Below are 71,845 nucleotides of genomic sequence, written 5' to 3' on the forward strand. Positions count from 1 at the left end.
TGTTGCATGAAAAGAAAGAATCATGACGTATTTCAAATTGCAACATCGCCACCCCCACCCTTCTTAGTTTCTGTTCCTTTCCCTGGTGTTATGCTTACTCTTTCACTGCTCTCCATGGCCAGGAGGAATATGATGTTCATGTTGTTGATGGCTTCTTTGGTTTTTTTCTTCCTCACTCTAGGATTCAATTTGGGTTATGTTTATGTTTGCTAATATCCTTTTATACCTTTCTCTTTATTGGTGAATGAAACATGCAAGTAACCTTCGTGCATAGCAGCTGACCACACCCCTGTCCTTACTGCATATTATCTGTTAACCAAATTACAAATGCTTGAAGTGTAAGTTATTAGCCATACAACTCCTTTTACTGTTTTACTGTATTACCAATGATAATTATACAGGGCTTAAAGCATAGGAAAACAACAATTAAAAATACTTTCTGAAAGTTTTCCTGCCCTCAAATCCAAAACATAGAATACTTCATAAACTTTCATGAATAACATACCCTCAAATAAAGAAAAAAAAAGAATAAAGAAAGAATTAAGACAGTCACCTGTTTGGTAGATATGCTTGCTTTCCCTTTAAGGCCTTAAATGCTTATACCTAGAAATCTCACTTTGTCAGTGCTGATATAAAATTCTGTCACAGCACAATTTAAACAAAAATAGTTTGCAAAAAAAAAAAAGCTGTAAATCAAGTAGTTTGCTAATCAAAGGAAGATATATTACTGTTTGAGCATAACAGAGTGAGATCAGTTTTTTGTTTGCAACAGAAACAAAGCAATACAAAAGCAGAAAACTTGAGTATCACAAATTTGCAAATAGGTCTTTCAACAAGGAACACTTTTAAAGCTTGAGATAAAATTGCTGTCTTGCTCCTTCCACCTTTCCATTTCAAGGCACACATACATAGGCACAATCCCACTTTGTACTTGGTCAGTCTACTCTGAAGTTCTCACAGTTCTCTTTCAGTAGGTATTGATGAATGAGATGATGCTCATGTTAAAGCTGAGTGGTAAAATGGTGGACAAAATAGTTTTTGTAGGCTCAGTTTAAAACTTAAGGTTCAGAAAGAAAGTAATCCTAATCAAAAATTAGCGGCTTCTGTTTAAACTACTGTCTTGGTTTAATTTTGACTTTCCCAGCCAAGGCACCAAATTAATGTCTTCAGTTTGAGTTGCCAATTTAAATAAACTTATTTTTTCTGTTGTGAGACAGAACCAGGAGCAAAAGAGCAAGGCAGGCCTAAAACTTGAGAGAGTATAAAAGAAAATTTATTAACTACACAAACAAAAAGAGAGGGAAAAAAAATTTCAGAATAAGATTTTTCAGATCACTCCTTCCCTCCCTCTCCCAATCTTCATAACAACAAAACAAACATATAACAAATACTTCGGTCAGTGCCCAATTTAGTCTTTCTCAGTTCACTTCTGGAGAGAGAAGCCTCGTCTTGTTGAAGTTGTAGGGATTTTTCCCACAAGAAGGAAAAAGACAGTTCTCTTGTGGTTTTATCTTTCACGATTTGCATCCGCCCGGGAACCTGCAACCGTGATGCTCCTCCCAACTCTACAGCTGTCCCAAAGTTGTAGATGTGGGCCATGTCTGTCTCATGGGGTATTACTTTTAAGAATGAAATGTTCAACCGCAAAGATTCTCTCTGTCTTCTTTTTCTCTGCTCAGGCTTCATCTTCAGAAAACCAAAATCCCCTTCTTTCCTCTGGGCAGAAATTCTCAACACAGGTGCTTTTTAGTCAAATCATCTATTAAATGGAACATTTCCATCCCCCCATGTCTCTTTTCATGGTTTATAGGAATATTCAGTACATCAGTTCATTCCTACAATTTCACAAAAAGATTTTCAGCCATTTCAGTATCTTCTCATTCTCCTTCCATCTTAAAAACTTAGCTCTTAGATCACTGACTTCAGAAATCTTCTTATTCCCTTTCATATTCAAAGGAAAGGCTGGAGGCTTTGCAAATCTTATCTGAACACTAAAGAGTTAAAGTTTAACACAACTACAAAAGTTGGGCCAGGCTCAGGCCATGCTGGGGGGGCAGCTGAGGTGTTAATCAGCCTTTCTGGGGCTGGGCTGTAGCCCCACAGTGCTCATGGACACCCGGGCAGGCCCGGCCCATCCGGCAGCAGCAAGAATCGGCCTCCCCCCACGCCAGAGCCGCAGGCCCGTGGAGGAGGAAGCCATGAAGGTCTTATCACACAACTTTTTCTCCCCCCGGCCATCGGGTCCCCCTCGTTGGCAAACGGGGCCCAAGCGGCCTCCCGAGCCTCCCCCCCCCCGCATGGGGGAGGGGGAAGCTCGGGTTGATGTTACCTGCTCAGCCGCCGGAAAGACCAAGAGACTCAGTTCTGGATTACCTCCTTTAAAATGTGTGTTCACGGAGCGAACTAACTTTCTCTAATTGGCTGTTGCAGGTATCCCAACCCCCACAGAGGAAATTCCCTTAGGAAGAATCTCTTCTGAGTTTCTTCTTCCTAAGTCAACCTATCACAACTACAAAGATAATTTAGAGTCCCAAGACATTTGGAAGCTTAGCTTTTAACCCTCTGTAGTGTTTCAAACAAGAGAATTAGTTTTCATTGGCTCCTTCTTTACTTTCAAATTATACATTGTGCAGCATAAAATTTGACTAGTGTGAGTATTGAGAAATATTGGAAATTATATAATAAGCTACTAGACCAATATACAGGTTTTTTTACTTTGCATTTGTCTAGTTATTCCACTATGGGTAAATTTATCCACCAGCATATGAATACTTTAACTTGTTTAGAAGTATATTGAATTGCATCAAGATTTAGATATATTGCCATTTACCCCATAAATATTCAAGATTGTTAATAAGACTACTTTCCATACTAAGCAGCCACTAACAATATCATCCATCTCCCTACTGAAATGTAATGGTTGCTTTGAATTCTCTCCAAGTTTCACGGTGCTCCACATAATTCACAAAAAAATCCATAAATTAACCTATTTCCAGAGACAAAGTGACCTAAAATGTACAAATACCCAAGTGAATAGAGATGTTTCAAAGGAAGGTAACATTTTTCATAATAGCTTTAGCAAGAATTCATATGTTGCATTGATTATGCCCCAAGACAGGACAGAACGATGGTAATTCAGATGGACTCCTCTGAAAAGATGCATCATTTTTTTATCACGTTCTAGCCATATTGTCACAAAAACTTTTAAAAAAGACTGAAATTCGCCACCAATTTGAGATTGCATGCGAGTTTTTACAACATTCATTGGGAAAAATAAAAATCCCAGCACGGCACCCAAGAACCCACCACAGATAAAGTCATTGACCAAGTGAGTGCTATAAGAAGTTGCTTCAGGCAGACTTTGTTTGATAGGTCCTCGTAGGCCAAAGAAGAAGATATTACTGCTTCCATTCCGCAGCAGAATAGGCACCAAACCCCTATAATATTCTCTAATTCCATAGACTTTTAGTACCTTGAAAGCCTGGTAAGTGTTTGTAAATTTGTCATGATGTTTGTAGTCTTGAAGCAAAGTCTGGACTCGTTCAAATGGTGTAAGAAGGGCTTCTGTGGTCCCTGCAAGCACTGCTGCCATGCTGCAAGTCAGAAGTTCAGGTGCACTTGTGTGACTATGGAGCAAGGAGGAGAAATCTTCATACAAGCCAAACATTAGAGCCAGGGTAGTTGTTTTTTGCATTAATGGAGGAAGGATTCCACGATAGAGATGTCGAATTCCATCTTTCTGTAGCTGATGTACTGCTTCCTTTGTTTTCAAGCCATATAACTGCTGTCGAAAGAGGACCTTCTGGATGGGAAAGGTGACTACTATATTGGTGAAGGCTGCACAATAGCCACAAAGATAATGTTTACCAGAGTTACACTTTATGTGATGGCTCATATCTTGCTTTGAATTTGTTGGGACACAATCTTGTGAATCCATCCTTTTTTTCCCCCTCAATATATATCTTAGATTTCTTTTCCTATGTCAAAAAAAGAAAAAGAATGTGAACAAAATGGCACATGACACAGTTTTTTTAGTTTACACACACACATCGTGCACACTGTTCAACATCACACAGTGCAGCATTGTACTTCCTGAAGAAAATTCATCAAATTCAGTGGAACAGTGAGACAAACTGTCATCAACTGATAGATGATGCAAAATGCACAATTTTCTACACCACATCCAAGGGCCTGAAAAACGAGATTTTTTTTCCTTTATGTTTTGTTGATTAGAACCAAATTAAATTAAAACAAATAGACATATGAACCCCTCCAGTTCCACCTTACAACTGAAAATGTGAGGGAGAAATAGGAAGTTTACACATTAAGTTGCGAGTACAGTATGTCAAAGAATTCAAACACGGAATTATCTATTAAAACAGTAGTAAGATACAGTACAAATTACCAAGGTTTTGGAAAACACACTGTCCTGGGGTACAATGCAAAAATGTGTATTCTATCACCATCTGTTGAAATGTGGGAGGGGTGGTGATCCTTATCTCTGTGGGAGATATCCTCTGCTGATGTGCCATCTGATAAAATCAGGGGAATGATCATTGTTATCTTTTCACAACCCATCCTTCCTCCAGAAGATATATTCTGTTAATGGGCCATTAAGTCCTATTGTATGACTGATAAGATTACATCATCCCATTGGGAGATGCTCCAGCCACGGGCAGGAGCCAAGCCTTTCCTACCTAGATAAAAAACTGGGGTTTGGGAGGCGAAGGCAGTCCTTTCCACTGGATCCCAGAGGAAAGTCGGACCTTTTCCACATCATCGCTGGACCTTCGGAGGAAAACTGCACCTTCTACAGGAGCACTGCTTCAACTGAACCACATCTGTCATCCAGGAGGACTGCAGCCACCATTTATACGGACTACTACCAACACCCTGACTGACAGGGTGTCAGGTTGTATTCTGACTCTGTCGGTGGTTTTTCTTTTGTATTATTGCATGTATTTTATTTTTTCTCTTTTTTTTCTATTAAACTGTATTACTGACTTAGAGTCTCTCACTGGTTTTGCTTTCAAACCAACACATTTATTGGCACCCAACGTGGGGCACGAAGGGTACTGAGAAAAGTCAGTATTACAATTTTGTATTTACCATGATTCTCAACGTGCTTACATGGGTTTTATATCTTGCTCTCTATATTTTTCCACACATGGGGAACTATCTGCCAGCTGTAATGCTCCTGTGTAGACCAGAATATGGTATAAAAATTGCTCTATTGGCCTATTATGTCTACTGCATGATAACCTCTGAGGCAATGAACATAATTCAGAATATATATTCAACTTTGTTTGCTTGTCCTAGTCTAGTTTGCTACATTCGGGGTTTTAACAATCACACCCAGGCTCTGGGGGGAGGGGTAAAGGATGATTTTTTCCAATCTTTCCAGCCTGATACAGTAGTTTTTGGAAATGTTGAGTTCCCGCTGGATGCTAAGGACAGCATAATATTGTTGTTAGTTCTGCTTTGTCTCCTCTGCACAGCCTACAACATGCTTAGAAACAAAACACTACATGGTGTATTGCAGCGTATTTTTGAGGAAGAGGAAAAAAGAAACAAATCAACTTCTTCCACGTCTGCACAGAATGTCACAAAGAGGAGAAGAACCAAACACAAAGCAACAGTGTCCGTGTCTATGCAGACTGCCACAGAGGAGAAAAAAGCCAGAAGCGCCATCAGCATCTCCACACAAACCATAACTGAACCAGAATAGCCTAGACCAGTAGCAGTTGCCCCCGTTCAGAAGAAGAAATCAAGGAGCAAATCAGTCTGCATAGTGACTGATGAGGACATGGCAGGACCTTCGCACCCAGTGGAAGAGACAGAGCCAGAAATCATCATGAAGAAAGGCTGAGACAATTAGGATTGTTCAGCTTGGAAAAGAGAAGGCTTCATGGTGACCTAATTGCGGCTTTCCAGTACCTGAAGGGAGCCTACAAGAAAGATGGAGAGAAACTTTTTTCCAAGGGCATGTGGTGATAGGACAAAGGGGAAAGGCTTCAAACTGACAGACAGTAGGTTTAGATTAGATGTTAGGAAGAAAATCTTGACTGTGAGAGTGGTGAGGCACTGGTACAGGTTGTCCAGAGAAATTGTGGATGCTCCATTCCTAGAGGTGTTCAAGGCCGGGTTCATGGGGCTCTGAGCAACCTGATCTAGGGTTCCCTGCCCATGGCAGAGGGATTGGAACTAGATGATCTTTAAGGTCCCTTCCAACCCAAGCCATTGTATGATTCTATGATTAAACTGTCTTTATCTCAACCCATGCGTTTCCCCACTTTTACTCTTCTGATTCTCCCCCCATCCCACTCAATGGGTCAATGAGCGAGTGGCTGCATGGTGCTAGGATGTTGGCTGGGGTTGAACCACGACGGCCCTTTTTGGTGCCCAATGAGGGGCTAGAAGGGTTCAGGATAATGATGGATTTGATTGGGATGTGATAGATGGAATTTATATCTGTTAGTGCTGTTTAGCTTTTAATAGGCAGGCTCCTGTACTTGGCATGGGGCTTGCTTGTCTGACTAAATTAGAGTCTATTGCTCATGGCTGCTTTTTGCTGCTTGCTCATCTGCTCATCTTCTTATTCTGCTGTGCCTAGGAACATTTTGATAATAGCAATGGCCATGTACATGTGCTGGCAGATGGCTAGGGCATCATTGCTGTTTCTGTGCTGCTGTACTGGACAGGCTAGAACTCCAGTGTGAACTCAAGTTGAAGGGACTATAGATGAGTCCACACAGGAACAGGACACCCTGAAGTGTCTGTGGCCATGGATAAGTCCATGCCAGAGCGGGTAAATCTCAAAGCATATGTACCTGTAATTATGTCTGCGCCATAGCAGATACATCTTGAAGCATCAGTGGCTGTGCATGAGGTCATACTGGAGGACCTCAAAATGTGTGGCCATGAATAAGCCCATGACAGAGCTGGTAGACACCTGGAGGTACTGCAGCCATGGGTAAGGCCATGTTGGAGAAGGTGCACCTCAAAGTGACTGTAGTGTGGATAAGTCTAAGCCAGAGGAATTACTATAGCAGTGTGTTGGTTTGAAAGCAAAACCAGTGAGAGACTCTAAGTCAGTAATACAATTTCATAGGAAAAAAGAGAAAAAAATAAAATACATGCAATAATACAAAAGAAAAACCACCGACAGAGTCAGAATACAACCTGACACCCTGTTAGTCAGGGTGTTGGTAGTAGTCCGTATAAATGGTGGCTGCAGTCCTCCTGGATGACAGATGTGGTTCAGTTGAAGCAGTGCTCCTGTAGAAGGTGCAGTTTTCCTCCGAAGGTCCAGCGATGATGTGGAAAAGGTCCGACTTTCCTCTGGGATCCAGTGGAAAGGACTGCCTTCGCCTCCCAAACCCCAGTTTTTTATCTAGGTAGGAAAGGCTTGGCTCCTGCCCGTGGCTGGAGCATCTCCCAATGGGATGATGTAATCTTATCAGTCATACAATAGGACTTAATGGCTCATTAACAGAATATATCTTCTGGAGGAAGGATGGGTTGTGAAAAGATAACGATGATCATTCCCCTGATTTTATCAGATGGCACATCAGCAGAGGATATCTCCCACAGAGATAAGGATCACCACCCCTCCCACATTTCAACAGATGGTGATAGAATATACATTTTTGCATTGTACCCCAGGACAAGCAGTAACCATCCAAACCAGTGGAGGAAAAGCCTTACAAGAAGCAGTTGCAGTGCAGCAGTGACCCTGCCTGAGCTGCATTTGGTGCCCAGTAACTCCACACAACACACCACCTCTCTTGTCCTGAGTGACCACCAGAACAGGCGGACTAAATGAGCTCAATGGACATTTTTTGGATGTTTTATGGACATTTTATGGACATTTTACAGGAGTGGATCATAGAGCACAAGTGGTGGAGTACATGAGCTGCTTCCCAATTAAAGTTTATTACAAGGGAATAAGTTCTTGGAAGCTTTGGATTACCTGTGTTTCCAATATGCACAAATTTCTGCAGCCATTACAATAGTCAATTTCTGTGCAGAAGTTCACCCCACTTGCCCCCCCAGTTTCAGAACACACTACAAGGGACATAGACAATTCTATTTTTGACATGTAACAAGATCATCTAGACCAGTGGGCTCCAAATTTTTTTAATCATGCACCCCATCAGTAAAAATCTTTTGAACATGCACCCTGAATATATGTATATTTATTTATAAATTATATACATGTACTATTATATTAATATATTATGTGTTATAAAATATGCACAAAAATAGAAATTAAAAAGTACGAGATAAAGGTGTAATAAATGCTGAATTAAGATAATTTTTATTTATTAACACTACCAAAATATTTTCTTCCCATACCACGATGGATTGTCTTGCACATCCACTTTAGAGACCACTGATCTGGACTGTAGTTGTGCTGTCCTTAGTAATCTAGCCAGAGACTGAACAAAAGTCCAGAATATTCCCTGATCCAAGGTCCATCCTTTCAGGTTCCTATCACTTCCATACCATCCTGTGGTATATAATATCTAGTCCTTCTAAGAAGACTAAGAGTTCAACAAAATTACCTGCCTAAATGACCATGGTTTTCAGAATGGGAAAACTCTACCCATAAGGAAAGAAAAAAATATTTTGTACCAAACATCCCTTTATCTCTCTGTGTTCATAACACTGGTGACAAATGTTATGCTATGGGATAAAAAGCTTATCTACACACCACAAAAGAGAACAGAGAAAAAATGGCAGGTGGAGGAACTTAAATAATATCCTACCCTGTCTCCTCCCAGGTCCATCACAGGAGAGCTATTAGCCCATCAAAGACCCAGCTCCACAAGTGCAGAAGAGTGCAGAGGCACAAAGACAGGTGAGCAACCCAAATTAGGGACTCAGAAACAGGCACCCTGTCTGGGCCTCTCCCAGGACTGTACCAGGACAGCCTCAGCTCCAGTATTCAGATGCAATATCCATCAAAATGAGTACAGGCAACAGAGGAAGCAAACAGATGCAGCAGTTTGAACAGGAGTCTCTGGGTTCTGCTTTGGGAGCTTCTGAGGACAGGGTTCAGGATCATTGGGGAAATCCTGGGATCCCTCTGAGAAACTTGAGGATGCCTGCTGCTACCAAATAAGGACAAGGTAAGGGAAGCTATGGGGATGTGGGCCCAAGGAAGCTGTAGCAGCTTATGAAAGCATAGTCAGCTGCCCCTGACACGGTGCCTGGAGCCCCTGTTAGTTACCTGCTGATTAGAGAGGGTCAAACTGTTTTAGCTGGTGCTAAGGAAACGCCTATAAAAGAGGCCTGGAGTACAGCCTCCCAGAGGCAACAGCTGTTGCAGAGGGGTATCTTCATCACATTTCAAAACAGCCAATATGTTCTCAGGTATGGTGGTGACATGTCATAGGGCATATTCCTCAGCAGGTATTAGAGCAGCTATCCCTGCCAGATAGAGCTTTAGATGGTGAATGCAGTCTTGTAGGCTGTAGGGAGTGCCTGGGGCCTTTCCTCGAGGATGGAAGAGGTGGCCTTCTTTAGTCATCAAGTGGAGGAGTTAGAGGAGAAAGTCAGCAGGCTATGCAGCATCACATATAGAGTCAGGATCTTCTTAGAGACACAACAGCTTTAAGAGCCCTGGACCCCAGCTGCAGTGGAAACACAGGCAAGAGTCTGTCCCTACCAGAATGTCAGGTGCAGCCTCGAAGAAAGGTGAAAAATTACTTCTGGCAACAAGGAAAAGGCTACTAGCTCTACCAGAAGGCTTGTAACTATGGAACAGATCCACTGCCCTCAAAACTGAGGAGGAGCTGTGTGTGCTTTCAAGTAAATTACCTGGCCAATTGACGCTAAACCACGCAAGATCACCATGAGGTAGTGGTGAGTGGTGGTAGTGGGTGACTTCCTGCTGCAAGGGATGGAGACATCCATCTGCTGATCTGATGGTCATATAGAGATGTTTGCTGTTTGCCGGAGGTGTGAATCTGAGATGCAATGGAGAAACTGCTGAAGTTTGTCAGACCCTTTGACTATTATCCCCTTCATAGAATCATATAAAGGCTTAAGTTAGAAGGGACTTTAATGATCATCGAGTTCCAAGTCCCCTGCCATGGGCAGGGATGTCACCCACTAGATTAGGTTGCTCAGAGCCCCATTCAGCCTGGCCTTGAACACTTCCAGGCATGGGGCATCTACAACCTCTCTGGACAACCGGCTCCAGTGCCCCACCACTCTCACTGTAAATAATTTCTTCCTAACTTCTAATCTTATTCTCTCCTCATTTAGTTTAAAACAGTTCCCTCTTGTCCGATCAATATTTGCCCATGTAAAAAGTCACTCTCTCTCTTTTTTATAAGCCCCCTTTTATTGCGATAACTGGGGTTGTGGTTGGAGACATATGACACGCACTCTCTGTGATCCATATGACAAAAGCCTCTTTATTGTTCCAGACCCTTGTTAAATAGAGGGATTGAATTCCCTAGCTCATGAGAGCTGATTGGTTGGGAGTTCGGACTGCCCAGCTCTCTGACCAGTGAGGTGTCTGCAGAGTAGGATGGAACGTCATTGGGTGAAATCTCTGTTTGGGTTTGAATATATCCTATCATTGTTCACCTAGGGGCCTGTTTATCAAACCAGGCTAATCAAATTGAATTTCTTATCTATGGCCAAATTAATTGCCTAGCTACAAGCCAGCTTGTGCTGTGACAATTCCCTGTTTCCTTTTTTATTAAAAACATGCAACTTGTTCTCTGTCATTTTACCTGCAAGGGCCCTTTGTAGGCAAGAGGACACAGACAGCATGAGTTTAATTTGAATGAGGCTTTTTACCTAATTTAATAAACTTAGCTCTCCCAGTTGGCGATGTGTTCCATGTTTCACTGGAGTTGCAGCACTTATGTTCAGGAGCTGTCAGGCGAAACCACTAACCTTTGGGCTAGCATGTCACAATTTAACTGCTTAAAGTTAAAAATTACAAATTAACTCTATAAACAAGAAAACATTTAACCTTTTAAACTGAAATTATAACTTAACTCTATAAATAGAAATATTCAACTTTAGAACTGTGAGAAAAAAACAACAGAACAAAGAGTTTGTAAACAGGAAAAAACAAATTGTAAACAAATAAATCTTAAAGTAAACTGTTATTTTAAAAGCCCTGAAATTTCATGAGGTAGGTGAACAAATTGTTTCAATCTTTGTTCTACACATGGCTCCACCATGTCCGTTGAGGAGCTATCGGGGATGATGCCTATGGTTCTGGGCAGGACGAACACATCTGGAAGGTACCCAATGCATTCCAGAGTCCATGGAAACACGTGTATCTCCATCCCCAGGTAATAAGATTCCAAGGACCTCCCCATGTATTGATGAGGAGGTCTCTCACCATTACCTTGGGTTTGGGAAACTGAACATCACAGGTTGATTGTAGTGATAGGAAGTGATTTAAAATGACTGGGTTCTGGGATTTTTCTATCATTCTCAAATGATTTAGTGTATAGACAGCTTTAGCTGTCCTGCTCTGTGGGGTCTCACCACCCATTCCTCCCTTTTTTCAAATTTACGTTTTAAAATGCCATGTGCTCTTTCCACTATGGCTTGTCCTGTTGCTAATCTGGGAATACCAGCGTGGTGTGATACACCCCAGAGCTGTAGGAAATGTCTTGTTTTCTGTGAAATGCATGCGGGGCCATTGTCTGCTTTAATGATGTGAGGGATTCCCAAAGCTGATCGCCAATGTGCGATGGCATACCAACCTTTTTCTCCTGTGTGTACTGTAGCCCATATTGCTGATGAAAAGGTATCAATTGAGGCGTATATATTTTAGACGGTCAAATTCAGGGATGCATGTCATATCAGTTTGCAAGATTTGCAAAGCATGCAGCCCATGAGGGTTGACTCCCATCTGCAGTGGAGCAGTGTGGCCTTGGCAGTCAACACAGTTGTTAACTATATTATAAGCCTCTGTGTTTGACAGCTGAAATTGTCACTGTAAGGCTCGAGCACCTTGGTGGAAAAAATAATGTGATACCTTTGCTTGTGCTAGTGTATCTGGTTGTGGGGCTGTCCAAGCAGGGCTAGCTAGTATATCTGCTCTGGCATTGCCCTCTGTGATGAGACCTGGTAAATGTGTGTGACTCCTTATGTGTAAGATATAATAAGGGCAAGTTCTGGCTTGGCTAGTAAGTCATAGAGTTTTTAGTAAGTTAAATAGTTGTGCATTATCTATTTCCTTTAATAGTGCTCGGTCTAATCTCTGTGTGATGTCAGCTACATATGCAGAATTAGTTACAACATTTAGAGGAGTGTGGGGAAAATGTTGGAAATCCATAGCTACAGCCCGTAGCTCTACTATTTGAGGTGATCCACTCTCATATCCCTCCAACGGTTGCCACTCACCTTCCTCTTTCCAAGTTACAATGGCCTTTCCTGTTTTCCCAGAACCATCAGTAAATACTGTAGCACCTTTTAAGGGTGTTTGGCTATTTAGAGATTTTAGAGATAGTGTAGTTTCTTCACTTAACTTCAGCAATCTATGGCTAGGTCAATGATAAGTGATTTGTCCAGAAAAAATTTGCAAGGCACCTTGCAAGGCTGTGCAATTAGATAAACACCATTTGAACCATTCTTGTGTCACAGGAATAATGATTTTTGAAGGATCTCTAGCATTCAGTTGTAAGCACCTGTGACAACATTTGATAATTAATTGTGCAATTAGTTCAAAGACAGTGAGTGCTGTCTTTTTAGGCTGATGAGGTAAAATCATCCATTCCAGTATGTGCAAAGGATCAGGCCAGTGTGAATTCCACTGCCCAATAGTGCCAGTAGGATGAAAATTAACAGTGAGAATAAATACAGTGATACACACCTCTGGGCATATCCGGTGGACTTGTCTGTCTGTGATAGCTTGCTCTACTGTTTTGAGAGCAGCTTTTGCCTCTGGATTTAATTTTCTGAGAGAAGTTAACTCAGGATCTTCTTTTAGGAGATCAAATAAAGGTGCTAATTGTGAGTTGGTTAATCTTAGATATGGTCTGACCCAGTTGATAGTACTCAAAAGTTTCTGTGCATCATTTAGAATTTGAATCTTAGTTGAAAATTGAATAGTTTGTGGCTTTATAGTCTGATTCATTATTTTGAGTCCCAAATATTTCCAGGGTGCTTGCTGCTGCACCCTCTCTGGTGCTACCTGCAGCCCAAATGTTTTTAATGCTTGCAACAGGCTTGGCTGAATCTGTGAGAGTTCTTCTTTTTTTTTGGGTTGCTATCAAAATATTGTCCATATAATGGTAACAGTATGCCCCTGGAAATTGTTCTCTCATGGATGAGTGTCTGTGCAACATACCACTGACAGATCATAGGACTGTCCTTCATGCCTTGGGGAAGAACATGCCATTGATAACGCTTCACTGGTGCAGTGTTATTAATGGAAGGCACTGGAAAAGCAAACTTTGGAGTATCATCTGGGTGCAATGGAATAGTGAAAAAACAATCTTTCAAGTCCACAATCAGAATGTCCCAGGAGGCAGGTATCATTGTAGGAGATAGCATACCAAGTTGCAACGCGCCCATGCTTTCCATTATGGAATTATTTTTTCTCGTGTCATGGAGTAACCTGTAAGAGCCTGACGGAGAGACGGAGGCTTTCAGACAGCTCTTAAAATGCTGTTTATTGCATAGACGAGGTTACAGCAGTTGAGAGTCGTGGGTGAGCCTATAGCTGCTGGCTATAGGCAAGATATGTGTCCTGAAACCCCTCTAGTTCTGGTTACAATGCATTATATACTTTTCATTACAGAGCATCTTAATACATGACTACCAATGAACATCATACACAATACCTTTTACATTTACATATAACCTATCAAAACTGCTAAAATTACCATATTATGTTAGTGACTAGCCAATGATTGGAGTTAGTAGTTACATGTTAAACTTTGGGACTTGTTCTGCAGAGGAAAATTCTGAGATCTTTTCTCTACTTGCAACATTGGCTTTCTTGTTTGCCTGTGAAAATCCTTTTTTTTTGGTAGAAACATCTTTTGTTTGAGGTAGATTTATCCTTTGTTCTAAGCCATAAAAGCTCCTTCCAACTCACTTGCTCTTTGCCTTCTAGTTACCCAGTAAGACTGGCTCAGCAATTCTTTTCTTCTATATCAAAACTTGCTTTCGTTCCTATAGAACATTCTGTATATCTGCAAAACTCCTCCGTTAAATTCTCGTCCTTGGCAACACTAACCTCCACTTGCCAGATTTCTTTTTTATGACAAATACCAGAGTGTCCCAAGGGCTCATAGATGGCTCTATGTGTACTTGAACCAGTTGTTCCTGTACCAGGGTTTTGAGGGAGTCTAGTTTCTCTTTTCAAGGGACCACTGTGGTATCCACACAGGCTGAGTAGTGAGCCACTTCAGAGCTAGTGTGGGACACCTTATGCCCTTTAATACAGTGGTCTCTGTTAAAAATCCATCCCCACCCGGACTCCCCATGCAGATAGAACATCCCTCCCCCACAAGTTCAGTGGTGCAGCAGTGATGTATGGTCGAATTGTAGCTGTTTGGCCTTCATGATTTTTAATCTACACAGGATTGCTCCTCAAGTAGCTCTATGTGGTCCCTCCGATGCCAGCAATGGCAGATCCTGCTGGTGTGGTAGGCCACGATGAAGGCCATATGTTGGTAGAGATGATAGTGACATCTGCCTCTGTAGCAATCATCCCACTGACCTTTATCTGCAAAGGCTTTGCTTTAGGCATCATAACAGTACAATCCATATTAGGTCTTTGATCACCCACAACCTGAGTCCAGTACACCTAGGGCTGTCCTGTTGATCCAAAACCTTGGTCTCCTCGCTCCCTAGAATCTGCTTTGGGGACACAAGACTCCATCCAGAAGATAGCTGGGTCATGAGTGGAGATGGCATCCGATTTGAACAGTGATGGGGCTGGAGCTGATGCTGGCACTACTGCAAGTGCTTTCTCTCAGGGATTGGCAGCAGGGGGGAGACTTGTGTTCTCTCCGTGGGTGTCTTGTATGTCCATCAGCGATGTGGTTCCCTGGGGCTGTTCCAGTCTCGGTTGCAGATGTGATCAGGCTGCAGAGGCTGTGGCAAGAGCAGGACCGGGGCTGAAGTGACGTAGATTCGGCATCCAGGCACCCGCAATGACGTCTCATCAGAGCCCGCCCCCGTGTGGCAGCAGCAGGCAGGCGTGCCCATCAGAGGTGGGGCTGTAGGCACGGCTTGGCAGACAAGCCAATCAGCTCTGGGTAGGGGTGTTCCGTGTTGCATTTCCTAGATACATTGTAAATGGTACATTCCGTGACCCCTGCTATGCCCTGTATCTTGGTCCTTCTCCCCTCCTGGCCATACAGGGCTGGCTGGGATCCAATTTCTCCCCGCCCCCCTTTCCAGACCCTAGAAAAGGTCGGTACCCCCTGGCCTCTGTCTCTCTTTTCCCCTCTTTTCTCCCCTCCCTCTTTCTCTCGCTACCCACGAGAAATAAACCCTGTAACTTCATCAGGGGAAAGAGCCTCCTTTGTTATCTTATTTACGTCCATGAGGCAAGGGCCCAGGGAAACTTCACCCTAAGACCTGAGCTAGACCGGAGGAAGGGTGAAAAACCCCATTTTAGGGCCAAGTAAAAGCCTCAGTTCCGGGCATTTCCGTGGTGACGAGGGGCATGGTTGGCTCCGGCGCGAGGGGTGAGGAGGCGGTCCCGGGGGCCACATGGCACAGCAACGGTGATTGCCCAACATGGCGGCTTGGGGCGGTAAGAGGCACACCGACCCGGCACAGCAACTTGGCTGTGCTGGCATGGGGTGTTCCAGCCCTCTGTGGCAGCAGCCCCGTGGCACGTGCTCTCCTCTCCCGGCTGACAAGGATTCGCTGCTTGGCGGACCCTCTCCAGCAGCTGTGGGCTGGCTGCCAGCTGTGAGTGCACTCGCTGCCAGGGCTAGGCCCACTGCTGGCACTGCCACTCCCCCGCGTGCTGGGTCTTTCCCCTTTGCACGTCCGCCTGCCAGGGTTGCTCCACATGGGGAAATTGGGCAATCCATCATGCCGCTGCCTGCCGGGGTTTGACTGCCCCCCCCCAGCCCCGCCACCCACCGGGGCTGGTCCAAGTGTTTGGGTTATACAATCCTTCTCACTGCTGCCCGCCTGGGTCTGGCTACCACCCTCTGTTCTGCCACCACCCAGGGCTACGCTACGCAAATTGGATTTTGTCTGATTTGGCAAGTTCAAGACGAGCCTCCAAGGTCTTAAAACTTAGACTGCGCTTTGACTGCCTTTTTGAACCATAGTATTCTGTTACAGCCTAGAGAATTGTATGTTTGGGAAACAAGTTATGGGATATCTTAGAGAACTTAGAAGCTAGAGGTTAGGACTGTAACCAATAAAGGTAGATAGCTTAGTAGAAGGATTAGAAGTTGACAAAGATTGATTGTTTATATATGATAACATTCAGAGACAGCTAAATACACATATGGAAGCATTTAAGCAAAATCAATATACATTAAAAAATACTTAGAGCCAGCCAGGGGAGACCTATACATCATACATTTTGACACTGAAATTTATGAAGACCAGAATGGAGAAATCAGCAGGTTAGGTAGTCATAGTAACAAGACAGAGGCAAAAAGTTTAGAGTGAGGTAGACAGTCCTTACTTCCTCCCCTGACACCCTCCGACTCATTTAGAAGACCACCGACTCAATACCAAGGGAAGACTATGCAACTGCAATGAGTATGCAATTAATTTTAATACCGAGCGGGGAATGGGCGGTGGCAGGTAATAAATATGTATAGGCATCTTAGAATATGAATTACTTTTGTGACTAAATAGAGGGCTAAAAGCTGCGGAAGGGCGCGCACGCCTTTGTGAGCGATCCCGTGTGTCTGCCCAGCGCTGAAATAAATATATCCTTTTGACTAAACCAGTTGAAAGGTATTTTGTCCTTGACTTTCGTGCATCATTTTGAAGTGGCATCTATTATATATTTCCCAGTCCGCATCCATTTATTAATATCTAACGCAGTCTCTTTAGTTGGTTCCATTCCCCGTTTTTTTGTCCATGATATTAAGTCTAATTGAGTTTCGTCCTGATAATCTATATTCCTCTCCTTTAGAAAATCAGTCCATACCTTAATAGCTGGATATTCCTTCATGGAGACAAGTCCATCCATATCTTCGGTTGAGTTTTTCTTCTAGTTTTCAGCTTTTCTGTTTCCCCAGCTCCCATGCCATTCAGTATTTGATAGTCTCCTGGCTTTTTTCAGCTCCCCACACCATTTAATAATTGCCATCCTTCTGGCTTTTTCCAGCTATTATGCTGCTTACTTTTTTATAGTCTTTTTTTGCTTTTTTCAGTATTATGCCATTTCAGTCTCCCCTGCTCTGTGTGGAGAATATGGCTAAGTCAGATCATGTCGCGGCCACCAGATATTGTGTTAACTGGGGTCATGGTTGGACACAGGTGACACGAATCTTCTGTGATCAATATGACAAAAACCTCTTTATTGTTCTGGACCCTTCTTAAATAAAGGGTTTGAATTCCCTAGCTCATGAGAGCTGATTGGTTGGGAGTTTGGACTGACCAGTGAGGTGTCTGCAGCTTAGGATGGAACATCATTGGGTGAAATCTCTGTTTGGGTTTGAATATATCCTATCATTGTTCACCTAGGGGCCTGTTTATCAAACCAGGCTAATCAAATTGAATTTCTTATCTATGGCCAAATTAATTGCCTAGCTACAAGCCAGCTTGTGCTGTGACACCCTTTAAGTACTGGAAGACTGCAATGAGGTCTTCCTGGAGCCTTCTTTTCTCCAGATTGAACAGCCTCAACTCTCTCAGCCTGTCTTCATAGGAGAGGTGCTCCAGCTCTCTGATCATCTTTGCAGCCCTACTCTGGACTTGTTCTGTCTTGTGCTGAGGGCCCCAGAGCTGAATACCGTACTTCAGATGGGGTCTCACAAGTGCAGAGTAGAGGAGAACAATTACCTCCCTCAACCTACTGGCCACACCTCTTTTGATGCAGCCCAGGGCCACCTAAGCAGCAAGTGCACATCGCTGGCTCATGTCTAGCTTTTCATCCAACAGCACTTCCAATTCCTTCTCTGCAGGGATGCTCTCAATGAGTTTATTTCCCAGTCTACTCATCTCTGGGGTTGCTCCAACCCAGGTGTGGTACCTTGCACTTGGACTTGTTGAACCTCATGAGGTTCTCATGGGCTCACTTCTCAAGTTTATCCAGGTCCCTATGGATGGTATCCCTTCCTTCTGTTGTGTCACCTGCACTGCTCAGCTTCATGTCACCTGCAAACTTGATGAGGGTGCACTCAATCCCACTGTCTTTGTCATTGATGAAGATACTGAAGAGCATTGGTCCCAAGACAGAGCCTTGAGAGACACCACTTGTCACCAGCCTCCACCTGGATATAGAACCACTGACCACAGCTCTCTGACTGTGTCCATCCAGCCAATTACTTTTTTACTGAATAGTCCACTCTTCAAACCCATGTCTCTCCAATTTGGAGATAAGAATGTTGTGTGGGACTGTGTCAAAGGCTTTACAGAAACCTAGGTAGATGACATTGATCAGTCTTCCCTTGTCAACCTTTGCAGTCACTCCATCATAGAAGGCTACCTGATTGGTCAGGCACAATTTGCCCTTGGTGAAGCTGTGCTGGCTGTCTCAGATCACCTCCTCATCTTATATGTGCCTTAACATTACTTTCATGAGGATCTGCTCCGTGATCTTCCCAGGCACAGAGGTGAGGCTCACCCATCTGCAGTTCCCTGGATCTTCTTTTCTCCCCTTTTAAAAAACAGGAGCAATGTTTCCCTTTTTCCAGTCACCAGGGACTTGACTGCCATGACTTTTCAAATATGATGGAGATTGGCTTAGTGACTACATCAACCAGTTCCCTCAGGACCCTGGGATGCATCTCATCATAGATACCTTTATTATTATCTTGCACTGTATCTATATCTACTAGTAGTTATTTTTGTTTTATTTCTGTGTAGAAAGTAAATCTGTTTAAGTCTTATGTCTATTTTCCTTGGTCTCTTCAATAAATGATTCATGTTGTAGTAGGCCTGGTCAGTCATTATTAAGAACTTGTGAACAAGAGTGGGTCTTGGGGTGCTGGCCACCTCAGTAAAGCTACTATCACCTGCCAGAAACCTGGAAAGGCAGGGATTTGTCTAAGCTCTCCCCTCTCCATTCCTAACAGAAGATGATGGAGCAGCTAATCTTGGAAATTACTTCCAGGCACCTGAAGAACAAGAAAGTCATCAGGAGTAGTGAACATGGATTCACCAAGGGGAAATCATGCTTGACCAACTTTATACATTTCTACAATGAAACTACTAGCTTGGCGGACAAAGGGACAGCAGTGAGTATTGTCTACATAGATTTCAGTAGGGCTTTAGACACCATCTCCCACGAGATTCTCATAGGGAAACTGTTGAAGTATGGTTTGAATGAGCAGATAATGTAGTGAAATGAAATCTGGCTGAACAGTCATGCCTAGAGGGTGGTGATCAGTCGCACAAAGATTAGTTCACGACCAATAACTAGTGGTGTACCCCAGGGGTCAATACTGGGCCTGATCTTGTTCAACATCTTCATTAATGACCTGGATGACTGGGCAAAGCCTACCCTCAGACAGTTTACGGATAACCCAAAAGTGGGATAAGTGGATGACACACAATTGTGCTGCCATCCAGAGGGACCTCAACAGGCTGGAAAAACAGGCTGACAGGAACCTCATGCAGTTCAGCAAGAAGTGTCACATCCAGCATCTGGGAAGCAACAACCCCAGCCACCAGTACAGGCTGAGGACTGAACAGCTGGAATGCAGCTCTGCAGAGAAGACCCTGGAGGTCCTAGTAGACATCAAGTTGGACATAAGCCAGCAATGTGCCCTTGCAGCAAAGAAGGCTAATTGTCTTCTGGGCTGCATGAAGAGGATTATTGCCAGCAGATCAAGGGATATGAACTCTCCCCTTTATTCAGCCCATTGAGGCCATACCTGGAGTACTTCATCCAGTTCTGGCTGGCAGTACAAGATTGTACTGGTTTTGGCTGGGATAGTTAATTTTCTTCATAGTAGCTTTTATGGTTCTAAATTTTGGATTTGTGATGAAAACAATGTTGATAATGCAGGGATGTTTTACATATTGCTGAGCAATGCTTACATAGAGTCAAGGCCTTTTCTGCTTCTCACACTGCCCCACCAGTGAGTAGACTAGGGGTGCACAAGAAATTGGGAGGGAACACAGATGGGACAGCTGACCCCAACTGACCAAAGGGACATTCCATACATGACATGACATCATACTCAGCAATAAAACCTAGGGGAGAGGTTTACTGGAGCGGCCATTTCTCAGAGACCAGCTAGACATCAGTTGCCTGGTGGTGAGCAATTGCTGTTTTTTTCCATCACTTTCTTTTGCTTTTGTTTGTTTTTCTTTTTTTCTTATGAAACTGTCATATGAACCCACACGTTTCCACACTTCTACCCTTCTGATTCTCTTCCCCATCCCACTGACAGTTCATTTTGGTGCCCTACATGAGGCTTGAAGGGTTTGAGATAAAAACAGATTTGATCTAAGTGCATTGAAGGGAACTTATAATTATATCTGTTTAACAGGTTCTGGTCATGATGCTGACTTATCTGTTCCTAACAGTGGTTTATCTAATCCACGCAATGCTCCCTTTTTTGCTGTACATCAAATTTGAGAGCTTGTTAAAAGCTGGTTTTAGCTTTTGAAGTTTGTGGTGCTTGGTGGTGTTTTGCCTAGAGGAATTAAGATAAAAGCACTGGCCTTGAGCCTAATCTGGTATTTGGGCCCTGCATTGATGCCTTACCTGTACTTCAGGAACCATCCAATGGAGACAATTAAAAATTACACTTTTTCCCTTTTCTCCTCTGAGAGGCATTCAGTGTAGGAAACACAGAATGGCACCTTCCCCTTCTCCTATGGAGTAGGTGTTTTCTCCCTTTTTACAATAAATCTTTGCTATCTTAAACATCCATAACTAAAATACTCCTATCAATACTTCTCAATTTTTTTTTTTTTTTGCTTTTTCTAAAGCTAACTAACTATTTAGGACTATCACTCAGGGATATGCCTCAAGACAGTGTAGTTATGGGTGGCAAGGAGTGTGGGAGAATATGGGCAAGTGCCTAGCACAGTTGTCACTGATGGTCTGGAACTTCACTCCTGAACAAGTGTGAGATCCTGATAGTGACAGAATGTTTGAAAATAGGATGCTCTGGCTATGCCAAAGAGACACAACTTCTTGCACTGTGCTGGGGCCTAGCCTATGCCTACTGAGCACTATTCAGCACTATTCAGAATCCTCAAGGACAAGAGAGGGTCTCTGGATGAAGACATACAAATAGACTTTGTGGCTAAACCAGATACTCAGCCATCAACTATATCTGTTGCTCAGATAGTCAAGAAATAATGGAAATGGAGGTCAACTCATTTAGTAAGGGAAGAAGAAGCTTTTACTAAGAGGGAGGAGGAGAAAGAATCAGAAGAGGCAGCCTGTTCTGCAGCAGAGCAGTCACAAGAAAAGGAGGAGGAAGAGACTGAAATAATAAATGAGTCAGTAACCACCCGATCCCTATCCTTGAGTGAACTGTGAGATATGTAAAAAAGATTTTAGCCATCAACCAGGCAAGCAAATTATCAGCTGGTTACTCTGATGCTGAGATATTGAGGAGAATAGTCAGGCATCAGAAGGTAAGGAAGCCCAGCAGCTGGGATTCCTTGCTAAGGATAAGGCCATTGGCAAAGGAATTGGAAAAAAGGCAGGAGTCAAGCCTCTGGAGGCACCTCCTGTCGAGTGTGAAGGACATATCCCTTCAAGGAAGAACTTGTAAATTACAGAGGCAAGCAGACCACCACCAAGGAAATTAGGCATGGTGGAGGTGATCTATAGCAACCAGGTCAATAACCAGGCATTACAATGACCCAGATTAAATCCAGTACAGGCAGTCCATGTGGTGAAAGTTTGTACAAAGTACACCATCATACACCAGCACCCTAGCAATAATGAGCTAGACAGACACGGAGGCACCCACTGTCTAGATTTGCCAACCAACTCCGGCAATTTGAAGATAATCTCTCTTCCTCCCTACAGGCCTGTGTCTTGGCTGTGGACAGGCTGTTTCAACAGTTCCAGCAATTCAAAGAGAATATGTCTTTTTCCTCATCCATACTGAACTGTTAGCCTGTTTCTGCTCAAAGGAAACAGTACCAGTGGCACACAACATGTGCCACCCTGTGGTTCTATCTGCACAACCAGAGGAGGACATGAGGAAGTGGGATGGTGAATCTACCTGGACACTAGATTTGGTATAGGAATTGCAGTAAAAAAACAACAGCCAAAAGGCATCCATCCAGGAAATTTACTGTTCCAATTTGTATGAAGCAGAGTAGAAGGGAAGATCTTCAAAACTTAATAAAGGGACTTCTGGTTTGCAGTTACAAAAATCAAGTAACGAACACTCTGTCCAGGAATAAAAGGGCCCTGTCTCTAGCCAGGTGGAGGAAAGGGAAGACTGTGTCTACTGGACTGTGTGGGTTTGATGGCCTAGCACATCAGACCCACAGGAGTATAAGGCTCTGGTGGGCATTGGTGTACAGTGTACCCTAATGCCATCAGATTACAAAGAGGCAGAACCAATCTGTATTTCTGTCCCGATAGGAAGATCTCAACAGTTGTCTATGTTGGATGCAGAGGTGATTCTAACAGGGTGTTGGGGTTTAGGATTTGTCCTTTTGTTCCTTTCTCTCATGGAATTTTGTCCCATAGGTTGCTAAGAAACAATAACTATCAATACTTAACAAAGACAAAAGAAGTTGCCCCGGGAAGGGTGCAGCTGGCTGCTCTCTTATCTGAGGTTTTTCTCTCGGAGGGGGGGACAGATATACCATGAGATTTTGGCTGGGGAAAAAAGGGCTAGGCACAGCTCCTAGGCTCACTTACACGTGTTATAAATGAGACAAAAGTCTCGATATTCAGCAAAATTTAGATTGCTTTATTTGATATAGAAAGAGCAAGCAGCGTGCTGGGGAACGTGAGGGGTCACTGCCCACTTCAGGCTCCACTGAACCTTGGTTTGCAGCCTTTTCTTATACTGTGGTTTCTCGTTGTAATCAATTTTTGGATTTTTGTTGTCATAAGCAGTGGTGGTTGAATAAACATCCTTACACAAATTCACAAAGCTTTTGGGTGATAATCAGTCACAGATAGCCATCTGGTCCTTGTAGATAACCACCAGAGAAGTTCTGGAAGTTTGGTCCTTGTAGATAACTACTAGAGAAGTTCTGGGAGTCTGGTGCTTGAGACAGGCAGTATTGATTAGACAAAGGCAGGAAGGGCTTTTTGGGAAGTCCGATTTTGCAAGCTGGTAGCCGATACAACTTATTTGGAAAACATAACATAACATAACATAACATAACAAGGTGATTTTAAACAGAATTATTTTATCATATAATTTCCTTTATCTAGTGTCCATGCTTCACTTCAGAGGTTAGTATTCTGGTTTATACAAACCCCAATGCTTTTGTGATTAACACGAATCTTTTATCAATTCTCACACACGCTTGGCATTCGGAGAGGAAGGAGGCCTGCAGTTGCCGTGGGAAGAATTCACCACCACTGAGGGGTTCTGTCTTCTGCTGCCTTCTACCATGAGTGGGGCTCTGCTCGTAAGAGCGGCCGTTGCACTGGGACCCTACCTCACTAAAAAAGAACTTTCACCATCTGCTCAGATGCCTCAGGGGAAAACCCTGGGATCCCGACCCCTTTTCCCTCCCAGGGAGACTTTCCCTTGCCCTGCTGGGGAGCCGGGCTGCCTCTGCCCCATCCCCACCGTTTTTTGCCACTGCTCCGAGGTTTCTTTGCTACACTGTAATTCGCACCCCCTGCCTGCCCAGATGCCCCGCGGTTCAGCTACAGCTGCCGAGTTTCTGATACACCTCATCTACCACTTCAGGACTTTGCTCATCCCTGCCTTCCCAGTTTGCTACTCCGAGGTCCCTGCTACAGCTCCTTTTGCTATCCAGAGAGGGCACGGGGATCGCTGCCCCTGGGGGTTCGTAAAGGAAGCCCCATTTCCATCCCTTCCGCCGAGCCCGTCCACCACTGTCCACGTGGAGAGAGACAGCCGAAACTTGCACCACAGCACCCCCTGCAGCCGCGGGGGAATCATCACACCTGCCCTGACAGCTGTAACTGTAACTACACCACAGGCGAAATTTCTTAGAGTGGGAAGAGACTGTTTATTAGGTTTTCTGTTCTTGTTTGTTGTTGTTACCATTGTTGTTGTTTGTTTGCCTTGTTATACATACACAGACTGGTAAAGAACTGTTATTCCTTTTCCCATATCTTTGCCTGAAAGCCTCCTTAATTTCAAAGTTACAATAATTCGGAGGAATTGGGTCATATTCTCCATTCAAAAGGAGGTTCCCACCTTCCTTGGCAGACACTTGTCTTTCAAACCAAGACACAGGGAATGTGTGGCATCCTATTGTGACTTGCCCAGTGTCCCCATGTATCCTTAGCATAGACTACCTCAGGAGAGGGTACTTCAAGGAACTAAAGGGGTACCAAGTAGACTTTTGATAAAGCTGCCTTGAGTACAGAGATTAAAGAGATGTCTAGCTTGCTTGGTCTTGCAGATGATCCTTCTGTTGTGGAGTTGCTCTAGGTTGAAGAAAAAAAGATGCCAATTAATACCATGGCAGTGCACCAGCAACAATATTGCACCAACCGAGACTCTCTGGTTCCCATCCATATGTTGTTTTAAAGACTGAAGAAGCAAGGAATGATTAGCAAGACTCACTCAACCTTTAATAGTCCCGTATGGCCAGTGAAAAAAATCTAATGGAGAGTGAAGGCTAACAGTGGACTACTGTGGCCTGAGTAAAGTCATGCCACCACTGAGTGCTGCTATACTGGACATGTTAGAGCTCCAATGTGAATTGTAGTTGAAGAGAGACAAGTGATATGCCACAATTGATATCACTAACGCATTTTTCTTGATCTAGATCTGGCAGCAGAGTGCAGGCCACGGTTTTCTTTCATGCAGAGGAATATCCAATACATCTGGAATCAACTGCCCCAGTGGTGGGAACATAGTGCTACCATGTGCCATGGACTGATCCAGACTGCACTGGAACAGGGTGAAGCCTCTGAACATCTGCAATCCATCGATGACCTCATTGTGTGCGGCAACAGAGAGGCAGAAGTGTTTGAGAAAGGGAAAAGAGTAATTCAGATTCTTTGAAAAGCTGGTTTGGCCATATGTTGGGGGTTGAATTTTTCCCTTTTCTTTCTGTGGAATTTTTCCCATTGTTATGCTAAGAATTTGTGGCTACACCCTAGCTCAGATAGCTAGGGTAACAGTTTCTCTTGAAGGGAGTGGGGAGAGGGGGAACATCGGGAAAGGAGAGGTGAGGGCAGCTGCCTGCTCTCTCAGCTCTCTCACTCCTCTGGCTCGGAGAAGAACGGTCGCTAGAAACTCTGCTCTGCCATCCCGAAGTGGGGGAGCTGCCTTCCTTGACTGTGGGATCCCGCAACCTCCCTGCTCGGACGCTCTCTCCTGCATCTCCTGCCGACTTTAGACATCCTTTTGGAGCATCGGGACTGACACTGCCCCGGGACCCGTGAGCAGCGTTTCCCCTCCTCCCTTCCCATCTGGGACACAGCCTCCATCACCGCATCGCCCCTCCAGCCACGTGCAACCACCGCATCTCTTCCCTGCTTACCGTGAGATGGCCAGCGCTGCCTGCCAGCTGGGACGGTAACTGCATCACAGGGGAAAGGTGTCCACAACCGAGAGAACTGTTTGCTGGGTTTTCTGCTCTGTTGTTGTTGATCTCGCAGTTGTTGTTGATCTCACAATTATTGTTGTTGTGTTTTGTTTGCCTTGTTACATATATATATATATATATATATATATATATATATATATCAGTAAAGAACTGTTATTCCTACCCCTTATATCTTTGCCTGAGAGCCCTTTAATTTCAAAATTATAGTAAAGTGAAGGGAGAGGGGTTTATACTCTCCCTTTCAAAGAGAGGCCCCTGTCTCTTTTAGCAAATACCTGTCTTTCAAACCAAGGCACCATAAAACAAAGTAAGGTCAAAGGACTTGCACAGAGCATCCAGTTTTTAAGAATTAAATGACAAGATGGGTGTTGTCATGTTCCTATGGATATGATCAATAAAATAACTACTTTGTCTCCACCAACTAACAAAAAAAAGAAACACAAGCTTTGGTACGTGTTGCGGGTTTTTGGAGAATGCGTATTCCAGGTTTTAGTTTGATCTTAAGCCCTCTCTCTTGAATGACACAGAAGAATGGTTTTGAATAGGGCCCTGAGCAGTGACAGACCTTTGAACAAATTAAATGGGGGAGAGTTCATGCGATGGCCCTTGGACCAGTCCAGACAAGACAAGATATGAAAAATATGCTTTACACTGTAGCCAGGGACCTTGGGCCCACCTGAAGCCTGTGGTAGAAAGCACCTGGAGAGATCTGAGGTCAACCTCTAGGGTTTTAGAGCTGGGGGTATAGAGGATCTGAGGCCCACTACACTCCAACTGAAAAAAAATATTAGCAGCATATGAAGAGGTTTGAGCTGCTTTAGAAGTTGTTGGTACTGAAGCACAGATCTTCTTGGCACCACAATTTCCTCTGCTTGGCTGGATGCTCAAAGGGATGGTCATACAACTGATGCTACATGGAGTAAATGGGTTGCATTGATCATGCAACAGGTTCAAATGAGAAACCCTGACCACTCAGGAGTCTTGGGAGTGATCATGGACTGGCCAAAAGATAGAAGCTCCACTGTTGCCAGATGTGACTCATGCTGAAGAGGCCCCACTGTATAAGAAATTACAAGAAAATGAGAAGCAATATGCCCTGTTTACTGATGGCTGGCTTTAGATACTGCTGAACGAGAAAAATGGCCAGTACTCTGTCTCTATACTGAGTCATGGATGGTGGCAAATGTCCTGTGGGGGTGGTTGCACCAATGGAAGCAGAATAACTCAGTGCAGATGCAAATCCATCTGGACTGCCACATTGTGGCAAGATAGTACTGCTTGAGTAGAGAACCTGGTTGTAAAAGTATATCACATAGATGCTCACATACCCAAGAGCCAGGTCACTGAGGAACATCAAAACAATGAGCAGGTGGATCAGGCTGCTAGAATTGACGTGGCTCAGGTAGATCTGGACTGGTAATAAAGGTGAGCAATTCAAAGCTTGATGGGTCCATGACACATCAGGATATTTAGGAGGGGATGTGACATACAAATGGGCTCATGATTGAGGGGTGGATTTAACTAATGATGCCATTGCACATGAATGTCAAATGTGTGTGTAGAAGCCTGGGCAGTAAGGAGTTAATGCATTGCTATGCCTCAAATACCGATGATCATTCAAGTGGGAAAGTTAAAACAGGATGTACCTGGAAAGGTTGGGAGAGGGGTTGTATGAAGGTAGAGCAGCACCTTTATGGATCCAATTTTCCTGTTCAGGTCCATGGTGACCACACAATATACAGCACAAGCGCAGAAGTGGAGTCAAGGAGCAGGCAAAATCAATAGAGGAGGATCAAGACCACCAAGGACCCCAAAGCGCCCCTCAAGTAGGTTATTCATTCGCTGGGAAAAGGCAAACTCATTGATGGGATTACTTTTGCTTGAGGACCTGGGTGCACTTGGCAGTAATGCAGAAGGATGGGGAATTCCAACATGTACTTCAAGGAGCTGTAGTCTTGGGTGAAAATAACCCATGATTTGAATTGTATGATGCCAGTGTTATATGATGATGTATGTTGCCACTGCTGTGGCTGCCACACGTCAAAGGTATTAAGTCACAGGACTTAATTGAACCAATGAAGACTGAATCTCGTGAGGAACGAGTCAAGTGCAGGGATGACACAACATGAAATGGCTTCAGTGTGCAGCAATCCAACACAACACACTATCTCTCCTTTCCCGAGTGACCCCCATAATAGATGGAGACTAAAGTCATGGACTAAATTAATTCAATGGATATCTTATAGGCATTTTATGAACACTTTAGAGGGCTGCCCATAGACTAAGGGAAAGATATCACTGTATATCTCAAAGAATGGGAAGGGGGGTGGAGTTTAATGATGATGTATTGGATACTGTGGGACCTGAGCATGATGAAAATTACATGGAATTAGGGCTGGAAAATGTACTGTTTTTTGCTGGAAAGCATCTTATTAAGGGCATTGTCAAATGCCTCTTAAACACTGACAGGCTGGGGGCATCAACCACCTCTCTAGGAAGCCTGTTCCAGTGTCTGACCACCCTATCAGGAAATAAATGCTTCATAATACCAAGTCTGAACCTCCCCTAAAACAGCTTTGAACCATTCCCATGTGTCCTGTCATTGGATACCAGAGACAATAAATGAGCACCTCCCACTCTACTTCTGTCCTCAGGAAGTTGTAGAGAGAAATGGGGTCCCTCTTTAGGCTCCTTCTCTCCAAACTAGAGAAACCCCAAGTCCTCAGTCACTCCTCATTGGACATGCCTTCCAGCCCTTTCACCAGCTTTTCTTCCCTCCTCTGGATGCAGACCAGAGATTGTCTGCAGTCCATGATGAAGACCAGTGTTCAAGGCCAGGTTGGATGGGGCTTTGAGCCTACCATCAACCAGCACTCCCAGATCCCTTTCTGCAGGGCTGCTCTCCAGCCATTCCTCTCCCAATCTATACTTCTGTATGGCATTGCTCCATCCCAGGTGAAGAATACAGCATTTTTTTTCTTGTTAAATTCATGCTACTGATGATTACTCAATGCTCCAATCTATCCAGATCCCTCTGCAAGGCCTCTTGTCCCTCAAAACAGTCAACAGCACCTCCCAGTTTGGTATAAGCAGCAAACTCACTAAGGGTGCATTCAATTCCTACATGCAGATCACTGATAAAAATATTGACCAGAATCAGCCCTAGAATTGAGCCCCAAGGAACACCACTGGTGACTGATCACCAGCCAGATGTAGCCCCAGTTACTACAACCCTTTGAGCCTTGCCCTTCAGTCAGTTCTTCACCCAGTGCACTGCATACCCACTCATCTCACAGTTGGACAGCTTGTCCAGAAGGATGCTGTGAGGGACAACATTAAAAACTTTACTAAAATCCAGAAAAACAACATCTGCCACCTTCCCCTCATCTACTAGGCAGGTGATCTTATTGTAGAAGGATGTTAAATCAGCTAGGCAGGACTCTTTTTGAACCCATGCTGACAGTGCCTGATGATTTGTATTATCCTTTAAATGCTTTTCAATAGCACCCAATATGATCTTCATAATTTTTCCAGGTATTGAGGTTAGTCTAACAGCTCTCTAGTTTCCTGGGTCTTCTCTCATACCCTTGTAAATTGGAATACTGTTGGCTACCTCTGAGTCAACAGGGACCTTCCCAGACTTTGTTTTGGATTTGTGATGAAAACACTGCTGTTAACACAGTGGTGTTTTCGTTAATGATGAGCAGAGCTTACATGGACTTGAGACCTTTTCTGCTTCTCACACCTCTCCCCCAACAAGTAGGCTGAGAGTGCACAAGAAGTTTGGAGGGGACACAGCTGGGACACCTGACCCCAACTGACCAAAGGGATATTCCGTATGATATGATGTTGTGTTCAGCAATAAAACCCAGGTGAGGGGAAATCGTGCTGGGGCTGCCATTGATCGTGAACTGGCTGTGCATCAGTCAGCTGGTGGTGAGCAACTGAGATTTTTTCCCAGCACTTGTTTTTCTTTTCTTATATTTTCTCTTTTCTTTTTTCTTTTCTTTTCTTTTCTTTTCTTTTCTTTTCTTTTCTTTTCTTTTCTTTTCTTTTCTTTTCTTTTCTTTTCATCCCCTTTTTTATTTTCTTATTAAACTGTCTTTATCTCAATCTATAAGTTTTTGCACTTTTACCCTTTCAATGCTCTCCCCCATCCCACTGAGGGAGTGAGCAAGCAGCTGTGTAGCGCTTAGTTGCCTACCGGGGTTAAACCACCACAGACATGGGCATACTAGAAGAAGTCCAATGAAGGGCCACAAAGATAATTAAGGGACTGGAACATCTCTCATATGTGGAAAGGCTGAGACAGCTGGAACTTTATAACCTGGAAAACGGAAGGCTCAGAGGGATCTTATCAATGTATATAACTACCTGAGCAGAGAGTGCAAAGCAGACAGAGCCATGCTCTTCAGTGGGGCCCAGTGACAGGACCAGAGGCACAAGACGAAATACAGGAGATTCTAAACATCAGGAAATGTTTCTTTACTGTGGGGGTGACCAAATATTGGAACAGATTTCCCAGAGAAGTTGTGGAGTCTGCCTCCTTGAAAATATTCAAAAGCCATCTGGACATGGTCCTGGGCATCCTGCTCTCAGTGGCCCTGTTTGAGCAGGGGGGTTGGACAAGATGATCTCCTGAGGTCCCTTCCAACCTCAACCCTCTTGTGAATAAATGGACAGCTCCCTCAAGCACCTTTTACACTGAGGGTGGTAACTGTGATAATGTATTCCATACCCCTTGGGATGCAGGGAAAGAGCTTTTTGGGATTGTACAAGACTTATGGGGTGTTTAGGGGAGGAACCAAAGGTGGGGAATGAAAGGGATCTAGAAGACTTAGAGAGGGACAAGTCTGGGGAAAAAAGAGGGATAAGGGGATAAAAAAGGCCAATTGTGTCTAAGCAGGTGGACAGTCAGTATGCTTGTCTGGCAATGCCTTGTGCCTGACCAACTATGGTGGGTTGACCTTGGCTAGATGCCAGGTGCCTACCAACCCACTCTATCACTCCCCCTTCTTTGCTGGACAAGGAAGAGAAAATAAGATGGAAGACAACTTGTAGGTTGAGATAAGGCAGTTTACTAAAGCAAATGCAAAAGTTTGCGTGCACACAAGCAAAGAGAAAAAAAATTAATCTCTACTTCCCATCAGTGAGTGATGTCCAGCCACTTCCAGGGAAGCAGGGCTTCAGCACATGTAGCAGTTGCTCCGGAAGGCAAACATTGTAAATAACGAATGCCGCCCATTCCTCCTCCTTCCCTTAGCTTTTATATCTGAGCTGACATCATATGGTGTGGAATACCCCTTTGGTCAGTTTGGGTCAGCTAGCCTAGTTGTGTCCCCTCCCAGGATCTTGCACATCCCCAGCCCCGTTGATGGAGGGGCAGAATGTTGGAGAGATAGTACTGATGCTGTGCCAGCACTGGACAGCAGTAGCCAAAACTGCTATGTTATCAACACCTTTCCAGCTAACAATGCAAAGCATGGCACTGTGAGGGCTGCTATGGGGAAATGAACTCCATCTCAGCTAGATACAATACACCAATGCAACCTGTCCTGTCTTGTCATTAAATTCCATTTCTAACTAATTTCTGTGTGTGTGTACAAAGTTTTAAATGTCACCAACTGCAGTGGGGATCACAGGCCACGTGTCTGTGGTGCCAGCAACTGGAGTGACTGAGTGGGTGAGTGAAGGTATGTAAGTCAGTGCATGATTGCTAGCAACTATCAAATCAGAATAGACAGCAATTAGGTGAAATGGCTTGGGAGATGAGTATGCATGTGTCTCTAAGGGTGAGGCACCTGGAGGAACTGGGTATCAGAGGGACCAGGGGGTCCAAGCCAACTGCCTGTAGCAGGGCATCTCCCCCTGCCACAGGAGAGCTTGTCTGTTGCTTGTTAGCTGGTGCAATAACTCAGGGCATCTTGTGCTCACATGAGCCTCACATGAGCCTTGGTGGAGTAAGACAATTTGCCTTGTAGTGAGTTATTTCTGCACCATGGAATTAATGCTTTCTGCTGACAGTTAACATCTTGCTGTGGAAGCAAGATGTGGAAAGATAAACTGGAATTTCTGACAGACACTACTTTACAAACTATGAAAGCTACACCATACTTTCACAAAGCAGAAATCCTCCGATCATTCCTTGAAACGTGGTTTTCTCCCCAAAGTCATGGCACTGCCTTTTGTGATTACTCTCCCAGGGGTTGAGTGAAAGGACTCTGTGTACCCTATAGTCAATTTGGTGGTAAGTTGCATTGACTCCTAATCTATAGTATTTCTTTGCTAGCTTTAATATAGGTACCTTAATGTCGTGCACTGTTTTATGTAATCTACTAGTAGTTCTTTAGTTCTTTAGTTTTATACTGTGTAGTAAGTAACTCTGATTAAGGTATTTTATCTGCTACCTCCTGTCTATTCAATAAATAACTCATTTTATAATAGACCTAATTGGCTATTCTTAAGAACTTGCTGTCTTGGTTTGAAAGATAGGTATTTGCTAAGGAAAGGCAAGAACCCCTTTTTCTGAGATGGAGAGTGCAACGCCCTCCCTTCTAATTATTATAGTTTCTAATCAGAGGCTTTCAGCCACAAGATATGGGGATAGGAATAACAGTTCTTTACTAATATATCTAACAAGGCAAACCACAGAAACAACAACAGCTATAAAAATTGACAACAAAACAGAACAGTATAGCTCAGTTCCAGTACCTTTTGGCCACAGGCCCTCTCTCTCTGTGCTCAGTTACCGGTGCTGTGGGCAGGACAGGTCCCGCGCAGTCGAAGAGGGCTGGAGTGATGGCGGCAGCGGCACAGGGGTGAGAGGGATGGGGAAAGTGACTCCCCCCTCACGGTGTCGGTCGTGGTGCTTGGCAGAGTGCCCGGAGGTAGTAGGATGAAGTGGGAAGGCAGCAGAGCGATGTCCGACAGCAGGGAACGTGGCTCCCGGCATTGGGATTGTGGGGAAGATGCTAGGTAGGATCCCTGGCTGTCTTCCTTCGACTCCACGAGCGAGCAAGAGAACGAGAGCAAGAGCCCAGGCCCCTGTCCCACCTTTCCTTTTCTGGTCTCCCCCTATCCCCCACCCCCCTTCGAGAGAAAACTATTGCTACTAAGGTGTAGCCACAAATACTTAGCATAACAATGGGAAAAATTCCACAGAAAGAAAAGGGAACAGTTCAACCCCCAACACTTTCGAGTCAGAGCAATTTAGGTGAGGGTCACCTAAGTAGAGCTGCTGCCAAAAATCTGAACTCAAGGCAGGGTCCGTAACACTGCCAAAGAGCCTGTGGGGTCTGGGGATGGAATAAGAGACTTATTTACATATGTGTATGTGTTTCTGTGGAAGGCAACTGGGGACACTGGGGGGGATCCAGGGGCCAGCTACTGGATAGATTATCTAAGCCCAGCTACTGGGGAATTTAGTGTATGTATGTGTGAATTACTTTTGTGAATGTGTAGCTCAAAGCACAAGAATTAAGGATAGTAAGCTACTACATTAATGTTGCTGTTAAGAAACAAAGCATCCTAGTGATGCTGTGCTGATTTTTGCCTTTTTTTTTAATATAATCTCTGTACTCTTTACACATATATTTGTATTTCTGTAGCCTATTACTGTAACTTAGCTTCACTATTTTCCTAGACAGAAATACAAAACGTGTTCCAAGACCCCTATGCTATCTTTGTTCTCCTTAGAAACCAAGGTTGGAAAACAGCTCTTCAAGACACATTTTCATAAACAAAGTTCAGTTTCTACCTGAGGGGGAAGGATTTAGAAAGGGGGAAATTACCTCACCTCTTATGTCTCTAATTGGTGATTTTTGTCAATGATGCTAGTTTGCTAAACTTAAAAAACTGTATTCACCCCGTGGGTGGGGAGGGCATTTTGTGGACATTTTCCATATCTGCCCCAGGAGGCCTCCAATAAAAACCAACCTTTATATTATCTCCTATACTAATATTATCTCGAAAGTGTGTTATTTTATTTCCAAGCTCCTTAAGGCATCACTAGGCTATTTTAATTCTCCAAGCAATATTAAAGTTGAGTGTTGGGGGTTGAATGCTTCCCTTTTCTTTCTGTGGAATTTCTCCCATTGTTATGCTAAGTGGCTACACCTTAAGGTAATGTTCTCTGGAAGGGAGGTGGGTAAAGGGAGGGGGGGGAACCAGAAAAAGGAAAGGTGGGACAGGGATCGGGAGCGGTCTGGAAACTCTCTCGTTTGGCTCGTGGAGGGAGAGGACGCCTTGTGCTTGAATCTGGCATCTCCCCTGCCACCCCAGCGCTGAGATCCACAGTCCCTGCTGTTGGACATCACTCTGCTGCTCTCCCACTTGACCCTACTACCTCCGGACATTCTGCCAAGCACCACGACTGACACCGTGAGGGGGGAGTCACTTTCCCCATCCCTCTCACCCCTGGGCCGCTGCCGCCATCACTCCAGCCCTCTTCAACTGCGCGGGACCTGCCCTGACCCCAGCACCGGTAAGTGAGCACAGGGAGACAGGCTGTGGCCAAAAGGGACTGGAGCTGAGTTATACTCTTCTGTTCTGTTGTCAATTTTTATAGCTGTTGTTGTTTTCTGCCTTGTTAGGTATCAGTAAAGAACTGTTATTCTTATCCCCACATCTCCTGCCTGAAGGCCTCTGATTTGGAGCTAAAATAATTAAAGGGGAGGGGGGGTTGCATTCTGCATCTCAGGAAGGGGGTTCTCGCCTTTCCTTAGCAAATACCTGTCTTTAAAACCAAGACAGCTTTTGGTGCCCAACGTGGGGCATTGCCTGAGGGCATTGAGAGAGGGTTAGGAAAGGGAATAACAGTTCTTGAATTACCCAAGCTTGTGGTAAGAGACACCATACTGTCCAGCTTACCCTGGATTGGCCTCCATGTGGTCACTGCTATATCTCTCCCATTTGCAAGCCCTTTTTTAAACATGAGTCTCATAACCAAGGTTACTATGGCTATTATCCAGTTCATTTTGTGGGTTGATCAGTTGAGAAATTCATGGATTTTTAATTTTCTCTGGAAGATGGCCACACGGATTCAGAGCTATCGCACTCTAAGTGTGTGTTTCTAGGGCTACTTCAATAATGGTACTTACTGTGAGGAAGTGGCAGCAGGTAAAATCTTCTCCCAACCCATCACACGGTTTTTGAAGTTCACCCCACCAGTCTTCAAGGGGTTCCAATCCGCTTTAAATGCTAATGACATTATACTGTGGCTAGTGTTGCTTATATCCCTGTTAAACCTGTTCTATCTAACATTCAGAGATAAGGGGAGATTGACTTGGATAACAACCCTGATACCTACCCCAGGGATTAGTGAGATTACCCCAGAGCCTGACCCTATTCCAGAGACTAGGGATATTAACCCAGAGTTTGACCCTGCCCCACAGCCCACCTTGGAAAGGAACCACCCAGAATGGGTGGGGGTGCTAGCGAAGGAGGTACATGAGATGGGCCAGATGCTGAAGGAGTACCTCTCCCCAGCTGGTGAGAAACCCTCCCCCTGCCTTAAAGAGGGAGACTCTGATGGTGCAGCAGTGGGACCCACAGACGTTACATCTGTCCAGGTTCCAGCTGAACTGCAAGGGCACTCAGCAGCAGCAGTTGCCCCTGTGGAAACTAGGAAGTCTAAGATGAAAACAAGGCACCTAGATAATAAGGGTCAGGAAGGGGGCCCCTCACAACCAGCAGGGGAGCCAGAAGTTGAGATCATCATCGAGTCCCTGTCATACGAGAGTCTCCATAACCTGCGAAAAGACATTGTACGACGGGGCCGTGAGCCTTTTACAACCTGGTTACTGCGGGTCTGGGACCTTATGGGTACAGGTGTGCAACTGGATGGTACTGAGGCAAGGAATTTGGGAGCCTTGGCCCAGGACTCAGGTGTGGACCAAGTATTTGTAAGGGAGACAGATCTCCTTTCCCTCTGGGAGCGACTTTTAATGAGTGTGAGAGAGAGATTTGTCCACAGGGAAAGAATGCAGGAGCACCACCAGAGAACGTGTTGGAATACCCTTGAGGAAGGGATCCAACAGCTGAGAGAAGTGGCAGTACTGGAGGTGCCCTTGGGGAGGGATGGACAGCATGACAATGACCCTGACAAGGTCAGGTGCAGAGGGCAAATGTTGTGGAATCTGGCAAACCTGGGCCCATCTCAATATACCCCCTTTATTGCAATGATTAATGCTGATACCAACCAAGTGACAGTGGGTTCTGTTGCCAACAGGCTCAGGAATTTTCAGAGTATGATGGCTGGCCCAGTGCAGGCTCATGTCTCTGCTGTGGTTAAGGACCTCAGAGAGGAGTTTAAGGAGGAGATGAAGGAGATAAGGGAAGAGGTGAGGAAGATCAGTGCAGCACCAGTGCGAGTCATGGACCCCAAAAGTAGAGCCCAACGTCCCCCAGCTAGGTAGAGAGGGCACACCCCATGCGCTGACCTGTGGTTCCTTCTACGTAACCACGGGGAAGACATGAGAAGGCGGGGTGGGAAACCCACTTCTGTCCTGGGAGCAGGGGTGCGCCAACTCAGGGAGGGGAACACCAACAGAGGGAACTCCACTAAAGTGAAGGTAGCCTCAGCCTCCCATGACCAAGGTGCAGGGTATTACAGAAGGGAAGATGATCTGTCAAATCCCCTTAAAAGAACCTCCACTATGTAAGCCCAGGAGAGAAATAATAACCAGGGCTAGAGGGGCCCTGCCTCTAGCCAGGGAGAGGCACGGGAAAACCGGATCTTTTGGACGGTGTGGATCCGATGGCCTGGCACATCAGAGCCACAGGAACGCAGAGCATTGGTTGACACTGGTTCACAGTGTACATTAATACCATCAGGACATGTTGGGGAGGAACCTGTTTCAATTGCCGGGGTTATGGGGGGATCTCAGGAATTGACTTTGCTGGAGGCTGAGGTGAGCCTGACTAGGAAAGAGCGACAGAAACATCCAGTTGTGACTGGCCCAGAGGCACCATGTATCTTAGGCATAGACTTCCTCAGGAATGGCTATTACAAAGACCCAAAGGGACTCAGGTGGGCTTTTGGAATAGCTGCTGTGGCGGCAGAGGGCATTAAGCAGTTGAACACCCTGCCTGGGCTATCAGAAAACCCATCTGCAGTGGGACTCCTCAGGGTAAAAGAGCAACAGGTGCCAATTGCTACCTCAATAGTGCACCGCCGGCAGTACCAGACGAATCGAGATGCCGTTATCCCCATCCACAAGATGATCCGTGAGCTGGAGAGCCAAGTGGTGGTCAGTAAAACCCACTCACCCTTCAAAAGCCCCATCTGGCCTGTTCGTAAATCTGAAGGAGAATGGAGATTAACTGTGGATTATCGTGCATTGAATGAAATGACTCCACCACTGAGCGCTGCTGTGCCGGACATGCTGAAACTCCAGTACGAGCTGGAGTCCAAGGCAGCAAAGTGGTACACCACCATTGACATCGCCAATGCATTTTTCTCCATTCCTCTGGCAGTAGAGTGCAGGCCTCAGTTTGCTTTCACCTGGAGGGGTGTGCAATACACGTGGAACCGACTCCCCCAGGAGTGGAAACACAGCCCCACCATCTGTCATCGATTGATCCAGGCTACACTGGAGAGGGGTGTAGCTCCAGAACATCTGCAGTACATTGATGACATCATTGTGTGGGGGAACAGGGCAATGGAGGTATTTCAGAAAGGAAAAAAGATCATTGAGATTCTGCTGGGAGCCGGCTTCGCCATTAAAATAGCAAAGTCAAAGGGCCTGCCCCAGAGATCCAGTTCCTGGGAGTAAAGTGGCAAGATGGACGGCGCCAAATTCCTGGCGAGGTCATCAATAAGATAACTGCAATGTCTCCACCAAGCAGCAACAAGGAAACACAAGCCTTCCTAGGTGCCATAGGCTTTTGGAGAATGCACATTCCCGAGTACAGCCAGATTGTGAGCCCTCTTTATCTGGTCACCCGCAAGAAGAACGATTTCCACTGGGGCCCTGAACAGCAGCAAACCTTTGCCCAGATCAAGCAGGAGATTGCTCATGCGGTAGCCCTTGGCCCAGTCAGGACGGGACCAGATGTAAAGAACGTGCTCTACTCTGCACCCAGGAACCATGATCTGTCCTGAAGCCTGTGGCAGAAGGTGCCTAGTGAGACGCGAGGCCAACCACTGGGATTCTGGAGTCGAAGCTACAAAAGATCTGAGGCCAACTATAATCCAACGGAGAGGGAGATCTTGGCCGCCTATGAAGGGATTCAAGCTGCCTCAGAGGTGGTTGGCACAGAAACACAACTCCTCCTGGCACCCCGACTACCAGTGCTGGGGTGGATGTTTAAAGGAAAGGTTCCCTCAACCCACCATGCCACTGACGCCACATGGAGCAAATGGATTGTCCTCATCACACAACACGCCCGTATTGGAAACCCGAATCGCCCTGGGATTTTGGAAATAATTACCAACTGGCCAAAGGGGGAAGACTTGGGTCTTGCTGACGAAGAGGAACAGGAACAAGTGACCCGGGACGAAGAAGCCCCACCTTATAACCAACTGCCAGCAGATGAAACATGCTATGCTTTTTTCAGTGATGGTTCTTGCCACATTGTGGGGATGAATCAGGAGTGGAAAGCAGCCATATGGAGCCCGACATGACAGGTTGCACAAGCTACCGAAGGAGAAGGTGGATCGAGTCTACTTGCTGAACTTAAAGCTGTTCAGCTGGCCCTGAACATTGCTGAAAGAGAGAAGTGGCCAAAACTCTACCTTTGCACTGATTCATGGATGGTAGCCAATGCTCTGTGGGGTTGGCTGGAAAGGTGGAAAAAGGCTAACTGGCAACGTAGGGGAAAACCAATCTGGGCTGCCGATGAATGGAAAGACATTGCCACCCAGGTAGAGAAGCTGCCTGTGAAAGTCCGTCATGTAGATGCCCATGTCCCCAAAAGTCGGGCTAGTAAGGAACACCGACACAATGAGCAAGTAGATCAGGCGGCACAGATAGAGGTGTCAAAGATAGATTTAGATTGGCAGCACAAGGGAGAGTTGTTCCTGGCTCGATGGGCCCATGATGCCTCAGGTCATCAGGGCAGAGATGCCACCTATAAGTGGGCACGAGACCGAGGGGTGGATCTAACCATGGACAGTATTTCTCAGGTTATCCATGACTGTGAAACGTGTGCTGCCATCAAGCAGGCCAAGTGGATGAAGCCCCTCTGGTATGGGGGGCGATGGGCCAAATATAAGTATGGGGAGGCCTGGCAGATTGACTACATCACACTGCGTCAAACTCGCCAGGGCAAGCGCTATGTACTGACCATGGTGGAAGCCACCACTGGATAGTTAGAGACCTACCCTGTGCCTCATGCCACTGCTCAGAACACCATCTTGGGCCTGGAAAAACAAGTTCTTTGGAGACATGGTACCCCTAAGAGAATTGAGTCAGACAATGGGACTCATTTCAAGAACAGCCTTATACACACCTGGGCTAGAGAACACGGCATTGAGTGGGCGTACCATATCCCCTACCATGCACCAGCTGCAGCGAAAGTTGAATGGTGCTATGGCCTGCTTAAAACCACCTTGAAGGCACTGGGTGGGGGAACTTTCAAGAACTGGGAGATTAATCTACGAAAGGCCACATGGTTAGTGAACACCCGAGATTCCACTAACCGAGCAGGCCCTGCCCAATCTGAGCCCTTGGGAATATCAGATGGAGATAAGGTTCCAGTGGTACACATGAGAGGTATGCTAGGGAAAACTCTTTGGGTGAATCCTTCCTCCAGCAAAGACAATCCCATCCGGGGAGTTGTATTCGCTCAAGGACCAGGTTGCACCTGGTGGGTGATGCAAAAGGATGGAGAGACACGATGCATACCCCAAGGAGACCTTGTTTTAGGGTGAAATACCTATAGTACTGTGCCTATGTCTCTAACTGCATGTATGTATATATAATGTAACGGTTTAATTTGATATAGCATATTAGTATGGGAAAAATTCAGGGGTGGATAATGTTGGGGGTTGAATGCTTCCCTTTTCTTTCTATGGAATTTCTCCCATTGTTATGCTAAGTGGCTACACCTTAAGGTAATGTTCTCTTGCAGGGAGGTGGGTGGAGGGAGGGGGGGCAGAAACCAGAAAAAGGAAAGGTGGGACAGGGATCGGGAGCGGGCTGGAAACTCTCTCATTTGGCTCGTGGAGGGAGAGGACGCCCCGTGCTCGGATCTGGCATCTCCCCTGCCACCCCAGCGCTGAGATCCACAGTCCCTGCTGTTGGACATCACTCTGCTGCTCTCCCACTTGACCCTACTACCTCCGGACACTCTGCCAAGCACCACGACCGACACTGTGAGGGGGGAGTCACTTTCCCCATCCCTCTCACCCTTGGGCCGCTGCCGCCATCACCCAGACCTCTTCAACTGCGCGGGACCTGCCCTGCCCCCAGCGTCGGTAACTGAGCGCAGGGAGGCGGCCTGCGGCCAAAAGGGACTGGAACTGAGTTATACTGTTCTGTTCTGTTGTCAATTTTTATAGCTGTTGTTGTTTTCTGCCTTGTTAGATATCAGTAAAGAACTCTTATTCCTATCCCCACATCTCCTGCCTGAAGGCCTCTGATTTGGACCTAAAATAATGAAAAGGGAGGGGGTTGCACTCTGCATCGCAGGAAAGGGGCTCTTGCCTTTCCTTAGACCATACCTGTCTTTCAAACCAAGACATTGAGGTCTTACACATGAGCATTTGTAAAGTAAAAAGCTTTGTTTGGAATATGTATATTATGTGTTAGGCACATGCAACATTCAGCAAAATGCATTAATACTTCAGGTTAATAAATATGTGCAATGAAGCTAAGTCAATAATAAGATTATATTTTTGAAAGGCTTAGTTTGATACATTGTCTGATTTTCCCTTTTTGCTTCAGTGATACTTCACCTTTCAGCAACAGCTGACAACAAAGATTCCCTTAAAGTGCTTGTAGTATATCTATACTTAGCATAAATGGCAGGTTTTTGATAGAATGGGTCTGCAAGATTGATCTGTACATGCATAGACCATGAACTGTCCTGTGCTAGTCACAGCTGATTACAACTAGCTAACACAGCAACTGATGAAAACAACCCACCACATAGCAAAACTTCAACATGACGCCTCTGCACAAACATATTTAACAAAGGGTGGTAGCAGCTAGGGACAGGACACACAGGAGGGTGCATGTGAGGATGGGTAAGGAAAAACAGAAAGAGACACGAGGAAAGGGACACTGTTGGGGACACAGTTGGAGACACTCTCATAAGATGTTCCATGTCAGAGGAGGTGGTATGTCTGAGGGGACTATAGCCCATGGATAATCCACAACAAAGTAGGTATACCCCCAAAAGGGGCTGCAGCCTGTAGATAAGCCCATGCCAGAGCAGAGGACATTAATAAAAAGCCAGGAGCAGTGTAAGAAAGAACACTATGCACTGTTCCAAACATGCTGCACTGTTTGTTGCCTCACTGAAGAGACAGAATGTAATGCATGGCAAAAATAAGGGCAGTGGAGACTAGGGAGGGGGGAAGAGTTGTCTGGACTAAAGTCAAGCCTGGGGAAGGGAGAAGAAAGGTGTTTTCCCTAAGTGTTTATTTATTTGTCTTCTTTGTTTCTCAGTACCTGAATTAATAACTAAATATTTTTAAAGTTAAATTCTCTGAGTCAACACCATCTTGGCATAACAATATTCCAACCATTCCCCTACCAAATGACTAGAAGGCATGCATTTCAGCTATGTGGAGGTGCATGCCTTGCCATGAGGGACACCCATTTTGGCCACATAACATATGCTTCCAATTGTGTGATAAATTGTTTAGGTAGCCACTCTGCAGTCTTTATAAGGTCTCAAACCATTTTCAAATCTTGAGGATCCAGGAAATGCTAGATTAACTCTTCTGAAGAGTCATCTATAGTCAGTGGGTCACAAATTAGATATCACTGGTATAAACAGCTGTGAGGAAAGAGCAAAGCCTGACACTGCAGAAAATTCTTGGGAAGCACGAGAGAAAGCAGATTACACACGATCTGAGAACAGGAAAGGCATCTTCTTTCTTTGAAGCCTGCAAACCTTGAGAAAACAAAGAAACTGTCAGGCCGACATTTATTACAGACCTGCAACCAGCTTGCGTGAGAAGGACTGAACAAAGATTCTCACGCTAAGTGTATAAGTACTGTCTTAATTCTGCAATAAACAGATCCATTTTGCTCTCAGCTTGTGAGTCTCGTATTCATACGCCAACAAATGGCTCCCGATTTACAGGGACTTCATTACTACTGATGTGATCCCATCTGGTGGCATACCCCGACTGAATAAAGCAGGTGTGTGTTGAGCTGATCACCACAGAACTCCTTTCATGGCTGGCTATAGAACAGGTTAGCCTTTTGCGAAGTCAAGCAGCATTTCTTATAATGGGGCAAGGCGCAACAAAATCCCAAAAACTGCATAAAGACTGTCTGTTGCACATCACCAAGGAACAGGGTTATAAACTCTAACCCCAAAGCCTCATCCAATTACTTATATGGGTCAAACAATTTTGCCCCTAGTATCCATCAGATGGTTCCTATGATCTTACTCACTGGCGAAAGGTCGGCGAATGTTTACAAACCTGCCAAATTTCTCATCACAATGTCCGCCCTGATGATATTATTACTTGGTGTGTGGTATACTTGGCTTTGCAACAATTTGAGGAAGCAAATCACGTCCTTGTGGATGCTCCGCCTGCATCGCCATCAGATATTGTTGTTTTTGTTAATGAAACATCACCTGAGGATAATGATCAGGAGAAAAAGGATCTGTTTGATCCCAGTCCTATTGATTCTGAAAGAGAACCAGATTTATATCCTTCTTTAGCTCCAGTATGTGCTATGGCTGCAGGTGCTCCTAGCATGGAAGAAATAATACAAACAGCATGCAAAAGGCTGCAGCAAGTATTTCACATATTCCACCACCATCTTATACCTCATCCTATTCCTCTAGCCACTATGATGAGCAAACAGTAAGACCTATAGGACCTGAGCCAGAAAGGTTTATACAGAAATGCTGGAGGCGAGCATTGGAGGAGGGCAATATTGAATTTTTTCAAGCAATGCCTGTTGTATATCATAATGAAAACTCACATCACGAACAATTGTCATATGAGATGGTAAGGGAACTGAGGAGATCGGTGAAAGAAAATGGGTAACATTCCTCCTTTACTATCAATTTATTGGATACAATTGCAGAAGGACATACTATGTTACCAGTGGATTGGAAATCTCTTTTTAAGACAATTTTGACAGGAGAACAATACTCTGTCTGGTGGACGGAATTTGTAGATTTGGTTCAAACTCAGGCATTGAATAATGATAATTGACAACCACCCATTAATATCACTGTGTCACAGCTCTCTGGCACAGATGTATACGCTACTGTTTGGGCTCAATTAAGACTCCTCCTGAAGCGTGGCATCAGTCTACTGTTATTGCCATGAGGGCACTACGAAAGGTACCTGATACAAAAAAGTTGGAGTCTGGTTTTGCTGCTGTGAGGCAGGGGCCTCAAGGACCATATATTACCTTTATTGATTACAATCCGCTGTTAGACAGCAAATTGAAATGCAGGAAGCATCTGATGTTGTCTTAAAATCTCTTGCTTATGAAAATGCTAACAATGACTGTAAAAAAGCCCTGGACCTAATTCATAATTGTGCTGATGTTGAACTTTCTGATTATATCAAGGGATGCGCTAATATAGGCTCGGAACAATTTAAAGTAGAACTAATTGCTACTGCAATAGCCCAACAACTGCAAGTGGTCAGAGCAGCTATTATGTGCTTTGAATGCGGGGAGTTAGGACATATTAGGAAGCAATGTCCAAAGGGATAAAGAGGAAATAAAAATCCCAGTAAACCTTATCCTCGCTGCCAAAAAGGGTTTCATTGGAGCAATCAATACCAGTCTAAATATGACAAACATGGCAGTCTTCTCCCACAGCAGGGAAACTCGAAGGGGGGCACATTGGGGTCCGGTGCCCCTCAATCCAACAGGACCTCACACAATCCGACACCAATATAAGCACAACCCTTGCAAGGGGTACCCCCGAGGTGCTGGTCTGGATGTGGTCATCAGTGCTACCACAACCCTGAATGATACCTCAGTTTACCTGCTGCCCACCTCCATGTGTGGGCCACTGCCTTTTCAAACACATACTTTACTCCTGGGATGCTCCTCTACCACTCACACAGGACTATTTATATTACCAGGAATCATTAATGCTGACTATAAAGGGGAAATTAAAACCATGGCTTGTACACCTAATCCTCCCTGTACTGTGGCACAGGGGAGCAGACTGACACAATTAATACCGCTGCCAGCAATTCCCTGTTCAGCACCAATCTTACAGCAACAGCGAGATGCAGGAGGATTTGGGAGCACAGGCACTACACAAATATTTTGGTCAAAAATCATAGGGGTACAACAACCATTACTCACTTGTCAAATAGAATCTAAGTCTTTTTCAGGTTTGGTTGACACTGGAGCAGATGTTTCCATCATATCCCAAAAGGACTGGCCCTCGGAGTGGCCCCTGGCCCCCTCAACTCTGATCGTAGCAGGCATTGGAGGTCAGCAGATTCCCTGGCAGTCTACAAAGGAACTGAAAATCATCGGATCAGAGGGCAAGACTGACACCCTGTGACCGTATGTACTCCCTATCCCAGCCACTCTGTGGGGGTGGGGCCTGATGACACAATGGGGTTTGATCATTTCAGCATATTTTTGATAGGGGCCATTTGATGAAAAGCCGCTCCTTAAACTGATTTGGCTTTCAAACAGGCCGATCTGGATAAACCAATGGCCCCTGAAAAATGAATGGCTTCAGCAAATCCGGATCCTTGTGCAAGAACATTTATGTTTGAGTCATAAATCCTTCCATCAGCCCCTGGAATACATCTATTTTTGTTATCCCTAAGAAATCAGGAAAGTGGAGGCTTTTACAGGATCTCAGGGCAATCAACACAGTCATTTCACCTATAGGGGCATTGCAGTCAGGAATACCTAACCCCACAATGATTCCAGAACACAGGGAATTTGTGATCATTGACTTGAAAGACTGCTTTTTTACAATTCCTTTACATCCTGATGACGCACCTAAATTTGCCTTTACCATCTGTCAATCCTGAGACCCCCATGGAACAATACCACTGGGTTGTGCTACCTCATGGTATGAAAACAGTCCTATTATCTGTCAATTCGTCATTCACTCAGCGATACAACCAGTACGGCAAAAATATCCATCTACTTTGATGCATCACTACATGGATGATATTTTAATTGCTTCTGACAACTCCCCATTTTTACGTGATTGTCTTGCTGCTTTAAAGGTAACGCTTGCCAGCAGAGGTTTGTGTAAAGCCACAGAAAAAATCCAAACAGAACCTCCCTGGAAATACCTGGGTTTCAAATCATTTGAGACAACAGTCACTCCACAGCCAGTGACCCTAAAAAGCGACATACACACATTGAATGATTTGCAAAAGTTGTTAGGCACTATTAATTAGATTTGCCCTTTATTGGCAATCACCACAGAGGAATTATCCCCCTTATTTCAATTGTTAAAAGGAGACCAAGAGCTCTCTTCCCCTAGGCAGTTGACAAAAACTGCCCAAAAGGCTTTAGACACTGTAAGTGATAAAATCAATGTCCTTTGCCACATGTCAAAACCCAGATTTGCCTTTGCGACTGTTAGTGATTCTCTAGTCTTTCCAACCCTATGATCTTATTGGTCAATGTGATGTACAGGAACATTGGCTATTAGAATGGGTTTTTCTGCCACACACCTTTTCAAAAACTATAACCACTCAGCTTGAGATGCTTATTCAGCTGCTGTCGATGGGATGACTCTGATGCCAGAGCCTGACAGGATATGATCTGACCCTATTACTGCAGCAGAACTGGAGAATCTGTTCAGGGATTCACTGTCATTTCAAATTGCTCTTGCAGACTATAATGGACAATTTTTTCACATGATGCCTCAACATGCCCTGCTACAATCCTTCAAGAAACTCCCCTTTCAACAATGACTGCAAATGAAAACCCCAGTCCCTGATGCAAGGACTGTTCTCACTGATGGATCAGGAAAGACACACAAAGCTGTCACCCTGTGGAGAAATGATAAAGGATAGTGGGAACATTCAATAACCTTTCAACCTGGATCTACCCAGCTAGTCAAACTGGCAGCTGTGGTAGAAGCATTTCACCTTTTTTCACAGGAACCTATTAACACTTCGTGATTCTCTTTATGTTACAGGAATCATTGAGAGAATTGAGCACTCATTACTGAAGGAATGAAGTCTCTAATAAAGATCTTTTTGTATTATTAACCACTCTGTACAACTTTTTACTTCACAGGTCTCACAAATATTACATTCTGCATCTTAGGCCACACACCACTCTGGCTGGACCTATAGTGGAAGGTAATGCAGGGGCGGATGCCTTTTCCATGACAGCCACTATAGCACAAAGGTTAGGGCAGGCAAAACTTTCTCATGATTCCTACCATCAAAATGTCTGAGCTCTGGCAAAATAATTTGATCTAAATTTGCCACAAACACGGAATGTAGTGAATACTTGCTCACAATGTCAGCAGACTCTTTCTTTGCCACAAACATTAGGTACAAAACCATGAGGGTTGAAACCTAATGACATTTGGCAAACATATGTAACACATATATCGAGCTTTGGGACTTTAAAATATGTCCATGTTTCTATTGATACCTTTTCAGGATTCATAGTAGCAATAGCACACATGGGTGAGAAATCAAGAGATGCCACCCAACATTGGCCCTGTGCCTTCAGCACAATGGGTGTCCCTCAACAGATAAAAACAAATAAGGGACCCGCATATACATCTCATAAAACACAAGAATTTTTCCACACTTGAAGTATCAAACATGTCACAGGTAGTGTCCATTCCCCAACAGGGCAAGCTATAGTGGAAAGGGTACATTACACATTGAAAAACATGCTGCAAAAATAAAAGAGAGGGAACCTGATAGGAATGCTCCCTCAAGATCAGCTTGACAAAGCAACCTATGTTTTAAATTTTTTGAATCTCTCCTCTAGAGATGACTTCACCACACATAAAAGGCTCCTGGGTCAGACAGCTGATGGACAAGGAATTTACCCAGAAGTTACATCAAAGGATATACATAGCGGTCAGTGGAAAGGTCCAGTTCCACTGATAGCTTGGGGAAGAGATTATGGATGTGTTTCTTTACCTACAGGACCATATTGGCTCCTGGCAAGATACATCAAACCCATCCAAGGACGACAACAATGAACCTTGTCGTCTTTCTTCTGCTATACCGCCATCAAGTGGTGGAAGGGAGAATCTACTGGGCCCACATCATTCAACCTCCGCTGTTTTGGCCTCTGATTTGGTGGGATCCAGAGCCTCCCCTCAGCAACAATGGAACAGAATGGGTAGGAGGAACTTGGCTTCCTCCTGTAGATCAGGATATTGTAGATATATATAGTATTAACACTACTTTTGTTACTGATTTACCGCCTATATGCTTAACACGGAATCAAACAAGTACCTCTTTACCTTGTGCTAACTTTTCCATGCAATTACATTTAATATATGTACACTCAGAGAGTGAAAGAAAATTGACTACTATTACATTGCTGGCCATTCTGTCCACCTCCAACAAATCTGTGGATGTCACTCTACCTCATTTCCCCAAATGTTATTTTACACCCATCTCCAATATACGGCATTTGGAATGGACATCATGTATAGGACAATGGCCACAACAACAATTCTTACAATGTGAGATGGTAATTGATTGGGGACCACATGGTATCCTTAAAGAAAGTGACCAATGCAATCATTCTCCTGTCCCAAAAGGCAAACCACAGTATTGTTTGGCATGATGGTGGGATGGCCGGATCATTAATTCAATATTATTTACTTAATAATCACTCCCGTGTGCACAAACATCTGTGGAAAAGGCTGTTACTTGCTATTGGCAATAGGATATACCAAGTAAAATTAGATAAGAATGCTACAATTGCTAATTTAACACTGCTAGAGGAACAATTACTAATGACTTGTACTTCACATTTGTATGTTTTTGCTTTAACTAATGATTTCTCAATTGATTATAGAAATGGTTTGTATTTTTTATCCACTGATTCTTTTGTTTTCAAATCATGTATAACCTATGGAGATATGTATAACTCTTCTGTCCTTCTTCCATTTAAAAGATCTGAAATTTGAGTACCTGTAAATCTGACTCAGACTTGGGAAGGACAAGATGGTCTCTCACAATTGTCTTGAATAGTCCAAGAGGAAATCCAAACGAGTAAGAAACGAGTTCACAAATTTCTGGATTGGTTAATCTTTGCTATTATTTCTGCCATAATAATATTAACCACAGCCTCTCTGGCTGTTGCTGCCTTAACTTATTCCATTCAAACTGCCCATACCGTGGGACAGGCTTTAACTAACATCACAAAAGAATTACAAAAAGAAGAGAACATTGATAAAGAAATAATGGCTAGATTATATGCCTTGGAAAGTGCTCTTATATGGGTAGGAGAGAGAGTTGAGGCCCAAAAAAACTCGTCTATCCCTGCACTGTGGTTTGGAACATATGCATAATTCTTTATGTGTCACTCCTCTTGCATGGAATGACATGGAACAGAATTGGGAAACAGTTAAAAGCCACCTCCAAGGGGCCTTTGATAAATCCTTACAACAGAATATACAATCACTTCGCACTCAAAAGATCAACTTAGAACTTTACAAACTCTGGAGGAACAGAAGGTGTTGACAGATCTGAAAAATGATCTTTCTTGCCTAAATCCGAAAAATTAGTTTTCTGGGATAAATTTACAGGTTTGGGTTTTCATTGGACTGGGTTGTCTGGCAACGATATCCTTTTTATTCTTCTGTCTTGTCCATTTTGACATAATCAGAGCTGTTAAAAGCACACAAAATCAAGTCATGGTTACCTTAGCCTTATCTATGACCCCAATAAAAAGAAAAAAAGGGGGAGATGTGAGGAAACAGCAAAGCCTGACACTGCATAAAATTCCTGGGAAACACAAGAGAAAGCAGATTACACGCGATCTGAGAACAGGAAAGGCATCTTCTTTCTTTGAAGCCTGCAAACCTTGAGAAAACAAAGAAACTGTCAGGCCGACAGATTTATTACAGACCTGCAACCGGCTTGCATGTGAAAGACTGAACAGAGATTCTCACACTAAGTGTATAAGTACTGTCTTAACTCTGCAATAAACATTCATTTTTCTCTCAGCTCCTGACTTTCACATTCATATGCCAACAAACAGCAGACATTCAGTTCAATTGTCTTTCGATAAGACTCAGGAAAGGGAACAGTCTAGTACTGTAACTACACAAATCACTAAAAATAAAAAGAAAATACACAAATTGCTTAGCTACAAATATTTTGTAACCAGAAATTTTCAGGATTGGGGAAATGTTAAGGGCAAAATATGAAGAAAAACTATAAAATCCTGAAGGGAGAAGAAAATTATTTCCTCTCCTAAGACTAGGGGCTATGGAATGAAACTAGCAGGTTCAGAACAAAATGAAGCACTTCTTCACAATATGTAGTTAAGCTACAAAACTTGTTACCGCATCCAAGTTCCTGTAGGTTCAAATGCAACTACATATATTCATGGAAGAAAAATCTGCTAAGGATTATGAACTACTCAGACACTACCTCTGCATTGGGAAGTCACTAACACTGAAATTACTGGAGGATTCATTCCACATATTTGTTGTTATGGCTTATAGCTCTACAATTCACTTTGATATCTCCTGAAATAAATTTTTGACACCTTTTTTCCAAATGTCAGAATGATTTATTCTCAAGAATAAGAGGATGAGCATTTTTTAACTTAATATTATAATTATAAACATGAAAGAACCACTAATAGAGGGTGTGCTTAGTAAATAAATGTTTGAATTATTGACTTATATCACCATTTACTACTGGTGAGCAAGCATTCCTACAATATAGAAAGAAATACAGTATGATTTTCTGATTTTTATTTATATAGATTATAAATGAAAGCTACAAAGAGTAAATGGAAGTGCTTTGATTTCCTAAGAGAACAAGATGGAATTTCACCACCTGTTTTTCCATCTCCCTTCAGTTATTAACTTCTGAGCCTCTTGGCCAATCCCAACCAAATTTAACAGAGGGTTAAATAGATACTGAATTCCTAGAAGGTTTGTTGAAGTTTGTAGCTAGGTACAGAAGGAGCCAAATTTATAACTACCTTCTCGGAGTCTTAACTGAAACCCTTATCTTACAAAGGGTGGTAGTGTGGGGAATAGTCAGTTTGCACACATGTAGCTAAGAACTAGCTACTCTACATGTTTCCACCTACCCAACAAAACATTGTCCCACTTAAAAAAGCACACATGCAAGTGTACTTGCAGTGAAAACATATTGGGATCAAAACATTTTATTACTTGTAAAACAAAATCATCACTACGAAGTTATGTGGAATATAGTAGTTTATAATTGTGATTCACCACTTTATTACTCTTCCCAGTAATAAAGTGTTAAAAATGGTTTATGTGACAGCATAATTAATTAAAAAAAAAACGCACCAAACAACACCTAAATAAGCCTTCAAATTCTTCCCTCTCGCAAAAGTTTGCTTAAAGTTCACCGTAACTTCTCTTTCGTTGTTTTTATAATGTAATCAAAATCTAGTATGCTTCAAATATTCCATTAAGTAAAATAAATGAAAAAATAACATACTAATATATTTAGTCTAAAAATAATCAAATTTAGTTTTCTCCTTACCGTATAAATTTAACACAATTTACTATTTACACTTTAACATCCCCTCCCCAACAGTAACAATTTATATTTAGGGTTATTTGACATTATATTGGGTTTACATGGTGAGGTTTTGGTAGTGGAGGGGGGATGCAGGGGTGTTTTTTCTGAGAAGACACCAGGAGCTGCCCTCATGTCCCACAGCTAGTTAGTTTCAGCCAGCTCCAAGATGAACTCACCACTGGCAAAAGCTGAGCCAGTCAGCAATGTTGGTAGTGCCTCTGTGATAACATATTTGAAGGGTAAAAAAATGACTGTGCAACAACAGCTGGGAGAAAGACGAATGAGAATATGAGAGGGAAACAACCCTGCAGACACCAAGTTCAGGGAAGAAGGAAAGGGAGGAGGTGCTCCAGGCACCAGAGCTGAGATTCCCCTGCCGCCCGTGGTGAAGACCATGGTGACACAGATTGTTCCCCTGCAGCCCATGGAGGTCCATGGTGGAGCAGATGCCCACCCTGCAGCCTGAGGAAGACCCCATGCCAGAGCAGGTGGATGTGCCCTGAAGGAAGCTACAGCCTGTAGATACTTGAAACAGAAATAGGCGCCTAGCAGGACCTGTGGCTCTGTGGAGATGAGCCCACACAAAAGCAGGTTTTCTGGCAGGACCTGTGACTCCATGGGGGATCCAAGATGGAGAAGTTTGTGAAGAACTGCAGCCCATGGGAAGGACCCACATTGGAGAAGGTGATGGCTTGAGAGCCTGGTATGCATGCATCTCTAAAGGTGGGGCACCTGGGGGAATTGGCTACTGGAGGGATCAGAGGGTCCAAGACAACTGCCAACGAGACTATGGGGTCTGGGAGTGGAATAAGAAACTCATTTACGTGTGTGGGTGTGTTTCTGTGGGGGGCAGCTGGGAAGACTGCGGGGATCTATGGGCCAGATACTATATAGATCAAGTATAGCTGTTGGATCTCAGAAATACGGAGTTTTTGAGTTTTCTGTGCTTCTTGGCACAGGCACCCTAGAAAACACTGCACTGGACTTGAAACCTTGGAGAAGATTTGTAAATATAAAAAATTAGTTAGAGATCAGAAATGTGTAGTAGATGTGTGTATTTTCACTGGGTGATGGGTTTTAAATTTGAGGGTTTTATGTATAGTAGTAGTTAGGGGACAAGATGGAGAATTTTGGGTGGTGTCTTTCTTCTTGTTCATCTTCTCTTCCTGCTTCTTCACGGAACTTAGGTAGTTATCTTTAGATTGGTCAGTCTAAAGTCACTCTGAGGGTCATGGGAATCTATTATTGGGTTGAAAGTATAAATAATATAGGTGTAAACCACTTATTGGTCTGTTTAGCTTTAAAAGGCCTTGAAACAGGCTCAGCTTGGAGCCATTTTTCCTACTTCTAGCAGGGAGCTAGAAGTGCTGTTATGCTTTCTATAAATTTTGATAAGATATAATAAACATTGAAGTCCAAACACGAGAATCCGGCTCGACTGACTTTCTAATAATCCTGGACCCGAACAGAAACACATGAGACTGAGACAAACCACTAACATAGTGGTGCAGTAAAGCCCTGTAAAGCCTTAAACAATCTTACATATAGCTACTATGTAGATCAAGTGTCAAAGCCCAGCTAGCGTGTGCATGTGAGAGGAGGTCTGTACTAGCAACTGGAGTGGGACTATGAGCCTTGGAGGCTCATATGCCCAGGTGCAAGCAACTAGGGAGACATGGGGATCCAGGGGCCAGATACTAGATAGACTGTTTAAATCCAGTTTCTGGATGGATCCACATTGCGTATACATATATATTTCCCACTAATGAACCTTCATCCTGATCAGCCAGAGAGGGGAACAGGATGAGGCCATTGTTGCTGTTTGAGTGCTGAGTGTTTCTGTGCTGTTCTGTGTTGCTGACCGTATGTATATGTACACTATATATGTATTTGTGTACCTACTGGGAATACATTCTCAGCCTTGCTACTGGTTGGATCTGGGGATGTTGAACTGTGGCAGACTTGTTTCTATGGTGCTGCCAGATTCAGCAATTCCCTAACAAGCAATCAGGATGTTTTCCATCTTGATTGAACTACTGAGCACTATAGAGTGTGTACCACTGAAAAGGCCTAATGGCTTTCAGGTCACAGGTTATTCAATTAGTTAACCAGAACAATACTGTAAAGTGGTAGACCTGTACCACCAAATATGGGAAATGCTGGCCCTATCTATTTAGTTTTTATCCCCATCCTAATGCCAAGCACAAGCATGCAAATTAAAGTAAAAGGTTTTATGGGTTTTTGTTTATTTTTCAGGTTTGATAACTTATCACTAGGACAGTGTCTAATTATTGCCTGCTGGCTCTTGAGCTGGTAATTATTTATCAATATCAACCAACTTTAAACAGGAACAATACAATATTTTTCAAAACCTGACTACAGATGGTTTCTAACTAACTGCATTGACCTTCAAGTTTGACACTTTTCAAGACATAGCTATGCATGTAAATATGAAATTCTTCAGTCTTGGTAGCTCATTATAATAGAGGAATCCTTATTACTTCTTACAGATACCGGTGAAGGCCTGTTAAGTAAGACCTATTAGTTGCACTAGAGTATTTTGTACAAGAAGTCAAAACACTGAAGAATCATTATAATTATTTTGATGTTAAAGCAAAAAGGGCTAAGTAAAAACAGGAGTGGATGAGTGACTAGGCAGTGCCAAAATGGTTGCATAGTCTAAGAGTCGGTCTGGAGTTTTCCTCATATACCTCACAACCGTCGCGAGGATAGAGGCTATCCCAAGGACCCCGCACCCACTTCGGGACAGGAGTTCTGGCCTGGTTGAGGTGGATGCTGGCCAAGTGACTGTTTGCTGGTGCGCTGTGCTTGCTACGGTACAGTGCCTTTGAACAGGTACTATGCCTATACCTGCATGTTCTGTCTCGGAGCACCTCACAATGGCCCATAAATCTCCCCACCTCTTGGCCAGATGCCACTTGCTTTGGAAAAGGACTATAAGAAAGCGACCCTCTGGAGAAGCCTTTGAGATCTCCCCACAGAAGACGTGTCTATTGGCTGGGACCACGAGGGCACCAGAGTCTATTGGACCAGACCACGAGGACATCCGTCTTGTCTGTTGGTAGCTATTCCCCATTCCCCCCTTTCTCTCTCTCTCTCTTTACTTTGTTTCCTTTAACTCTCCCTCTATTGCAAAACGGAGTTATTGGCACTCAAAAGTGCATTTCTGCTTTCAGCAAATTGACTTGTCCCCTGTTGTTGTCTTTTGCACCCATTGAGTTCAAAACGAACCATCACGACTCCCATCTGTATTAACAGCAGATCGTGACACATAGTACTGTTTACTTTGAACTAAAATATGGCAAAATTTTTAAAAAGCACAAGGCTATTTGAACTACTTAACAAAATACACTAAAATTTGAAGTGAACTCCTCCCCCTTCCCCCCCCCCCAGTAACTCTGCATATCCATCCAGGGGAAAATAAATAGCAATATTATGTGATATTCTTTATCCTGTTTCTCCACAGATAGCTCTCCATACAACTAATAGTTACCATGAGCTGACAGGTTTATGATATTTCATAGAATCATAGAATTGCTACAGTTGGAAAAGACTTCTAAGATCATCAGGTCTAGCCTTCTTGATTGTATGATTTCATCAGAAATTAAATATCATAAAGGAAATTAATTTGGTTGCCCAGTTTGTTTGTTTTTATTTTCCAAGATATACATATTTGTTTACATTTGGTCTCAATTTCCAAAGAATACCCTCACAACTAACAGGAACTGAATGAGATGAAAGCAGAGGCTAACAAGTGTGATATTGTGGCAGGAGTCTGTTACAGACAGGATAAGGAAGCAGACAAAGCCTTCTTTAAGCAACTTGAGGAAGTCTAGAGATCACAGATCAAGGACAACAAGAGCTTCTACTACCACCTTAAAAGACTGAACAAGGAGAAGGTGGGTCTATTGCTGAATGGGATGGGTGATCTAGTGACTGTGGACATCGATGAGGCTGAGGCATTCAATGCCTTCTTGGCCTCAGTCCTCACCGGTGGTCTCCCAGGCCTCTGTGCTTAGAGACAGGGTTCAGGGGAAACTACCAACAGTGGAAGAGGATTGAATCAGGGATTATTTCAAGGAACTTAATCTGTGCAAATCCATGGGACCAGATGGGCTGCATCCAAGTATGCTGAGAGGACTGTCTGGTTTCATAGTGAGGCTATTCTCTTATCAGCTTTGAAAAGTCATGAAGTTCAAGGGAATTCCCTGATGACTAGAGAAGGACAAATGTTGCATTCATCTTAAACAAAGAAACAAAACTAAAGTTTCAACCCAGGGAACTTCAGTTCCTTTGATGCCTTTAGTTTTAAGTTTTCCTGTTCTCCTTGGATGTGCTTTTCTGATGTGCTAGGGTGAGGAAGACAAAACAGTCCTATTCTAGTTAAGAACTCAAGGATAGTTTCTCCAAACTTCAGGCCCTAAGCACAAACTACGTGGAAAGGTGGAGGGTGGGTTCTTGCAAATTAACCAGAACCTATAAAAGTGTAAGATTTTTTGACCAGCCTCCTCCTTTCCTTCCATCTTGGAGCCATCCGGGCAGGGGCCACGACTGTGGCATTTGTATTGCTGGGGTGTGGCCTTTGTAGGCCTTTAGTGGGCCTCACAATAAATACCCATTTTGTTCCCCTTAACTCTGTGTGCAGCCTCTGTTCCAGCTCCTCAAGGCATCACCTTGGAAAATCATAGAGAAAGTCCTCTTGGAACATGTTTTTTGAGCACATGAAGGAGGTAGCGATTTGGAACAGTCAGCATGCATTTACCAAGGGACTATCATGCCTGAACAACCTAATTGCTTTCTGTGATAAAATGCCAGTATTTTTGGATGAAGGGAGAGCATTGGATGCCATTTACCGCGACTTTAGCACGGCTTTCAATTCTGTATCCTCCAATATTCTTGTATCCAAGTTGGGATATTATAGTCTGGATGGGTAGACAACTAGATGAGTTTAAAAACTAGTTGCATGACTGAGCTCAGTGGTGGTTAATGGGCTGTAGTCTGCTGGGATGCCTGTGACGAGTGGGGCACTGCAGGGGTCTATTCTGGGGCCTATCCTGTTTAAAATCTTTATCAAACACCTGGAGGAGGTGATGCCTCTTCCTCTTGACAAGTTTGCAGGAGTTGGGAGGACGAAGTAAATACACTCAAGGGCAGGACTGTCTACAGAGAGATCTAGAAAGGTTGGAGAAATGGGCTGACACAAACCTAGTTTAATTCAACAAGGACAAATGTCAAGTCCTGCACCTAGGGAAGAAGAACCCCTGGCATCAATACCATCTGCAGACTGGTTGGGGAGCAGCTCTGCTGAAAAGGACCTGAGGATCTTGGAAAACAGCACACTGAATATGAGCTAGACCCATGCCCTGGCAGCAAAGGTGGTTAGCTGTATCCTGGGCTATATTACTGGGACCATAGCTAGTAGATTGGGGGAAGTGATTATTAGCCGGGAAATTTAAAATTGGCGAACCAAAACCACTACACCTCCTTTACTCAGTGCTCATTAGATCACATTTAAAATGATGTGTCAAACTTTGGGCACCCCAATACAAGAACGTAATTGATAAAGAGGATCAGCAGAGGGCCACCAAGATGTCAGTGTGATGGAGTACTTGCACTATGAGGAGAGGCTGAGAGAACTGTGCTTGTTCAGCCTGGAGGAAGGAAGGCTGCAGGGGCACTTAATAGGAGGCTATCAAGAAGACAGAGCCAGGCTCTTCACAGTGTTGCATAGTGGGAAGATGACACAATAGGCACAAATTGAAACAGGCAAGGTTCACACTGACTATAAGGAAACTGGTTTTTACCATGAGAACAATCAAGCAGTGGAACAGGGGCCCTGAGAAGTTGTGCAGTCTCCAGTATTGGAGGTTTTCAAGCCCTGACCAGAGGAAACCCTGAGCAAACTGGTCTGAATTAGATTTTGTTATAAATGAGAGACAAAAGTCTCGATATTCAGCAAAATTTAGATTGCTTTATTTGATATAGAAAGAGCAAGCAGCGCGCTGGAGAACGTGAGGGGTCACCACCCACTCCACGCTCCATCGAACCTTGGTTTGCAGCCTCTTCTAATACTATGGTTTCTCGTTGTAATCAATAATTTTTGGTTTTTTGTTGTTATAATTTTGCCAGGTAAGCAGTGATGGTCAAATAAACATCCTTACACAAATTCACAAAGCCTTCGGGCAATAATCAGTCACAGATAGCCATCTGGTCCTTGTAGAAAACCACCAGAGAAGTTCTGGAAGTCTGGTCCTTGAGATAGGTAGCATTGATCAGACAAAAGCAGGAAGGGCTATTGGGAAGTCTGATTTTGCAAGCTGGTAGCTGATACAACTTCGTTGGAAAACATAACATAATATAACATAATATAACATAATATAACATAATATAACATAATATAACATAATATAACATAATATAACATAATATAACATAATATAACATAATATAACATAATATAACATAATATAACAAGGTGATTTGAAACAGAATGATTTTATCATGTAATTTCCTTTATCTAGTGTCCATGCTTCACTTCAGAGCTTAGTATTATACAAACCCCAATGCTTTTGTGATTAATAAGAATCTTTTATCAATTATCACAATTTTAACCCTACTTTAAGCAGGAGGTTGGACTAGACACCTCCAGAAGTTCCTTCCAACCTGAATTGTTAATTGCTCTCTTTTCTTTTTTTCTTTTATTTTTTCTTTTATTTTTGGTCTTCTAGCCTGAGAAGAGGCTCTCTGAAAAGAATCAGAACAGTCAAAAGTAAAGACACCTAAACACAATGTTGAGTTTGGAAAGCAGCAGCAGCAGCCACTGCATTCTCTTGTTTAACCTTAGCCTTTTCCCAGTGCCTGCATCAGGAATAATGCAGGGATTTAGAGAAGCATTCTGAGTGTGTTTGTGTCTTGAGCAGGATCGGGTTTTCAAGCTCTGCTCTGTAGACTGCCACTAGCTCCTCGGCAGCAGGTACTGCAGAGCTCACTGCCTGCGTGGATGAAAGTGACCAAGGGACCAACAGCTAGGATTCCAGGCGGCTTGCAGAAGATTGCCGCGTGCTATTGTTATTCTCCCTACTCGTGTCCAGTCGTCACCTACTCCGCAGCATGGCGGAACGTCTTTCCTTCGATTCACACTGAGTAGCGTGTCTCAAGACGCCACTCCCAGTCTGGAGCGCGGGGACGAATTGATGCAGCCCGGCTACCGTACACCACCACCGCCCTGCCTTTTCCGGGTGCTCCCCACCCCCCTCCACGCTGCCCTGTCAGTCTAGGACGTTCATGCTCCAGAGGCAGCAGCAGTCTAGCCCGGCGCGACCTTCACCACCGACGGGAATCCTTATGATACAGTAATAACTGACGAGAGAGAGGCCGCACAAGGTGGTCCCGCCGCAGCGGAGAGAGATGCGAGCAGCAGTACACCCTTTCCCCAGTGACTCACCTGTTGTGTCTTCCATGCCACCTGAAAACGCAATTTGGAGATAAAGGTTGCCACTGCCGCCGACCAAACTGGATGCTGCATTCACCACCTCACATTCTCGATGACGTAGCAAGTGCAGCACGGAAACACGACTTGCGTCAACTACACGTGACCAAGAAAAAGAGCAGCTGGGAGGAGTAAACCCCACCCTATCTCCCCTTTCCTCAGCTAATCACAGAGCTGCCTGGATACGGCCTCGCTCCAGAAGGCCATCGTGAGTGTCATAAATACTCATGCTTGGTGAGCTGTGCTTGTGGTAGGATACATAGCAGGGTAAAATGTGCTGCACAGCAGCAGCTGGGAGAGAGAGGAGTGAAAAAAGGTGAGAGAAACAACCCTGCAGACACCAAGGTCAGTGAAGAAGGAGGGGGAGGATGTGCTCCAGGCACTGGAGCACAGATTCCCTTGAAGCCCATGGCAAAGACCATGTTGTCCCTGAAAGGAATGTTGAATTTGTCTTTACAAATGAGTTGTGGATCAGCCTATAGATAAGGCTAGCACTGAGAGATAAAAGAAACAATGGGATGGATTCCACTGATTGATGAATGGAAAGAGATGTTTGCCTTTACAAACAAACTGTAGGGCTGCTGATAAATGAAATTGGATATCGAAAGATAAAAGAAGCAACGGGGGGAAAACTATGAATTCTGTAAGAATTAAAAATTAAAAGGGAGGGTTATACATTAGAGGGGAATTTCAGGTATCAGGCGTTCCGGGAAGTCTGTGCCTCTCAAGTACCTCAGCCAATGGGGAAAGAGAGAGGGAAATGCGGCCAGGAAAATAGGATAAAAAGGAGGCTGCGTCCTCCAAAAATTTGAGAGATCCCAGGGGAATGTCCCATGGCCTCTCCCTTTATTCGAATAAAGCAAAAAGGACTCCTCTGTCAGGAAAATTAATCCACAAACACCAGAGGTTTATGTCCAAAAAGGAGACAGACTAGCTCTCTCAGCCTCTCCTTGGTTGCCACGTTCTCCAGTCCCCAACCAGCTTGGTGGCCCTCTGCTAGGCTTGTTCCAGTATGTCACTATCCTTCTTGTACTGGGGAGCCCAAAACTGGACATAATATTGCAGATGCAGTCTCGCAAGTGTTGAATAAGGGGAAAGGGTCACTTCCCTGGACCTGCTGGCTGCACTTTTGCTAATACAGCTCAAGATGCAGTTAGTAATCTTTGCTGCAAGGGCACACTGCTGACATTGTCAACTTGTCCACCAGAAACCCCAGATCCTTTTTTGGGGAACTGCTTCCCAGACAGTTGGCCTCTGCCTTGTATTGTTGCATAGGGTTATTTCAATCTAGATGCAAGACTTTGGATCTGATTGTGTTGAGCTTCATGAGCTTCCAGTCATCCCATTTCTCCAGCCTGTCCAAGTCCCTCTGAATGGCAGCCCTTATCTCCAGCATACTGACTACTCCCCCAATTCGGTGTCATCTACAAACTTGCTGAGAATGCACTCCATCCCATTGTCCGGATCATTAATGAAGACATTAAATACCAGTACTGGTCCCAGTACTGATCCCTGAGGGACTCCACTAGTTACTGTCCCCCAGCTGGGCTTTGTACCACCAATCACAACTCTTTGAGCTCAGCAGTCCAGTTAATTTTCCATTTACCTTATCATGCCCATATCCCAACAATTTAAGAGATAAGACTATAAGAGACTGCATCAAAGGCCTTGCTAAAATCAAGGTATAAAACATCCACTGCCTTCTGCTCTTCCACAGCGCCAGTCGCTTCATTACAGAAAGCAATAAAATTGGTCAGGCATGATTTCCCCTTGCTGAAACCACATTGGCTGCTCCCAATCACCTTCTTATCTTTCATCTCTTTAGAAATGGCTTCTAAGAGGATTTGCTCCATAATCTTCCTGGGAAAAGAGGGTAAGGCTGGCCACCCTGTAGTTCTCCGGATCCTCTTTCTTGTCCTTCCTGAAAATGGGACTGATGTTTGGCCTGTTCCAGCCATCAGGAACCTCCCCTAGTTGCCATAGCCTTTCAAAGATGATAGACAGTGGCCTCCAAATGATATTGGCCAGCTCCTTCAGCATGCTTGGATGCATCCCATCTGGTCCGATAGACCCATATACATCAAATTGGCTTGGAGAGAGCAGGCCTTACCAGTAAAAACTGAAACAAAAAAAAAAAAAATTAGTAACTTGGATTTCACTATGTACTTGATCACTGGGTCCCCTGCACCACTGAACAATGGGTGCACTGTGAAAAAAAGTACAAACTTAGGTCACTTAATAGGATTAACCTTACCCTAGTTTCAGTGAGCTTTCCAAGAACTTAAGGAGGGAAGACATTGAAGCACGAAAGCTCAGATAGTTACGACAACCTTGCCTGACAATAAACCTGTGGAAACTGGTTCTGAGCATGTAACAAAGGATGAAAACCAGCCCAAACCACTGTCTCTCATCACACAGCCACACGAAGGATCAGCCCACTGTAGATAAGCTTAGGACTGTAATTGGGTGATAGTCCACCTGTACATTCTATATAACCTGTATGTTACTTATGATTAGGGCCCCTCAGAACTAAGCTGGGCCACTGCATGCGCGTTGCAGTAAAGTATTTCCTTTTGCAATTCTGTACTTAAGGGTGTCTGCATCTCCTTCTTTGTTCAGCAATAAAGAATCTTGCAACAGTTTTGGCACCCCAGAAGGGACTTTGACAACTCACTTGACTACACCAGCTACTACAATCCCCTGCGAATCAACAACCCACTGATGGCAAAAGATGAGTTCACCTGGGGAACTTGAGCACAGGGGGTACCATTTGGACAGATCATTTTTTTTGCAGCAAGGAGGTGAGAGTTAATAATAATGAGGACCAGACACAGTATAGTGAAAGGGTCACCTTTAGGTGAATTGCTAACCAGTTGGGTGAAAATAGATGGAACCTGGGGATTATCTAAGAAAAGAGCACTGGAACTGCATCTGGATACCTGGCCCACGTTGACCGCCAATTGGTGGAATTGCAAGCCAACAGTGGCCTGAGGTGGGCAGTTTTGATTATGATAGGCTGTATTTTTTGCAGCCCAAATTGGAGGAACAGTTCCCAGGGCAAATGTATTACTGGTATATTTGAAATAGTTATGTCTGGCACTGGAAGCTTCCCCCTCCCAAAGGGAACCAATCTCAAGGCTCCTGTCAGAATGGGGAATTTGTTCAAACTTCTCCCCTGAAATCCCCTTCTACACCCATTAATGCTCCTCCTTCCCTTGTAATGTTGCAGAAAAGAGAGTCCAGGATGTGGGCAGGGGTAGCGAGAAGATAGAGGCATCCATGCAGGTACTCAGGGGATCTGCAAATGTGTATGTGCACATGTGCTTTCACTAGTGAATTTATATCCCTTCCAGCTCTCTGTGTTTATGTTTTATTTGAATCCTAGTTTGTGTGTGGTGTTGACAACAACACCTTGTCTGTGGCAGTCTATGTGACTGGATGTATCAATGTCCTGTATATGGCCTCTGTGTGTGTGTGTGATGCCTTAAGATTTAAGTTTTTCTGTTCTGCTTGGGTGTGCAGCTTTTAGTTTTATATTAAGGGTTACTAGGACCTTTTCACAGGGTGGTGAAGACAAAATAGTTGTATTCCAGCTGGGGACTCAAGGACAATCTCTTCATATTTCATGCCCTAAGCATAAACAACGTGAAAAGAAGAGGACAAGCAAGCAAGCAAGCAAGGAGGATGAAACTTCATGATTTGAGGCTATTAATTGGAAAGTTGACTTCTGTAGGTAAATGGACTAAAACCTATAAAAAGGTGAGATCTCATGATCAAGCTCTCTTTTGCTTCCATCTTGGAGCCATCCGGGCAGGGCCACGACTGTGGCACTGGTACTGCCAGGATGTGGCCTTTGAAGACTCCTCAATAAATATCCATTTTATTCCTTTTAACTCTGTCTAGCCTCTGTTCTAGCTCCTCTAGGCATCATGTGTCTCAGATACGTGCTCAGCTTCTCTGCTGGCTGAGCCTGCAACTGGGAAAGTAACAGCTGAATCCCTCAGCCTGGGCAGAAACTGAATTCCCTGGGCTGGGATCCAGCAGCTGGGCAGGAGAGTTCTGTGCTCCTAACATCCCTTAATATTTTCATAGCCTTCACTCGATCTTGTTGAATTGTGAGTACTTCCGAGATTACACATATGTAACTCTTATGTGAAGGGTACTGATCCTTTGCTAATGTGCCTACAGTGATAAATTTGGAACCAGCTTTTACCTATCAAATTGATAATGATATTGGCTATAAAGCCGGAGGAAACCTGAGAGAATCAAGCTAAGGCTGAGCTGTCTACAAACTGAATTTCCAAATTTGTGAATAATCAAGTAGAAAAGGGAAATGCACAGCTGAAAAGAGCCTCATCTTGCAGATATTTAAACCCGATGGAGCCAAATAGTAGACCCAAGTAGTGCAAAGGAAATTATTGAAGTGTAGATGAACAAGCACAACTGCCAAAAATATACCTAGTGGAAATGTAAATCTCTCATTAGACAAATGCACTCCATCCTGCTTATAAAAAAGAGGTGGCTGGACAGGACAGCCCAGGGTCAGCAAGTCTAATTGTTAGTGATGTGAGAGGTTCTTGTCTCCAAGGATGCTCAGAGAAGTCCATGATCCAAGGAGATATGTGATTTTTTTTTTCTCTTCTAAAGAGCTAGAACCTTTCTAGGAGTCCTTAAAAGAGCAACAACAATTCGGGCATAGGGATGAGTCAGGTGACATTTTGGTGCTGTCCTGCAGAACTACCCCCACCCCTCCTCCACCTTGAATATAAGCGCTAAAGACAGCCACAGCAAACAGGGTTCAGCACAGGGGAAGGGACTGAGATAATATTCAGACCCTCCTTCTGCCAGGGAGTCAGAAATACCGGGTTTATTTACCAAAGTAGCAGAAACTTTGCTTTCAGTGTTTCAGTTCAAACTGAATATGCTCTAAATTAACTACTCAGCCACCACCAGCTGAGATTAGATATTTAAGGATGAAGAAGGTGGGGGTCAATGAACTGAAACAGAGACACTCTCTAAAATTTCTCGAGAGGTGGGGTTGCTCAAACTCCTGTGATATGCCCAGGGACTTTTTCCCTAGGAGATATTCCTTAGAACATAGTAGAGGAGAGATAGGGAGATGTTCCTATTGTTTGAAAAACTCTCCCACACGGGTTTCAGACTACAGACTATAGCAGAGCGGACAGCAGCTACGGTGCAAATCGCAATGACAGCGTTGGCGGCTGGATATGAAGGGCAGCCGGCGGCGGTGGTGTCCGTACCCACCGCGGACGCGAGTCCACGGCATCCATCGGCTGCGGACGGCCCATCTGCCGGGGCGGGGCTGCAAGCGCCACCTGCTGCAGATACGGGGGTGGCGTCGCCTCCCCCCCCCCCACATCGCTGCTGTCTGAGCTACGCCTGTCCGCCGGGGCAGGGCCACGGGCGCCCTCCTCTGCTCCTGAAATGGCGGGGCTGCCTTCTGCTTTACTCCCAGCGTCATGGCCCGCCCACCCGGAAACGCTGGCCTCTTCATCGGGTTCAGCGGGGGCAGTGCCGGCCCTCCGACGCCTCCGACACTGCGTCCCGCCTCGCCGACCAAAGAAGATGTCGCTGCTCGTGGGCCCACGGGCGAGCCCCTTCCGTCAATGCCTCCGGTAGACGTGCCATCTTCCGTCGGGCAGGCGCCGCCCGCATCGTTCTCACCCCATGCTGATGCCACCGATGGGCAGCACCCCCCTCTGGGGGCGTGCCTTCACTTCGTAAAGCGGACACCGTGACAGTCCAGCGGTTTCCCCCCGGAGCCAGGGGATGCCCGGGGGTGGTGTCATTCATACGGAGGGGGTGGAGGAGAGTATTCAAGTGGATGCTTGTGAGCTCGACCCGATCTCTGGGGGGCAATTACCGCAAAATTATAGTGATAACGTCCAAATGAAAGGGGAGGCTCAAGCCTTTCCTGTGTTTAAAGCTGTCCCTAATACAGGACAACGGAAACAAGGGAAAAATAAGGGCAAGGATGAGCAGAAACCACAGCAGCAAAAGGCTAATGAGCCTACTTTCTATATTCTAGCAAAATCCTTTTTTTTTTTTTTTTTTGCATTTGCTAGTGTTTATTGTGCTTATTGCATGTACCTCGTGTCCTGGTTTTGGGAAAATTTGGGAGAAAACCTCCGGAAGGAGCCCCCAAACAGCAAACCCCCACGACTCCTCCCCCCCACCACCGGGTTCGGGAAGAATTTCCTCAGAGAGGAGTGAAAAAAAAAACCTGTTTATTTAAGAAGCGAAACACTCCCCAGCACAAAAAAAAAAACCAACACCAGCTGACAAAAAACTCTTTCACCGTTCTGAAGGGATGACAAACTCAGAAAGTCTCTCCAGCAAGTGGTCGCCCAGTTTTCAGTCTCCGACACTGGGGAATGACTGCTGCAGGTCACAGAATGCAGACTCCCGGTGTTGGTGTTTCCCAGGTCCCCGTCCAGAACAGGTTCAGATGGTATCCAGGAAAGGGAGAGGGGGGAAAAAAACAGTCCAGGGAAAAAATTGGACTGCCTATGTTAAGAACAAGCTCCTGTTTGTTCTGTTAATGTTCTGCTGACTGGAAAACACCCTGTTTTTATGTTAATTGTTGCTGTTGTTCTGTTCTGATCCCCACTCCCCGGAATTGTCTTGCCATTGTGCCCTTTCCTTCCCCATCGGTAACGCCTTTGCTGCTCCCAAAATGATGCCTAGCAAATGAGAAGACCGCAAGTGCTTATGGGACACAACTCAGTAATAAAAAAACCCCTAAAAACAACGAGCCAATATAACATCGAAAACCAAAAATGGTACTACCAAGTAAGAAAATCAGTGAAGAAGATGAAATCACCAACCAGGACCCTTCTGCCTTGTCACCATGACTTGAACAGCACCCGATCGACATGACACCCCTGAACTACGAGCCAACTAGTGTTCTCTGTGGGACTCCTGTGAGGACAGAAGGCCCAGCTCTGCTGCACAGCGAAGCTGAATTCCTCCTCCTCTGGATCGTCCATCGGGAGCAGTGATGGTGCATGTGACCCGTCGGGCTCCCACCCAGAGCTGATTTTTCAATAAAGGCATTAAATGGGAGGTGGTCTCCTTGCCATTATTCATTTCAGTTTGGGGGCTCGTCCGGGATCGCTGCACCTGAAGAGGACCAGAGACGGGACGACCGCCCATCTTTGGACCTCCAGGACAGCCGGTGACTTGGACCACAGGATCAGCCTGGGACAGATGAACCAGCGGAGCGCCGGTGAGTATAGCCGATGGCGGGAGTAGGAGGTGACTGAGTGATGTGTGAATGAGACGGGGGCCGGTAGCTGGTAGCTCGGACCCCTGAAGTGAGTGCCACTCCTCAGTACCGCGGTTCCGGACTCTCGCGAGAGGGCTGGCCGGAAACAGGGGGAAGCGAGAGAGGTCTATCAAGGCCTAGTGAATGCTTGAGGCGTCTCCTAGGGGATAGAGAAAGTTTCCCCCCTCCGGGCATGAGGAGGAAAACCCATAGTGTGAGTCGCATGCATTTAGGGTGGGCCCCCCCCCCTTAAGGAGGGCGACCTAGGTGACTCCGGGGGCACGGAACCTAGGTGTTGAGTGAGTGGTGCGCATTCCTACAGGGTACCCCCACGTACTGCCAGCGCCGAGTGTCCAGGAAGGCCCCGGTCCCCAGGGTCGGACCAGACGCCCTGTAGGTGGTGTGCTGTTGCAGCTCCAGGGAAAGGAGGCTGTAAACCCACTGCCCAGAGCACAGGGGTGGGGAGTCTCGGAATTGCATGAGGACAGGCGAGGCAGGCATCACACACACACACGCATCCCTTTAGCCGAGGCCATTCTTCTGGGGAAGGGTGGCCAAGCCGGGCCGGTGGAAGGCAAAGGGGTCGGGCCCTGCTTGGGTGGCCTCCTGGTAACAGAGCGGTTACCCCCAGGTAACCCCTGAGAGTCTTTTTGTTCCTTCCCGACTCTACGAAAAACTCAGGAAGGAGACGACACTAGATGTAGGACTGCTTTTAGTCCGGGGTGTGGGTATATCCAGCCTGGCAGGTGGCTAGGCAGGGGAGGTCGTCAGGTAGATCTAGTGCTAGAGACCCTGGCAGCATCGAACAGGTGTGCTCAGAGTCCCGCTGGGGCGAGGCGCGGGGGTACGTAGGGGGTTTGGTCACTAGGACAAGCCCCAAGGGCCCAACGGGAAGGTTTGGACCTTAAGCCTAGAAAGGCTAGTGAAAGTTTGGGTTTAAAAAGATGGGAGGGTGCTGTAGTAAGAGAACAAGCTCCTCCAAGAAAAAGATAAAGGACATTCCACCTAATAGCCTTCTTGCACAATTGCTTGACAAATGGGATACTCTGGAAGTCACAAAAGGCCTAGATAGAATTAAACTAGTTCATTATTGTACAGAGATTTGGCCTAAACTACAACTGCAAGGGGATTGGCCTTGGTACGGGACCCAAGACCAATGGATATGCTCACAACTAAGCCAATACCTGAGAGTTCAAAGTTGTCCCGACCTTGAACAGCTGGCCTATGCTGAATGTTGGCAAGAAATTGCCACAGGCTGTGATAGTGCAAAGATACATAAATTACAAATAAACGAAAAAGATAAGGGGAATGAGGGAGGAAAAGAAACAAGCAAGGGATGGGACCCCCTCGAATATCTACCATCTCCCCCTCCTATCTACCCAGCGGTACCTGAAGCCCCTCTTCCAGCCCCCCCAGTTATGCCCCAATTTCCTCCCCCAACTTACTCCGCAAAAACTTCAGTCCCCCCTTTGACCTCTGTTGCAAAACCTTTGATTCCCTTCCCCTCAGAGCTCATAATCTCCATTCCTCAGGCACCAGTGATTCAGTCATCACCTCCTCTTAGTGTTCCTACCCCAAACCTGACCCCTTTACCTATCCAGTCCACTGCCCTAACACCTTCCTGTAATCTGCCCGTGCCTCCAGCCCCCACTGTCCCTTCACCTATTTCCTTAACCCCATCCCCAGTGTCCCCCGTAGTAGACTCAATCTCCTCTCTGTTGCCCAATACCCTTCCTACTCCTCCTCTAGATTGGGAATTAAACTTGTTATCTTCAAATACCACCTCCAATATATCCGCTTCCCAAGGTGATGACCGGGTAGAAGGACCTTATTGCCACACCAGGTCTAAAACATCAAGGGCAGAAAGACTCTTTCCCCTCAGAGAGGTCCCTATGGGTGGAATGGCTGGAGGAGTTGGATTTGTGAACGCTCCTTTGACAGCCTCTCAGGTTCAGGGATTTAAAAAAGATCTGGAGAATTTAGTAGAAGATCCAGTAGGAATATCAAATCAAGTAGACCAGTTTTTATGGCCTAATATCTATACCTGGGGAGAGTTAAATTCTATTCTTAATATACTATTCTGCCCAGAAGAGGTCACGATGATTCGGGCAGCCGGTATGAGGATTTGGGAGAGGGAAAATGGATTAGGGCCCCCAGGAGACAACAAAATGCCCCCAGTAGATCCTGGGTGGGACCCAAACCATGAGGAAGGGAGGAGAAACATGAAAGACTATTTATCCCTCATAGTCACAGGAATAAAGGAGTCTGTTCCTCAAGGTAGTAATACAAAACTAGCTTTACCCCAGGGGTTTACAGAGTCTCCAAAACTTTTTGGACAAGCTTTAGAAGGCCTGCTCGAACAATTTGCCCCTGGAGAAAATGTACAGGTTTTACAGTAGGTAGATGATCTGTTAATATCTGGAGAAGAACAGAGCAAAGTTAAAGTGGCCAGTATCCGGCTTTTAAATTTCTTAGGGGAGAAGGGCTTAAAGGTGTCCCAGGACAAATTACAGTTTGTAGAAACTGAAGTTAAATATCTTGGCCACATTATCGGAAAAGGATGTAAGAAATTAAGCACTGAGAGAATTGCAGGCCTTTTATCCATCCTTGCCCCTAAAACTAAAAAGGACATAAGGAAGCTCTTAGGCTTGTTTGGGTATTGTAAATTGTGGTTAGATCAATACACCCAAAGTGTTAAATTTCTCTATGACAAATTAGTCAACCCTGAGCCAGTAAAGTGGACAGCAGAAGATGAAGAACAATTACAAGATTTAAAACACAAATTATCCTCAGCACCTGTGCTAAGCCTGCCTGACCTTAAGAAGGGCTTCGAGCTATTTGTAAACACAGAGAAAGGAATAGCGTATAGGGTGTTGACCCAAGAATGGGGAGGAAGTAAAAAGCCCATTGCATTTTTATCAAAACTGCTAGACCCAGTAGCTAGAGGTTGGCCAACTTGCCTACACGCAATTGCTGCTACAGCTATCCTATTAGAAGAAGCTCAAAAGTTAACCTTGCAAGGAAAAATCAGAATACACACACCACATGACCTTAAAACAGTCTTAAGTCACAGAGCCCAACAGTGGTTAATGGATTCCCGAATATTAAAATATGAAATTATCCTAATGAACAATGACAATTTAGAATTGAATACCTCCAAAAGTCTAAACCCCGCACAATTCCTATCTGGGGAACCCCTAACTGATTTGGAACGTAATTGTATTGATTTAATAAACCTACAAACTAAAATAAGAGAAGATCTAGAAGATACACCTTTGCCATACGGAAGGATTTTGTTCACTGCTGGGTCATCAAGAGTAATAGAGGGAAAAAAGGTGTCAGGATATGCAATTATAGAAGGGACAGACATGAAGGTTGCAGAAAAGGGGGAAGTTGCCATCAAACTGGTCAGCTCAGTGTTGTGAAATCTATGCACTGAAAAGAGTATTAGATTTGTTAGAGAAAGATAAAGGAACTATCTACACAGACTCACAATATGCATTTGGGATTGTTCATACATTTGGTAAGGTTTGGGAAGAACGGGGATACTTAAATTCGAAAGGAAAGGACTTGGTACATAAGGAGTTAATAAAATTAATACTCGAATCCCTATATAAACCAGCAGAAATAGCAGTAGTGCATGTTAAAGGACATCAGAAGGGAGAAACTTTAGAAATAAAAGGGAATCAATTAGCAGACCAGATGGCTAAAGAAGTAGCTTTAGACCCAAAAGAGCCAATAATAATCTTGAGACTAGAGGAAACACCAAGTAAAGGGGAAGAAGAAAAGAAACCAACATTTAGTGAGAAGGAGTTAAAGGAAATAAAAGAACTAGGATTACATCAGGGGGAACAAGGGGAATGGTTGACATCTGATGGGAGTAAGTTCCTAAACGAGGCTTTAGCATGAAAAATATTATCAGAAATGCATGAATTAACCCATTGGGGAATCCAAGGGTTATGTGACCACTTCTTAAGAGAGAACATATGTATCGGGGTATATAATCTAGCAAAAGCAGTTACAAAAGGGTGCGTCATCTGCCAAAAAGTAGACCAAAAGGTTATGAGAAAAATAACACCTGGAGGAAGAGAGTTAACTTTAAGACCATTTCAAAATATACAAGTGGACTTCACTGAAATGCCCCCCATACAAGGATATAAACATCTATTAGTAATGGTAGACCATCTCACCCACTGGGTGGAAGCATTCCCCACCAGGAAGGAAACGGCAGAGGTAGTTGCAAAGATAATTTTAGAAGAAATAGTTCCACAGTATGGACTAGTAAATAATATTGACTCAGATCGAGGTCCACATTTCATCGCTCAAGCTTTACATGAAGTAATTAAGGCTCTGGGCATGAAATGGAGGTTACATACCCCATGGCATCCCCAGAGTTCAGGGAGAGTAGAGACAATGAATAAAACTCTCAAAACCCTGTTAACAAAATTAATTTCTGAAACACAAATGAATTGGCTTAAATGCCTACCTCTTGCCCTTTTGGGGATAAGAACTAGACCCCAGTCAGACATAGGGGTTTCCCCCTATGAAATGATGTTCAGGTTTCCTTTCCTTACCACTCCTTTCAGTACAGGGAACTACTTGGAAGGGGAAACAGCAACCCAAAAATAACTAGAGGCAATTGGGAGGACACTGGGAAATCTTAGAAAAAAGGGGTACCTCCCCCAGACTTCTCCCCTTGATGCGGATGTACACCAGATCCATCCTGGAGACTGGGTGCTAATAAAATCCTGGAATAACATACCATTAACCCCTAGATTTGAAGGCCCATTCCAAGTGTTACTACACACACCGCAGTGCAGACCCAGGAACGTGGCTGGACACACATCTCTCGAGTTAAAGGACCAGTATCACCCCCTGGTAGTGAACCAGATCCAGTCACACCATCGACAGATGCCCCTGAGTGGACTGCTATCCGAGATCCAAAAAAACTCAAATTGACATTAAAAAGAAAACAAAAAAAACAGTTGAAGAACTCCTGAAAAAAAACAAAACTTGTTAACTGGATACATTTTTTTTTTTGTACAAGTTAGTATTATGTTCTAATAAGGGTTCTGTAACATTTTTCAGAAGTTACCTGAAGTCATGTTTGTACTCATGTTCTACCTCTTCTGATACTGTTGCTGTTGCTTGGATAGTTGGAAGGTCAAAGTAGTAAGAGTTGGCAAAGTTAAGTTACTGTTTGTATGCTTCCCCTGATAACTGACTAGAATGTTGGAGGGTTCATATACTCTTCTGAGCTTTTAAGGTATAGCTGACATACTACACATGGTTCTTCATTAACTTCAGCTTTCAAACAAGCCCTTCCTGCAAACTGCAATTCCACCCCCAGGAAGGTTTCAACACTAACACAATAAATCTCCTAGAGAGCACTCTCCAAGGGTGACTAAATTAGTAGGGAAGTGGGAGTAGAAGGAGCCGGCTGCTAAGAAAGACTCTAATACACATCCAGGAAGTATCCTTGTTCCCCAAGAGGCAAGACCAGGTGAGGTCAAGAGAGAAATGGCTCATACTGGACTCTTGGGAAGAATAGTGTTAATCCTATTCATAGGTAACACCGGAGGGAGTGAAGAGGATGCTTGTACCAAATGCTACCACCCTCTCTATGATGGAGAAAATCTGAAGTCTCTCCTGAGGGTTCATACCAACCTAAATCGCAAATGCTTCAATAACTCCCAATTAAACACCTGTCAAGAAGATGGGAAAGTCTATTGGCTTGTAAAAAATACTACTTCTTATAAGCAACGCCTACTTGGGGAATGCCCAGTAGGAGATACCTGGCTTTGCTTCGAGTATGAAACAAACCGAGATGGATTGGTAGACCTGGTAAAAAAAACCAAATAACAACACAAGAAAAAAATGATTTGGATATTCCTGTGGGGAAAAATTTATTTATAGATCTAGTTGAAAGAACCAGTAAAGAATTAAACTTGACAGACTGCTGGATTTGTGGAAGTACCCAAATGACTGAAATCTGGCCATGGGAAGGAATAAGTTTAAGCCCATTAGAAATACTGAGATGGACCCAAATTACACAAGAACCACAAGTTGCAGGAGCAAGGGGACGAGAACAATGGGATTTAAAATCCAGGGTAAGTGGGGATGAATGCATCATGAGAACAGGGAAGAGATATAATACTCCCATAGGGAAAATGGCATGTAAAAGATACCGAATAATAAAAGATCTAGACAAAAAGTGGATCCTCAGAGAGCCAAATAGATACTGGTCTGTTGAAAGAAAGAGGGTGTATTTACCATGAGAAATATGAGTTACACGAATGTACAGAGAAAGGAGTTAACCCATTTTGGGGCATAAGGC

At 44.4% G+C, this 71,845-nt stretch overlaps 1 protein-coding gene across 6 annotated transcripts; it reads right to left on the bottom strand.

Moving 5' to 3' along the window:
* Positions 1-337: 337 nt before the first annotated feature.
* Positions 338-58,315, bottom strand: LOC148220173 (mitochondrial nicotinamide adenine dinucleotide transporter SLC25A51-like). 6 transcript variants are annotated; one of them, XM_088155599.1, is made up of 4 exons: positions 58,176-58,313; positions 25,780-25,939; positions 9,826-24,715; positions 338-3,977 (listed from the first exon to the last, which is right to left on the bottom strand). In XM_088155599.1, the coding sequence occupies exon 4, from the start codon at positions 3,935-3,937 to the stop codon at positions 3,065-3,067; it is 873 nt and encodes a 290-aa protein (XP_088011725.1). In that variant the 5' UTR covers positions 3,938-3,977; positions 9,826-24,715; positions 25,780-25,939; positions 58,176-58,313; the 3' UTR covers positions 338-3,064. The 6 variants fall into 6 exon arrangements, with proteins under 6 accessions (XP_088011725.1, XP_088011724.1, XP_088011723.1 ...); XM_088155598.1 differs by adding an exon at positions 44,313-44,475 and having other exon boundaries at positions 9,826-25,939; positions 58,176-58,305; XM_088155597.1 differs by having other exon boundaries at positions 9,826-25,939.
* Positions 58,316-71,845: the final 13,530 nt, after the last annotated feature.

This window comes from Sturnus vulgaris, chromosome W (assembly GCF_052056855.1).
Source record: "Sturnus vulgaris isolate bStuVul1 chromosome W, bStuVul1.hap1, whole genome shotgun sequence".
NCBI lineage: Eukaryota > Metazoa > Chordata > Aves > Passeriformes > Sturnidae > Sturnus > Sturnus vulgaris.

Excerpts from the sequence above, each read along its gene's own strand:
- LOC148220173 (XM_088155600.1), bottom strand. The coding sequence starts at position 3,937 with ATGGATTCACAAGATTGTGTCCCAACAAATTCAAAGCAAGATATGAGC.